At 43.6% G+C, this 72,089-nt stretch overlaps 1 protein-coding gene across 2 annotated transcripts; it reads right to left on the minus strand.

The window, feature by feature from the left end:
- Positions 1-38,960: 38,960 nt before the first annotated feature.
- On the minus strand, positions 38,961-53,668 carry LOC147122251 (diencephalon/mesencephalon homeobox protein 1-like). Of its 2 annotated transcripts, none has more exons than XM_085977727.1 (4): positions 53,321-53,668; positions 47,639-47,817; positions 45,308-45,662; positions 38,961-41,636 (listed from the first exon to the last, which is right to left on the minus strand). In XM_085977727.1, exons 1-4 carry the CDS (start codon positions 53,514-53,516, stop codon positions 41,230-41,232), a joined length of 1,137 nt encoding a protein of 378 aa, XP_085833853.1. In that variant the 5' UTR covers positions 53,517-53,668; the 3' UTR covers positions 38,961-41,229. The 2 variants fall into 2 exon arrangements, with proteins under 2 accessions (XP_085833853.1, XP_085833852.1); XM_085977726.1 differs by having other exon boundaries at positions 47,639-47,853.
- Positions 53,669-72,089: the final 18,421 nt, after the last annotated feature.

The following is a 72,089-nucleotide window of genomic DNA, read 5'->3' on the forward strand; positions in this document are numbered from 1 at the left end:
AAAAGATGACGGACAGTAGTTCCGAAGACCAGAAGAGCGATAGTGAATCCGGGAACAAGAGACTAAGCTGTCTCAAACTTCACAACGTAATCGCAAAAGAGGATCACCGAACCATTTGGGTCACCCTCACGATAGCAGGGTCTCAAGTCAAAATGGAATTGGATACAGGATCAGCTCTAACCGTCATGAATCGACAAGACTACGAGCGGCTATTCTCACACATACCCTTGAGAGAGACATCCATTGTCTTGAGGATGTATACGGGGCAAAAAGTATACCCCAGAGGAAAAATAAGGGTGCCTGTCGAATACAACGGCAAGAAAATACGGAAATTGTATCTCTACATTCTGCAAGATGGTGGACCACCGTTATTGGGACGTGAATGGATCAGAAAGATAAGTTTAGACTGGCACTCCATTCAGGCACTGACGGTGGCTGGTAAAAAGGATGACGACGTCACTCCTGGACGATTGTCAACAATCTTAGCTGACGCCAAAGAGGTATTTCAACAAGAACTGGGCACTCTTAAAGGCGTAACCGCCTCGATAAAAATAGAGGAGAATGCAATTCCCAAGTTTTTCAAAGCAAGACCGGTACCATATGCAATTCGCCCAGCCGTCGAGGCAGAGCTGGAGAATCTGGAGAATGCAGGCGTGTTATCTAAGGTAGACTGGAACGAGTGGGCGACACCCATCGTTCCTGTCATGAAGAAAACGTTAAACAATAAGTCTGAGGAGCGAAGGAAGGTTCGCATCTGTGGGGACTTCAAGGTGATGGTGAACCCAGTCCTTCACACAGTACAATATCCTCTTCCAAGGATAGAAGATATCTTCGCCTCACTATCCGGAGGGAAGCGTTTTACAAAAATTGACCTAGCGCAAGCATATTTGCAGATGGAGGTTGAAGAATCCTCTAGGAAGTATCTCACGATAAACACTCACAAAGGTCTTTACCAGTATAATTGACTGGTATTCGGAGTAGCATCAGCTCCGGCGATCTGGCAAAGAGCGATGGAACAAGTCCTGCAAGGGATTCCGAGGACTCAGTGTTACTTGGACGACATCCTAGCGACAGGTGAAGATGACAGTGAACACCTTGCCAACCTAGAGCAGGTGCTCACTAGACTACGTGAACATGGGCTATGAGCCAATCGCCCCAAGTGAGAGTTTTTTAAGAAACAGATGTATTGTGGCCACGTGATTGATGAAGAGGGGTTGCATAAGTCCCCTGACAAAATTGAAGCGATAGTTAAGGCTCCAGCGCCTGAAAATGTGTCACAACTGAGGTAATTCCTCGGATTGGTGAATTACTACTATAAGTTTTTGCCGAATTTGTCCACAATTCTGCATCCACTGAACACCCTACTACGAACGGGAGTAAGTAGCATGGAAATGGAGCAATGAATGTAAGCGGGCCTTTCAGAAGAGTAAGGACCTAATCACTTCAAGAGAAGTATTGGCTCACTACAACCCATCACTACCGATAAGACTGGCATGTGATGCGTCTCCCTATGGCATTGGGGCGGTACTGTCACGTAAATTCCTTGATGGTTCGGAGAGGCCGATAGCTTTTGCGTCACGCTCGTTAACTTAAGCCGAGCGTAACTACGCCCAGATTGACAGAGAGGCCCTCAACCTGGTGTGGGGGGTGAAGAAGTTCAATCACAACCTGCACGGTCAGAAATTTACTCTACTAACTGATCATCAACCTCTCATCTCTATTTTCAACCCTCAGAAGGGCATACCGATAATGACAGCACAACGGCTACAGAGGTGGTCCCTTTTCCTAGGGGCACACCAATATGACATCGAGTACAAAGGAACTAAACAGCATGGGAATGCTGATGGATTGTCGCGCCTACCGTTGCCGACGGTGGAAGAAGAACTGGCAGTGGATCCAGTGGAGTTATTCCACTCGACTATTGTCGAATGTCTCCCTGTGACGAATGCAAACATAGAAAAGGAAACACGAAATGACCCGACACTCTCCTGGGTCTATGATTTAACGGTGAAGGGATGGCCAGCACATGGCGAACCACTGCTGCCAGCATTCTCGCCGAGAAGAGAACAGCTGTCAGTGTGCAGAGGAACCTTGATGTGTGGATCCAGAGTAGTAATTCCACCCAAATTGAAGGATAGAGTGCTCAATGAGCTTCATGAGGGTCATCTGGGAGGGGTAAAAATGAAGAACTTAGCCAGAGCGTTTGTGTGGTGGCCGGGAATCGATAGAGAAATCGAAGAGATGACCAAGAGCTGTACAGGATGCCAGAAGGTCCAAAACGCCCCACCACAAGCTCCTCTACATCCATGGGAGTGGCCCTCATCTCCATGGCAAAGGGTGCACATTGATTTTGCTGGTCCCTTTATGGACTCGATGTTTTTAATTGCGGTGGATGCACATTCAAAGTGGCCAGAGGTAATAAAAATGTCCTCAACCACCACAGAAAAAACTCTCAGTCTTACGAACCATATTCGCCAGGAATGGGCTGCCTGAACAGATTTGCTCTGACAATGGACCACAGTTTGTGTCTGAAGATTTCCGGAGGTTCTTAAAGAACAATGGTGTTAAGCATTACACATCCGCCCCATATCATCCAGCCACTAATGGATTGGCCGAGAGGTTTGTTCAAACATTCAAGAAGGCTATCAAGGCAATGTGTAATGAAGATATACCCCTTCAACACAAGGTGGATAACTTCTTGTTTGCCTACCGGAATGCGACACATGCGGTTACCAACCAAACTCCAGCCATGATGTTCTTCAATCGAAGACTACAATGCCGCTTGGATTTGGTTAAGCCAAACGTCAGAAGAGATGTGGAGAACAGGCAGTTTCAGAATATGAATGAAAGGCCGACCAGGAGTTTTAAGATAGTTTTGGCCCGGGACTACCGCACAGAGAAATGGCAGCCAGGAACGATCTGTACACGGCAAGGACCTCTAATGTATACCGTGGACGTTGGAGAAAGCATTGTAAGACGCCATGCTGACCAGATTCTAGAGTCACTGGAAAACCTCAACTCCACACCATGATCTGATACACCTGGTGATGAAATCGAAGTACCAATTGCATCTACCGCAGAATCGGTGATATTGGAAGCAGACGAACCAAACAATGACATTGATCCCGACTCAACCTTGCCAGAAGAACCTGATATCCCAAAGAGGCGTTATCCAGACAGAATCAGGAAGCCTCCTCAAAGACTGAACTTATAATTGCTTAACTTCAACTAATGTATCTAGCAACTGTAATTGTAATTGTAATTAGTTATTATTTAGTTGTTAAATGAATGTTATGTACTGTTTATCTAAAAGGGGAGGAATTGTTGTGTATGTCCCTTTAAGGGAATAACTGGTCTCAGACTGCAGTACCGGCAGTGACCATCCCTGTATAAAAAGGCCCTGGCAGGCTTCTGTAGTTTGTTTCCAGATTGTCTCCATTCAGTAAAGATTTGTTAAACCAACTCCTGCATTCCGTGTCTCCATTAACACACGGATTTAATAGATATGCCAGGCCATGACATTACTGATTGCGGTGGTATAAAATTCTGCTGCTCCTGATGCCACACAGCGTCTAATGGCTGCCCAGTTTTGAGTTGTTAAATCTGATCTTAATCTATCCCACTTAACACAGTAGTAGTGCCACACACCATGTCCTCAGTTAGTCTCCACGAGGTCTGTGTGGTGGTCACTACTACCAATACTGCCATGGGTAGATGTAGCTGTGGCAGGTAGATTATCGAGGATAAGGGCAAGTAGATTATTCCCTGGTGTTGGTTCCTTCACCACCTGCCACAAACGCAGTCTGGCAGCTATGTCCTTCAGGACTTGGCCTGCTCTGTCAGTAATGGTACTACCGAGTCACTCTTGTTGATGGATATTGAAGTCCCTCAAATAGAAAACACTCTGTGCCCTTGCTATCCCCAATGCTTCCTCCAAGTAGTGTTCAATATGCAGGAGTACTGATTCATCAGCTGAGGGAGGGTGGTGGGTGGTAATCAGCAGGAAGTTCCCTTGCCCATGTTTGGCTTGAACCCATGAGATTGAATCGGGTCCAGGATCAATCTTGTGGACTCTCAGGGCCTCTCCTGCCTGACTGTATATCACTGTGTCCCACCTCTGGTGGGTCTGTCCTGCTGGTGGGATAGGTCATATAGGATTGGTGATGACAAGCAGGGTAGAGCTTTCTTGGGGGTTCCCTCTCTTGTATCAGTTTTTACAGCTGCTTGTTTATCCCAATGTAGTTTTGATGAGATTACCAAACCAATAGTATATGTTTGAATATGTGTGATCTTTTTTGCTAACACAGTCCAAACCAAACAGGGACAACATGTGCCCAGTAGGGATACAGGATAATTGAAGGATAGTTGAATAAATTCAAATGGCTTTGCAGGAACTTCAGGGGCCTGTTAAAATCTAGTTAGCATTTACTGTTTAAATCATCAGCAGCAGAAAACAAAAGTAAAGGATGTTACAAATTAATGAAACTTTGATTTTTTTTTTAGTTTATCTGAGATAAGCACAGGAGAATTTAAAATAAATTGCTGCAATTCTCCTGTCCTTTTCCAGAGCTGTGTGTGGATACTCAAGGATGCAACCAGTTAAACACTTGCTAATAGTTCAGAGCTTATACCTGAGGCTTTAGATATTACCTTGTGGAGAGTTAATAATTTAAGTCTTCAGAGGGAGCTTAGACATTAAGAGGAATCTGAAATAAGTTGAGGAATGATCGCGGGGCTGTGAAAAAGGGGATCAGTACAGCTTTTGGGTGGTAGCTAAAACCTCATTATTTTCATCCTCCTAATCCTGACCTTTGCAAATCTCATTCAAACTAGTGGGAGAGGGGAAAAAAGGAAATTATCTTCAAGTAATCTATGGCCGAGGCACGCTGCTCTCCAAGGGGGTGCACCTGGCCAATCCCACCCTCTGTGGAATCAATTTCTGAGCCATGTCCGATTAGCGCTGGATTGAGAGGCTCAGGCATTTTAGCAACTAGCTGTCCCCTAATTGGCTCCGTGCATACCAAAACTAATTTAGCGTTTTTTTCCTGTAGCTTCCAATCCACCGGATGCTCACTTTCCTTATTGTTCGTCCTTAATGCAATTGAATCCAATCTCTGAAGCACTTCTGCCTGGGAAGTGATTTAAGATGCAAGAAAGGGAAATTGGAGTGTTTAATGTGGCTTTGGAGCTCTTAGGTTTCATTGTGGATAAAGATTGTTTTTTTCTTACAATGCAGTATACTTGACAATTTAACAAAAACACAGAGTAGTGGTTGGGTGTGGGGGTGGGGCAGGGTTTAAGTGCTGGCTACAAGAATGGCAAACGTTTAGTGTCAATATGGCCTGGTTGTGCTACAACAGCAACAACAACTTGTATTTATATAGCATCTTAACGTGGTAAAACGTCCCAAGGCGCTTCACAGGAGTGTTACAAGACAAAAAATTGACACCAAGCCACATAAGAAATTTGGACAGATGACCAAAAGCTTGGTCAAAGAGTTAGGTTTTAAGGAGCATCTTAAAAGGAGGAAAGAGAAGTAGCGAGGCGGAGTGGTTTAGGGAGGGAATTCCAGAGCTTAGGGCCGAGGTGGCTAGGGAACAGAGTTTGTGGCAGGGCCCGAAGACAATGGCTTCAGTCTTCCCAATAATTAATTAGGGGTGAATTGGCAGTTATTAACGATACCTACATGTCAGAATTTCTGTATGAAAATCTTGCAGGTAATCAATTTATCACAGATTTACAGTTTATATATTGTTGTGGAAAAAGCCCAGTAAGAGGAAGAGTCCAGTCAGTACTTAAGTAGATCTTTCCTTTATTTGTTAATCTTGTGACAACAACAACAGCTTGCATTTATGTAGCACCTTTAATGTAGTAAAAGATCCCAAGGCGCTTCACATGAGCGTAATCAAACACAAATTGATACCGAACCAAAGAAGGAGACATTAGGACAGGTGACCAAAATCTTGGTCAAAGAGGTAGGTTTTGAGGAGTGTCTTAAAGGAGGAGAGAGAAGTGGAGAGTCAGAGAGGTTTAGGGAGGGAATTTCAGGGTTTAGGGCTTAGATGACTGAAGGCACGGCCACCAATGATGGGGCGAAGGGAATGGGGATGCAGAAGAGGCTTGTTGGAGGAACGCAGAGTTCTTGGAGAGTTGTAGAGCTTGAGGAGGTTACAAAAATAGGCCGGGTTGAGAGCATGGGGGGATTTGAACACGAGGATGAGAATTTTAAAATGAAGGCTGGACCAGGAACCAATGCAAGTAAGCGAGTGCAGGGGTGATAGGTAAATGAAACTTGGTGCGAGTGAGAGTGCAGTGAGACATTTGAGCCTGCAGCTTGTTCTTTGGGGATATATGTAGAATCAAAACACATGTTGAAATGGAGTCTGAAAAGCAGCATCTGAAAAAGCTTACGTAGCTAATAGAGTGTGTCATAATGGTTTTCATGTGAGTGAGTAAGGAAAAGAAAAATCACAAGGATGATATTAGCCCCAAGTGCTCCAGCTTCACCAAAGCCCACTCCATCTATGTTCTCGGTCGCTGCCATATCAAGCATAGCCGGTGCATATTAACTGAGAGATCTAAAATGAGGTTCTGGTTTGCTCCCTCCTGTTATGTGATGTTTTGTCCTAAAATCAGAGAACTAGAGCTGTGATGTTGGAAGTTTCAAAAATATATTGACAAGTGACAGTCTAGTCACCATCCCGCATCATAGTTTGTGTGTGAGTAAATGGACATGCATCATGCTGATTAGTTGTGTGCTGCACTTGCTTTGTGGTGACACTTTCTAGATGGTCAAGCAACAACCATTACAGTGACAGTCAGAAGTTTTGCCCTGCAGCAGTATGAGCTTGGAAAGAATTGTTTTGCGAGAGCTCAGTTAGGGTGTAACAGTGAGAGGAAAATGCTGGCCTGCGTATATTGCCCATTTACTTGATATACTACAATCCTATCCAGTCTTACTGGACAGCTACTGACAGACCGCATTGCGGCACTGGAGCTGCGATTGGATGCATACTGGAGCGTTCGCGATGCTCAGGACATCGTGAATAGCATGTTTACAGAGTTGGAGACACCGCAGGTAGAGTTTGGACAGGAAGAAAGGGAATGGGTGACCAACAGGCGGAGTACTAGGTGCAGGCAGGTAATGCAGGGGTCCCCTGTGGACATCCCCCTCTCAAACAGATACACCACTTTGAGTGCTGTTGGGGGGGATGGCTTACCAGAGGAAAGCAGCAGCAGCCAACTTCCTGGCACCAGGGGTGGCTCTGCTGCACAGCACGGGAGGAAAAAGAGTGGGAGAGCTATAGTAATAGGGGATTCTATTGTAAGGGGAATAGATAGGCGTTTCTGCGGCCGCAAACGAGACTCCAGGATGGTGTGTTGCCTCCCTGGTGCAAGGGTCAAGGATGTCTCCGAGCGGCTGCAGAACATCTTGGAAGGGGAGGGTGAACAGCCAGTTGCCGTGGTGCATATAGGCACCAACGATATAGGTAAAAAGCGGGATGAGGTCCTAAAAGCGGAATATAGGGAGTTAGGAGGTAAATTTAAAAATAGGACCTCAAAGGTAGTAATCTCAGGATTGCTACCAGTGCCACGTGCTAGTCAGAGTAGAAATAGAAGGATATTTCAGATGAATACGTGGCTAGAGGAATGGTGCAAGGGGGAGGGATTCAAGTTCCTGGGACATTGGAACCAGTTCTGGGGGAGATGGGACCAGTTCAAACCAGACGGTCTGTACCTGGGCAGGGCTGGAACCAATGTCCTAGGGGGAGTGTTTGCTAATGCTCTGGGGGAGGGTTTAAACTAAAATGGCAGGGGGTTGGGAACCTGAGCAGGGAGACAGAGGAAAGGGAAACAAGGATAAAAGCAAAAGATAGGAAGGAGAAAAACAAAAGTGGCAGTCAGAGAAATCAACGGTTTAAATCAAACGTGGCCACAGTAAATAATAATTCTAATAGGTCTAAGAGCGTTAAAAAAACAAGCCTAAAGGCTTTGGGGGAAAAATTTGGTTGTTTGCACCACCCGTTAGCGCCTAAAGAGGCCGACAAGTGGGGCGCTAACCAACTAGCGCCCGGGTGCAGCGAACCCTGCGTCTCTCCCCATATTGAGCGGATATTTTGCGCCTGCGCATGCAGATCATGATGTCATTTCAGTGTGCAACGCCTTTGGGGCGCGCCGGACCACAAATTCAGTGGCGCCCCCCTCCGTTCCGCCTGGCGCTAATAAGGACAGCTTACCTGGAACCTTTCCCAGTCGCTGTCGGGCTGGGGTGGCGTTCTTTAAAGGGGACTGGTGTGGTTTAAAAGCGGCAGCCATTTTTGGATCACAACTACTTAGAGAGATACAGAGAGTTGTTGAGCTGCAGACGGAGAGCCATTTCAACATTGAGCCAGCGCTGGCAGAAGAACTTCAGCTTTCTGACCATAACCTTGCTGTTGGTGAGCATCTGAAACAGCAAAACTTTCTGTGCGCACTTAATATGGGGGCAGCATTGGATGGGAATGTCCTGCTTCTGAATCATCTTGACAGGGCACAGAGACGCAGGGATAGAGGGGCAGGCATGGCCAGATGGAGGAGGGCCAACAGACGTCGCCATATGAGACCTTACGCTGCCAGGGTTTTCCGACAGCAATTTTCATATTTGAACATGTCGGAGGAGCAGTGTTTCTGAAGGCTGCGCTTTAGTAGGGAGGTGGTGACTGAGCTGTGCCAACTGCTTCAGCCAGATCTGCAGCCTCAGCTAAGGTGCAGGACATCTCTGTCGGTGGCTGTGAAGATCACTGTTGCCCTTAACTTCTACGCAAGCGGCTCCTTTCAGGCCACAACTGGGGACATAGCCAACATCTCGCAGTTCACAGTACATTGCTGCATCCTTCAAGTGACTGATGCCCTCTTTAGAAGGAGACGGCAATACATCGCCTTCCCAATGACCCCGGACAAGCAGAGGGAGCGCGCAGAGGGCTTTACAAGAATAGCGGACTTCCCCATGGTGCAGGGCACCACTGACTGCACGCATGTGGCTTTGCGGGCGCCTGTAGAGAATGCGGAGGAGTTCCGCAACCGCAAGGGGTTCCATTCATTGAATGTTCAGCTGGTCTGTGACCACCGGCAGCTGATCCTCGCTGTTAATGCCCAGTTTCCAGGCAGCAGCCACGACGCCTTCATCTTGTGCCAGACCTCTGTGGCAGACCTTTTCGAGGCCCCAGCTCACCCAGGAGGCTGGCTTCTCGGGGACAAGGTCTATGCTCTGTGCCTGTGGCTGATGACCCCGCTCCATTCGCCCAGCACCCCTGCTGAAGAACGCTACAATGCGAGCCATCAGGTGACCAGGAACATTGTGGAGCACACAATCGGCATGCTGAAGCAACGATTCCGTTGTCTGGACCATTCCGGAGGTGCACTTCAGTACTTACCTGAGCGAGTCTCCCACTTCGTGGTTGTGTGTTGCATGCTACATAACCTCGCCAGCCTGAGGACCCAGCCAATGCCACCAGACATTGAAGCACCAGCAGAGGAGGAGGAGGAGGAGGACCAAGACGGGAGGGAGGCAGAAACTGGAAGGGCCGTCCATCAGAAGTCACTTCTAGGCCACTCTCAGGGAATGCTTGCTGCCATTCCAGGAACAGGAATGGCACCGTTATGATACCCCAAAGCCTGTGAAGGGCAAAATGTATGTAAAGAGCAGGCATGGCCATTGTAAATAAAGAAATTTGTTCATTTAACAAAATGTGCTTCCTTCCCGCATGTCAAAGCAATGGCAACCAAAAGCTAAACAAATAGACTGCCACATGAGTGCCTCGCACACCCGGGAGACTGTCCAAAACATCATTAACATTCAGACCAGTATCCTCGGCCTTGAATTCTACAAGTAACAGGTAAGAGCAGCACCTTCTACTTTCTCCCCCTCGATGGTGATCTGCTTCGCTTGCGAGATTGGCCCCTTCCCTCCCTGCAGCTCCTCCGTAATGGGACCCCAGTGGCTGCAGCAAGGCTGGGGGAGGCCTGCTGACTGTTCAAAAGCGCAGATGCCCCTGAGGGACGGCCTGGACGAGCTTTGGGCTTGGAGGGCCCGGCTGCTGACTGCTCCAACTCTGCATGGGTGGAAGCAGTCTGTCCTACAGGTGGTGGCAGCTGCAGTGGAGACGTGCCAGTGGTGGCATCAGGACTACTGTCATCCTGAGAGCAGACAGCAGCTCCCTGGTCGGCCGACACACTGGCACTCTGACGGGGCAGCACTGCAGCATGCGCAGCAATCGGCTGGTCCACAGATTGCTGGCCTGCTGTGGTGCTGCAAGGGCCCCGGGTAATCCTGCCCGATCCAGCGAGGGTGGCAGCAGTCAGTGCTCGCGTGGCCTCAATCTGCGTCTGCATGAGACCAGCGAGTGACTGCGTGGCAGCACTTAGCACTTGCGTGGCAGGTGCCAGTGCTTCGGTGAAGCCCTGGACAATCCTTTCCAGTGCTGTCCCGAAGTCCTGCGCACTCCTTGCCAGTGCTGTCCCGAAGTCCTGCGCACTCCGGGCCTGTGCTGCGCCGAAGTCTTGGACACTCCGGGCCTGTGCTGCGCCGAAATCTTGGACACTCCTTGCCAGTGTCTCGATGGATTCAGGCATCCTTGCCACTGCAGCCATGAGCTCAGTGTGCCTCAGCCCAGCCTGGGCACTCATTTCTGCGAGGGCACGCACTTCTTCTGCGCTCTGTGCAGCAGCACTCGGGGCCCGACTTGCCCTCCGGGGAGACGGCCCCCAAGCTTCCCTACCCCCCTCGCGTTGCTGCAGCCCGCTGGTTCCTGGAGCTGGCTCCTCCTCAGAGCATTCCCCCCGCTCCCCTCCAGGGAAGTAGTCTCCCCAGTCTGCAGATGGGAGGGCTCGCCTGAAGGTGGTTCGGATGGACCGGCTTCCTCCTGCTCGTCGCCTCCCAAGTCAATCGCAGTGGCAGCTTGAGGGCCCGACTCCCGAGCTGGTGATGCAGCATCTGAAAGCAGGGAGGTTGAAGAGTGGCTTTAGCGAAAGGACAGGGTGGCAGCAAGGGATGCATGTGTGCTGCAATGCTCTGACGTGGGTCCAGAGTGGAAAAGCATGCTGGTGGGGGGAACAAGTGGAAGGAGAGAGTTCAAAAAGGTGATGACCTTACCATCGCTGTGCACAATGGGGTCGGCAGCTCCAGAGGCGACGGGACGACTCATTCGGCTTGCAACGATCTGGTGGACTCGCTCCTCCAGGTCTGTAAGGGTCTGCAGGTGAGGCCGGCCTCCTCCGGTACGAAGCTGTTGCCTGCGGTTGCTCGCCAGCTTGGCCTGCAAGAGAAAGGACGGGGTGTGATGAAACATGCTGCCCTGAGCTGAGATCACATGCCTCCCATGGTAGAATAGCCCCTACATTATGCTGCCCTGAGCTGAGATCACATGCCTCCCATGGTGGAATAGCCCTTACATTATGCACTGAGCTGAATGTGCATGTGTGTTTCCAGAAAGGGCCATGGGTGCTGAATGCCAGCTGGCCATTGGGGCTCTGCGCACCCTCTGGCCATAAAGTGAGGTGCAAATGGAGGGATGAAGATAAATCTGAAAAAGGCACTCACCCTAACGACCCGAGTGAGGTCGTTGAACTTCTTCCTGCATTGCACAGTAGTCCTGGGCATCATGCTGCTGGAGGTGACTCTTTGGGAAACCTCCCTCCAAGCTCTGCGGTATTCAGTCTGATTAGGCCTCCTGCCATTCTCCGGGTACAACACACCTCGCCGGCGCTCCACCGCGCCAACCAGAGCATCCAATGCCCCCTCGCAGAAGCGCTGCGCTCTCTCCCTGACCCTCTTCATGTCCTTGAAGTTTTGGCTGTCACAGGTAGGTTGCCGTCGAGTTTGAGGCCTACAAGGCGCAGAGTGTGGCTGCAGATGAGAATCAATCCGCCCCTTTAAGGGCTGACCGGCGCCAGCGTGTCTAGGTCCAATCGATTATTGACAGCACCTGCGCTGCGCCCGCCCGCAGGGAAATTGCGTTGCACCGCCGGGTTAGCGCCTTAAGATTACCGTGCAGCACCTGATTTAGCGCCGCAATCACCTTCAGGGGCGCTACAACCCAATATCGCTCGAGCTGGCAATCAATCATGCCTGGCGCTAAACTTTGCGCACCGCCAGTACTAGCGCCCCAAATGGGGCGATACAGAATTTTTCCCCCTTTGTGTCTTAATGCAAGGAGCATTCGTAATAAGGTGGATGAATTGGCTGCGCAAATAGAGGTAAACGAATATGATTTGGTTGGGGTTACGGAAACGTGGCTCAAGGATGGCCAAGGCTGGGAACTCAACATCCAGGGGTATTCGATATTCAGGAAAGATAGGCAAAAAGGAAAGGGAGGTGGGGTAGCATTACTGGTTAAAGAAGGGATTAACACAATTGTAATGAAGGATATTAGCTCTGATGATGTGGAATCTGTATGGGTAGAATTGAGAAATACTAAGGGGAAGAAAACATTAGTGGGAGTGGTATATAGACCTCCAAACAGTAAGGCGGAGGTTGGGGATGGCATTAAAAGGGAAGTTAAAGAAGCGTGCAATAAGGGCACAGCAGTCATCATGGGTGACTTTAATCTACACATAGATTGGGCTAACCAAATTAGTAACAATACTGTGGAGGAGGAATTCCTGGAGTGTTTACAGGATGGTTTCCTGGACCAGTATGTCGAGGAACCAACCAGAGATCAGGCCATCTTAAGCTGGGTATTATGTAACGAGAAAGGATTAATTAACAATCTTTTTGTATGAGGCCCCTTGGGTCGGAGCGATCATAATATGATCGAATTCTTCATTAAGATGGAGAATGAAGTAGTTGACTCAGAGACTAGGGTCCTCAATTTCAATAAAGGAAACTACGATGGTCTGAGGAGCGAGTTGGGTAGGATTGATTGGGGAATGTCACTCAAAGGGTTGACGGTGGATAGGCAATGGCAAACATTCAAAGACCGAATGGATGAACTACAGAATTTGTTCATCCCAGTTTGGCATAAAAATAAAACAAAAAAGGTGACTCAACCGTGGCTAACAAGGGAAATTAGGGATAGCATAAGATCCAAGGAGAGGACATATAAATTGGCCAGTAAAAGCAATAATCCTGAGGATTGGGAGCAGTTTAGGATTCAACAAAGGAGGACAAAGGGATTAATTACGAAAGGGAAACTAGATTATGAGAGTAAGCTTGCAGGGAACATAAAAACTGACTGTAAAAGCTTTTATAGATAAGTGAAGAGAAAAAGATTGGTGAAGTCAAGCGTAGGTCCCTTGCAGTCAGAATCAGGGGAATTTATAATGGGGAACAAAGAAATGGCAGACCAACTAAATACATATTTTGGTTCTGTCTTCACAAAGGAGGACACAAATAACCTCCCAGAGATGCCGGGGAACATAGGGTCTGATGAAAGGGTGGAACTGAAAGAAATCAGTACTTGTAGGGAAATGGTGTTAGGAAAATTGATGGGACTGAAGGCCGATAAATCCCCAGGGCCTGATAATCTACATCCTAGGGTACTTAAGGAAGTGGCCCTAGAAATAGTAGATGCATTGCTGGTCATCTTCCAGAACTCAATAGACTCTGGAATAGTACCCATGGATTGGCGGGTAGCTAATGTTACCCCACTATTCAAAAAAGGTGGTAGAGAAAAAGCAGGGAATTATAGACTGGTAAGCCTGGCATCAGTAGTGGGGAAAATGCTAGAGTCCATTATAAAAGATGTAATAGCAGAGCACTTGGAAAGCAGTGACAGGATCGGACAAAGTCAACATGGATTTACAAAAGGTAAATCTTGCTCAACTAATCTACTGGAATTTTTTGAGGATGTAACTGGTAAAATAGATAAGGGAGAACCAATGGATGTGGTGTATTTGGACTTTCAGAAGGCTTTCGATAAAGTCCCGCATAAGAGATTAGCGTGCAAAATTAAGGCACATGGGATTGGGGGCAAGTAATTGACTTGGATAGAGAACTGGTTGGTGGACAGAAAGCAAAGAGTTGGAATAAACGGGTCGTTTTCCGAGTGGCAGGCAGTGACTAGTGGGGAACCACAAGGATCGGTCCTAGGAACCCAGCTGTTCACAATATATATTAATGATCTGGACGAGGGAATTGGATGTAATATCTCCAAATTTGCAGACGACACAAAGCTTGGTGGGAGGGTATGCTGTGAGGAGGATGTCGTGAAACTCCAGTACGATTTGGACAGGTTGGGTGATTGGGCAGAAACATGGCAAATGCACTATAATGTGGATAAATGTGAGGTTATCCACTTTGGTGGCAAAAACAGGAAGGCAGATTATTTTTTGAATGGCAATAGATTGGGAGAAGGGGAAGTGCAAAGAGACCTGGGTGTTCTTGTGCACCAGTCGCTGAAGGTAAGCATGCAGGTGCAGCAGGCGGTTAAGAAGGCAAATGGTATGTTGGCCTTCGTAGCAAGAGGGTTCGAGTACAGGAACAAGGATGTCTTGCTGCAGTTGTACAGGGCCTTGGTGAGACCGCACCTTGAGTACTGTGTGCAGTTTTGGTCGCCTTATCTGAGGAAGGACGTTTTTGCCATGGAAGGAGTGCAGCGAAGATTCACCAGGCTGAAACCTGGGATGGCAGGAATGACGTATGAGGAGAGATTGTGTCGATTGGGCTTATACTCACTGGAGTTTAGAAGATTGAGAGGGGATCTCATCGAAACCTATACAATTCTGTCAGGCCTGAACAGACTAGATGCAGGAAGGATGTTTCTGATGGCCAGGGAGTCCAGAACCAGGGGTCATAGTCTAAGAATAATGGGTAAGCCATTTAGGACTGAAATGAGGAGGAATTTCTTCACCCAGAGAGTGGTGAACCTGTGGAATTCTCTGCCACAGAGGGCGGTGGAGGCCAGTTCATTAAATATATTCAAGAAGGAGTTAGATATATTTCTTAAGGCTAAAGGGATCAAGGGATATGCGGAGAAGGCAGGGACAGGGTACTGAATTTGGATGATCAGCCATGATCTCATTGAATGGCGGAGCAGGCTCGAAGGGCCGAATGGCCTACTCCTGCTCCTATCTTCTATGTTTCTTACCTTGACAGACTTTCTGAGGATATTAACCTGGACCAGGAGCTCAGTTTGAATATGTAATGATGCTGGTCCCATGAAATGCCACGAGATCAGCTGAACATGATTTCAACAAGTGTTATGTCAACACTCTGAGGTTCCGCTGCTTTACCCGGAGGACCAGAAAATCTCCCTATCATGTAAGCTACATTGGCACATTGCTGTACTCAGTTTCTTTCACAAGCGGTAGTTCAGGTAATGTAAAGGTGTAATCATTGAGAATAGCTAAGTGCTTTTATACTATCCACACAAAAGAAAACAACTTTATATGTATCCTGTGTGATGTCATGTGCTGCAGACCAACTGGAAATGTCCCAGTATAATGTAGTTATAGTGTTTAGCAGATCACATCTTTTACATGGGTTTCAGTACCCACACTAACATGAAAAAATTATAATGGTGAGCTGGGGTAATGTAGTTCATCAGAACATTGCCTTTCATGCCTGGTACCCAGGCTTGATTCCAGTCCAAAGTGATAGGATGAAAGTCTCCTTTTTTTCTGAGAATTGTAAATACTCTGAGTGAGATGCATCTGGGACAGTTTTAGACCTGGTGGCCTTGATCTAAAGCACAAAGCTTTTCAATGTTATTCAGAAGGGGCACAAGGATGTCTGATGTGGGTACTGGAAATGTCACAGTGGTATAGTAGACGGCACTATTGATAGTGCATTGAAATTATGTCGCCTTAATGTAGCAGGGTATAGACAACTTTACTATGCATCTGATCTGTGATGTACCCAGTCTGATTCTGGCATTGGGTGTGGAAAAATTGGCTTATTACAAATTCAGGTCTGCTATAGGTGACTTCTTGGGTGCAGTGGTGTCAGTCGCTCCCATAAATCTAAACATCTTGGGAGCTGACACTGCTTATATCTACTGTACAAAAGTGTAACCAGGGAGTGTAACAGTAGTACTTCCTTGTGACCTGAACTGGGTATTTGTGTCTTGCAAATGTGTACTTCTTCTATCTCTCTGAAGGAGGACTGAAAAAACATTTGGTGACATGAGGCCTGATTCAAACTGATACGCCGCTTTCTTTGACAGTAAAATGAATATACAGAATAGCAGTTATCATCGGACTTACTTAATTCAAGCAGCACAACTTATCTTTGCATAATAATACAAAATAAAGAACAAGCCACATTTCCCCACATGAGCGGGTTGTCTCATTTGACTCAATCTTCTCACAGCTTTTGCTGTCTGACAGATGTCAGGTAACAGAGAGGGTGATGAGGGCAATGTGGTTGATGTGGTGTAAATGGACTTCCAAAAGATGTTTGATAAAGTGCCACATAATAGGCTTGCCAGCAAAGTTGAAGCCCATGAAATAAAAGGGACAGTGGCAGCATGGACACGAAATTGGTTAAGTAACAGGAAACAGAGAGTAGTGGTGAACAGTTGTTTATTGGACTGGAGGAAGGTATACAGTGGTGTTCCCCAGGGGTCGGTACTAGGACTACTGCTTTGCTTGATATATATTAATGACTTAGACTTGGGTGTACAGGCACAATTTCAAAATTTGCAGATGACACAAACTTGGAAGTATAGTGAACAGTGAGGAGGATAGTGATAGACTTCAAGTGGACATAGACAGGCTGCAGGCTGGTGGAATGGGCGGACACGTGGCAGATGAAATTTAACGCAGAAAAGTGCGAAGTAATACATTTTGGTAGGAAGAACGAGGAGAGACAATATAAACTAAAAGGTACATTTCTAAAGGGGGTGCAGGAACAGAGAGGCCTGGGGGTATATGTGCACAAATCGTTGAAGGTAGCAGGGCAGGTTGAGAAAGCGGTTAAAAAAGCATACGGGATCCAGGGCTTCATAAATAGAGGCATAGAGTACAAAAGCAAGTAAGTTATGATAAACCTTTTATAAAACACTGGTTCGGTCTCATCTGGAGTATTGTGTCCAATTCTGGGCATCGCACTTTAGGAAGGATGTGAAGGCCTTAGAGAGGGTGCAGAAAAGATTTACGAGAATGATTCCAGGGATGAGGGACTTCAGTTACGTGGATAGACTGGAGAAGTTGTTCTCCTTAGAACAGAGAAGGTCGAGAGGAGATTTGATCGAGGTGTTCAAAATCACGAGGGGTCTGGACAGAGTAGATAGAGATAAACTGTTCCCATTGGCGGAAGGGTCGAGAACCAGGGGACACCGAATTAAGGTGATTGGCAAAAGAACCAAAGGCGACATGAGGGAAAACATTTTTTACGTTATTATTGGAAATGCACTGCCTGAAAGGGTGGTGGAGGCAGACTCAATCGTGGCTTTCAAAAGGGAGTTGGATAAGCACCTGAAAGAAAAAATTTTGCAGGGCTACGGGGAAAGGGCAGGGGTTTTGGACGAGCTGAAGTGCTTTTGCAGAGAGCTGGCATGGGCTCGACGGGCCGAATGGCCTCCTTGTGTGCTGTAACCATTCTATGATTCTATGACTTGGATGAAGGGATTGAGTGTAATGTAGCCAAATTTGCTGATGATACAAAGATACAAAGAGAGGTGGGAAAGCAAATTGTGTGGAGGATGCAAAGAATCTCCAAAGGGATATAGATAGGCTAAGTGGCCAAAAATCTGGCAGATGGAGGAAAATGCGAGGTTATCCACTTTGGTAGGAAAAATACAAAAGCAAATTATTATTTAAATGGCGAGAGATTACAAAATGCTGAGGTACAGAGGGATCTGGGGGTCCTTGTACATGAATCACAAAAAGTTGGCATGCAGGTACAGAAAGTAATTAGGAAGGCACATGGAGTATTGGCCTTTATTGCAAAGGGAATGGAGCATAAAAGTAGGGAAGTCCTGTTACAACTGTACAGGGTGTTGGTGAGACCACACCTGGAGTACTGCATAGAGTTTTGTTCTCCTTATTTAAGGAAGGATATACTTGCATTGGAGGCAGTTCAGAGAAGGTTCACGAGGTTGATTCCGGAGATGAAGGGGTTGTCTTATGAAGAAAGGTTGAGCAGGTTGGGCCTATTCTCATTGGAGTTTAGAAGAATAAGAGGGGATCTTATTGAAACATAAGATTCTGAAGTGGCTCGACGGGGTAGATGCAGAGAGGATGTTTCCCCTCGTGGGGTAATCTAGAACTAGGGGGCCTAATTTCAGAATAAGGGGGCACCTTTTTAAATCGGAAATGAGGAGGAATTTCTTCTCTCAGAGGGTCGTGAATCTTTGGAATTCTCTTCCCCAGAGAGCTGTGGAGGCTGGGTCATTGATTATATTTAAGGTGGAGATAGACAGATTTTTGAATGATCAGGGAGTCAAGGGTTATGGGGAGCAGGCAGGGAAGTGGAGTTGAGGCCAAGATCAGCTCAGCCATGATCTTATCGAATGGCGGAGCAGGCTCGAGGGGCCAAATGACCTACTCCTGCTCCTACGTCTTATGTTCTTATGATTCTATGTGTAGCATTCTGTTTCAAATACCTCCCCGCTCCTGTATCGGTGTGTTTTATATTTCATTGGTCACTGCCAAAATAGGAATCAAACATTTTTCAACACAATGATTGTGAACTTTTTTCTGATTGTCAAATGGTCTAATAAATTGCTTATTATTTACAGTCTGTGGGGAAACAACATCAATTCTAGCTCATTTGCATATTAACTATCTATATTCTCAAACCCCTATTTTCCAGAGTTTCTGTTTTAAGCGAAATCGGCAATCTGGGCACAAATTGCATTTGAAATTGTGCTGAAGTGAAGTTACAGCTCAAGTTTCTGCCCAAACTCACTTGCATAATCAAGAATGTAAAATCTTCCGATAACCAGCGCAATCCGCCAGCATAATAGAACATCATTGTTTTGGTTTCTTTCCTTACATTAAAAAATATTCATTGATGTATTTAAGAGTGGTGACCTGGTGCGGTTTGATTAATACAGCTGAAAAATGGGCTTAGCACAAAAAGTAAGCATTTTTAATAAGAGTGTCTAGTCCATCACCCGTGAGTAACCCGATTTGGAATCACTGAAAATTACTTTAAAAAAAACTATTCTGAACCATTTACTAGCTTCATTGGTGTAGATCAGGTAACATTCGCACCACAGAAGTGCCAGGCAATGACTATCTCCAACAAGCGAGGGTCTAACCATTTCCCCTTGACATTCAATGGCATTACTATCACTGAATCCCCCACCATCAACATCCTGGGGGTCACCATTGACCAGAAACTTATCTGGACCAGCCACATGACTATTGTGGCAACAAGAGTGACATGAATCTTGTCATTCATGTGGAAATGACTTATGAAATAATACTAGGCGGCCTGCTGGTGGCGTTGTCCAGGGAGAGTATAAATACTCGGGCATGGGCCCAGCTTGCTCAGAACATTCTTTTACAGGAACTAGTGAAGGACACAACTAGATCTCCATGTTGTAAAAAGTTGATTAAAGCTTTGTTTAATGCTTAGACCAAGTGTCTAGTAGTTTTCTTATGTCAAAGAGCAGGTCAGAGGCTAGGTATTCTGTGGCGAGTGTCTCACCTCCTGACTCCCCAAAACCTTTCCACCATCTCCACTTGTCTAGATGAGTGCAGCTCCAACAACACTCAAGAAGCTCGACACCATCCAGGACAAAGCAGCCCGCTTGATTGGCACCCCCTCTACCACCTTAATCATTACTCCCTCCAGCACCGGCATACCGTGGCTGCAGTGTGTACCAGCTACAAGATGCACTGCTGCAACTCGTCAAGGCATCTTCTGCAGCACCTCCCAAATCCGCGACCTCTTCCACCTAGAAGGACAAGCGCAACAGGAGCATGGGAACACCACCACCTCCAAATTCCCCTCCAAGCCACACACCATCCTGACTTAGAAGTATATTGCTGTTCCTTCATCATTGCTGGATCAAAATCCTGGAACTTCCCCCCCCCCCCACCCCCAACAGCACTGTGGGAGTACCTTCTCCACACGGACTGCAGCGGTTCAAGAATGCGGCTCACCACCACCTTCTCAAGGGCAATTAGGGATGGGCAATAAATGCCAGTGACACCCACATCCCATAAAATGAAGAAATAACAAAACACAATCAGTTTCTTAGTAAATTAAATATTTTAATATTTAAAATCTTTTAAAACGTGTGTACCGATACCTGTGCGCCTAAAATCAGCTGAATTTTAAGAGCCTCCTTGAATAGTTGCAATCGGGTGCAATCGATGGAAACGTGTCATGCTGATTATTTCAAACTGGGGGGCATGGCCAGTTTCGTGGGCGGGGCCGGCTTCCAGCGCGATGTTTTTTAAATAAGCACAAAAAATCATGGTAACTCGGTTTGCGCTGGACGTAACTTGCGCTTAAAATTCTGCAATCTTTTCCGCTGGTTTGGCCGATTTCAGGCAAATTGTGCTGGTCAAATGAGCGGAAACTCTAGGCCACTATATTTTTTAAAAGGGTCAAGAGATCTTGAAATATGATTGGGTCATTCCCAACATTTATATTCAAGAACTTGATGAGCACCAGATTTTTTTTTTCAGAAGTAAAAAGAACTTCAGGACAAAAGCTCACAGTGGTATGTTAGTGGTATGTTATTTCTGATTTATGCAGTAGCTATTTTTGTGACTTTGTTGAATGAACGTGACCAGTTTAGTACCAAATTGTGTCAAATTAGCATTGTACTGTGGATTCATGACTATTAGATTAGGAACTATGTTGAAACTGTAATGTTTGAACTGTAAGGACCCTTACACTCCATCATCCCATCAGTCAGTGATGGATTTGAATCCAGACCTAAAAGATGGAAAGACGTTAACCTAACTGGTTCTGCCACTCAACCCTCCTTAATTCTTTTTGATGTTCTTATCTTCTTACTTCTGTTCGAAGCAATTATGGGATAATTAAGACAAAGCTTCAAACTTTTTCAAATGTTCCGTTTTATTACCTTATATGAAAGGGAAACAACAAGCAATAACTGCCACAGGTGCTACAGATCATGCTGCAGTTTTAGACAATTTTAGTGTGAATTATTTACTAAAGTAACTGAATAAATAGTGCTACACTGATGTGTGTATTTCTTTAGATACAGTAAGAGTTTGAACAAATGCTGATGACCTACGGCACAATATTATTAGATTACAATTTGATTTTACAGTAATGTGAACACAGAGCATGTCCAGAGCTTGCTTTTACACACTAGGCATCTTTTCGCTGTCCCCCATCCCACTGGTAAAATAAGAAATCAATACTGAGACTACTAGAACTTTAAACCCATAGGCAAATATCCAGATAATTCAGATACAGTGACTCAACTTGAGCTTGGTGCAAACCTGTACCTGTTAGAAATGGATGGGTTGGGAAGGATGATCTGTCCAATATTTGTAGCAAACACAAGAATGTTTGTATGCAATTCTTCAGTCTGCTCTTATAATGATGGCATTATTTTATTAAATAAGCCAATTAATGCCTTCCTTAAAATAGCTAACAAAATAATGTGTTACCATGCTAGTCACTAATATCACAGCATGATTTCTGTCCCATAGACAAAGGATGTTATGCCAAACTATGCATAATATTTATATTAGAAATAATCTCCATTCATGTTTCATTTGAAATTAAGTTATTTTAAGTTTGTGTAACCCCTTCACGGTTCTCTAGATATATGTGAGATGTGGTCTCTGTTGTAGACAGTATTCTATAGTCCAGTAAGGAGATCACTACTACAATGGCTTAATTCTAATTATCTTACTTTATAGTTTTAACGTCAGACAGTATAAGAAGATTACGGGTCAATGACCTAAATTAGACATTTGCATACATTAGAATTAATCTGGACATAATAATAAACATACATTCTCCATTTATATGGATTCAAAGGAGAATCTGTCCCTGTGTCCAAATTCGAGTGCACTCTTTCGTTGGCGCGCTTAAGTTGGAGCTCATGGTATGTATAATGTCTGCAAGACTTACGACTCCGAACCCCTTCGTTGAATTCTCTTCATGATCACTGAATCCCACTTTGAGTTCTGGATGCAGAGCTACTAATACGAAGGGCGGCGGCCGAGTTTGGAAGCCCGGGACGGGATGCGGCAGCCATTTGCCTCCTGAGCCCTCTTTTCAGAGCTCCTGCCCTCTTTTCTTCCAGTCGCTCCTTTTTCCCACTCGAAAACCCCGACTCCACCCCTTCCTCCTGGGGTTTCTGCCTGGAGACTGCGCAGCCTCACTGTCTGCAACAGTTGATACTGGTGCAGAATTATGGAAAGTCTGCTCTTAGTCACATTGTGTCCTTAAAAGTTCTTGCCGTACCTTCACATGGGCAACTTTAACCCAGGGATTTATAACAATGATAATACAGTGTCTAAGTTAAAGATTGATAACCATACTTAGCGTACATAACATTTCCAGTGGGTATTACATTTGATTTCCTCAATTTCTTTGTCTTAGCCTTCCTTTCCATTCTTCTTCCTCCAACACCCCCCCCCCCCACACCGCCCAAGTTATATGCCATTCCTCAGTCAAGCAGGTAGACATAAGACCCCCCCTCCTTGGCTTCTCCCAAGTTGCTCTATAACATCCCACTAAGGTGCTGTTTAAGATTTTAAATTCCCACTACAGAAAAGTGCTCATTCTTCATTCAGTCCCTCTCCCCTCTCTCCACTTCCCCATCATGACAATGATATAGTCAAGATTAGGGCCTCACATGGTTTAAGGAACTGTTGTGGGTACAGATTTACATCTTACCACTATTTGGCACTAATGCATTGCACCACAGTGCCACAGTGCCACCTAAGATTAAGATGATATAAAAAAAGAAATCATTCATTGCAAGAGGTGAAATCTGGTCATCTGTTATATGCTGTAATGCAAAATAATCATCATTGAACAATCCTATATGGCAGAACAATAGGGGGCCTTTCCTCCAGTAGGACATTGGAGAATATGGTCAATAGACTGTAATGTAAAACAATCATCAGTGCACACTCCAATAACGGTCGAACAGTAGGGGTCCTTCACTCCAGTAGGATGTTCTAAAGTATTATCTATATAAAAGAGTTATATGATCCTTTTGTGATGTAACTCGGACAAATGATTAGGTAATAATTTCCAACATCAAGGAGTTGCTATTCTCTTTGAAGCTAGAGTTTTCTTTCTGTAACACATACATCAGTTCTAGTAATTGTGACAATATCAACATTTAACATTTTTTTGAGAGACTAGTTGTGTGGACTCACACCCACTGGGAACTAAATTGACACTGCCTCACCTCATTTCACTATGGATCTTTACCAGACGTGGACAGCAAAGATTTTTCCCCTAAATGCCTGGACCATATTTGAAATAAAGTCCTACAAGTGAAAAGGCAGTGTTCGAGCATTCTGCATTACTCATTCTCTCATGAAAAAATGAGAGTTTTATCTTCACTGCCTGGGATAGATTCAAATCCATGCCCCAGACATGAAAGTACAGATTTCTACATTCATTTTTCAGGCCCCCGTCCCCCATTGTTCTGTTTGGGAACTCAGTACCCAGAGGTAGAAACAGCGAGGCTCCTGTTCTGTTAATGGTCATTTATTTTCCTTTCCAAACTTGATATTGTTCAGTCCATATTAGACCCAAACACTGAATCAAAATGAGATCCTCTTGATGTGCCATCTTGGCATTTTCCAGCGCCCTTTTTCACCCCGGTCCTGAGAAACTTACAGGTGAGAAACCTCATTAAGGTGACAACTTGAGAGTAGGACTTTCCGGTGCCATGGTGGCGATGCATTTCACGGAATTCAAACACTGTGCAGACATCTATGTTGTAAAATTACACATTTAGAAGCCCCATCTGCCCTCTCAGGTGAACGTAAAGGATCCCATGGCACTACAGGAAACTTTGTGTTATCCGGAGGCTAAATGTCCGGCAAGCTCGAGCCACCGGCAAAAATCAGGAGCCGCTTCGTTAGGTTTTTTCTCTTTTTGTTGCTTTTTTCTCAACAGTCAAGCTCTGCAAGGTCTGTAGCTAAGCAACAGCTTCAGCTAGAGATGCTACAGAGATGCTTGCTGACTGTTTAGAAGCTGTGGGTTTGTTGATTCACACGGAGCTGAAAATCTCCATATGTTTCAACATTCGCGTTGGTTTGTCCGGCAGTTTTGAGGGAAGGGCAACAGCTCGGTCCCGTTGGTGCCAGATAGCACAAAGTTTCCTGTAGTTGAGGAAGAGCAACAGAGTTCTAATGGTGTCCTGGCCAATATTTATCCCTCAACCAACATCACTAAAATATATTATCTGGTCATTTATGCTGTTTGTGAGTCCTTGCTGTGCTCAATTTGACTGCTGCATTTCCGTACAGAACAACAGTGACTACACTCCAAAAAGTACTTCATTGGCTCTAAATTGCTTGGGAAGTCCTGAGGTTGTGAAAGGTGCTATATAGATGCAAGTTCTTTCTTTCTTTCTTTATTAATGGTCAACATTCTTCTTCCATTAACAGCCCCAGTTTGGTCAGAAGTACGGCTAATATGTAATTGAGAGAGAAGGTTTGTGCATATTGAGGCATAAGAGGGAAGTAAGTTGAACACAATATGGAATAATAGATTGTCAGGGTCATATGGTTATGGTTAAAAGACAGAAAAAGAAGTGATGGTCAGTTTTGATGGGGTTGATTGTGACATAATGGGTTTGATTTTAACTATCTGGCAGCTGATGAGTGGAATACGCTGGCCAGTTGCCCAATCCTGCTATCGAGAAGCCTGCTCCATATTGAGGGCCTCAATACCATGCTGCTGGCAGGTGTCAAATTGGTGCCTTGCTGCAGCTTTCCGGCTCCGGGCTGGCGTAATATAGGGGGGCCCAGCGGCCAGCCCAGCTGACAGGAAGGCAAGTGAAGGCCAGGGGCTGCGATCGAGGAGGGGAGAGCCCAGGGTGGCAGCACCTTCAATCTTCTGTAGCTTGGAGTGCACAGTGCACGCTCCAGCTAGCTGTCCGTCAAAATTGTAATCAGGGTCCTATGTACGTCATAGCACTCCGATTTGCATATTAAAATGGCCTAAGGCCTGAAATAGGCAAGCACTCCAGCTACCCAGTGGAAGATCCCTTTGTGGATGGCAGCCGCTAGAGCACTGAAGGTAAGCCATTTCAGGACCGCTAATCCCCCCACCCCCCACCCGCATTTACACTGCATGGCCCAACTTAAAATCTGCCCTGGTGGGTCTACGCTTATTTGGAATCAGTGTCTTAAAAGTTCCATTAATGATACAGTAGTTTGTGAATTGATGGAATGGGAGTGTAAGTTATAAGATTTTGTTATAAATTTAACATAGAAAACATAGAAGATAGGAGCAGGAGTAGGCCATTCGGCCCCTTGAGCCTGCTCCGCCATTCAATGCAATCATGGCTGATCATCCAAATTCAGTACCCGGTCCCTGCTTTCTCCCCAGACCCCTTGACCCCTTTAGCCTTAAGAAATATATCCAACTCCTTTTTGAATATATTTAATGAATTGGCCTCTACTGCCTTCTGTGGTAGAGAATTCCACAGGTTCACCACTCTCTGGGTGAAGAAATTCCTCCTCATCTCTGTCCTAAATAGCCTACCCCTTATCCTTAGACTGTGACCCCTGGTTCTGGACTCCCCGACCATCGGGAACATCCTTCCTGCGTCTAGTCTGTCCAGTCCTGTCAGAATTTTATAAGTTTCAATGAGATCCCCTCTCATTCTTCTAAACTCTAGCGAGTACAAGCCCAATTGACCCAATCTCTTCTCATACGTCATTCCTGCCATCCCAGGTATCAGCCTGGTGAATCTTTGCTGAACTCCTTCCATGGCAAGAACATCCTTCCTCAACTTAATTTGAAATGTTAATTATTTTTCCTCTGTTATAATTTTTGAATAATTCCTGTTCAGAGTTTTTGGACTAAGTGGTGCTATTTGCACTATTATTGTGTAAATGATTGTATAATAGAACCAAACACTAATGTGAAACAAAGAGTAATTGCATGGAAAAATCTCTAAAATGTACTTTTTTCAATAAGAACATTTTGTTTTAAAAAGGGTCACACACAAAACCAGGAAAGATCTACAAGGTTGTTTTACACACATAAACGAGGTTTCCACTCTACTTCCGGCGAAGTAACACCAGCGCAGCAGGAGCAGATCCGAGGAATTTCCCGGCCAGTAAGTTCTGATGATATGATTGGTCTTCATATTAAAACCCAAAAGTGCAAGGGGGCAGAATGAAAACAGCTAAAGTGACAAAACTGCGGCAGTATTCTGGATTACCAACTGTATCTACACTAACATTAATTATGTAAAAGTTAAGTTTCTTAGAAAGGGGGGTCATGCAAGAGACATAAATCTCCAAAGTGGGACTCAGCAAAATAAGTGTGAGAACCATTGATCCACTTGAATTGTTAACTCTTTGCCTGCTTGCTGATGGGAGATAGATTTTGTCCTGTTTTGCACAGAATGGTGATAGGTGGCATTCTGCAAATCCAATGTCATTCAAAGTATCCATAAGCTCTATTAGCGCCATCATTTACATAGTACATGAGGGTCCTATCACTTCCAACATTGTCTTCATCATTGGAGCTACTTTGTTAATTGAAGACATGTGTTGGGTGAAAATAAATTCACATCTAATCTGTGGTAAAGTAAAAGGTGCAGTTTATTGAAAACAGAGCTCTGGGAGAAGCGTCTCAGACCCCGCGGTCTGTGCGAGCACCTTCTCCCCAATCAACAAAATTCACAAGCTTATATACAGTACAAGACTGGAGCACATCGATAGCCTTGATTACATTACTTATTCCTTGGCCAGTCTGGCTTCGTGGCAACAGCCGCCCCCCTCCCCAATTATATTCCTTCAAAAACAACCTAATTATAACTTTACATCGTTAGCTAAGCCCCTTCTTTTAGTTCTGTCTTTTATCTAAGTTTGTCCAGTTATCTGGATAGCAGGGTCCTTTCTTACTTCATTGTGGCTTCGGCCGATCAGTGACTCGTGATTGGACATGGCTAACCTTGTTATTGCAGCTTCTCATATCTCCACATGCTTAATCACTTTTGTAGTTCAGTCCATTGTGTTTTTAAACTAGTCTCGACTGAAACTAGGTTGTCCTGCTGTGTCGCTTGACTGTAACATTCAACTGGTTCAAATCCCAATCCTTCAACATGTTCTTAGCAATGATATCCACAGCAGTGTGTAAACAGATGCCATGTATAATGACTTGAACCCCAGAATCAGTGGGAATTTTTTTGGGTAGCACAGGATCGATAACAATTGCAATCTTTTCAAATTTGTGTTTGGCATCTTCTGAACCAGAGAAAGCACTATTGACATTAAGCAAGTGCATGCTGAAACTTTACTTCCGCCTCGTACCCAAAACAATAAAGCATCTGCGATAGTATGGATATACTTTTGTGCATCTGTACAATCAGTTCCCACATTAAAGCTTAGTGCAATAATATCAATATTCAGACATTTGGCATGTTCAAGGAGAAGCATATTGGTGTTGCTCTAACTTTCACACTCAGGCAAAAGATAGCCTTGGAGCCATTGGTAGCAATATACAGAACCAGCTTTGCACTTGAATGATATTCATGCACTGAACCAGCTTTGCACTTAAATGATATTTATTCGCTCAGAAAACAGCTCTGCTTGACTCTCAAAGCATTATAACAAGCCTCTTCTGTGCTCGTGCAGAATTCAGTGCATGCGCAAAATCCGGAAACTCAGGACTATTTCAGCCACCATGCCACTGGCACGAGTACGAACCCGAATCATTAATCTCTCCTGCTCCAGGATGAGGATTTGGCACCTATGACTTCCATTTATGAAATGTTCAGACTCTGATTAATGACCCTTTGCTCTTTGCTTCTTCTGGCTAAGGCTCGGTCATTGTTTTATTTAGACTGGGGTTTTGTCTTCATAGGTCACATTAGCATATATAATGGAGCCTTGTGGATTGCAAATAAAGTTTAGAGCCATGTTCTCGTTAAGTTACACATGTCTCAAGCTGCTGATACTAATAGATTGTGGTATTTTGGTTTAGGACTTACCCAATGAGGCAAAAGCACTAAAGGCAGCTTTTTCCAAACTGCCAAAATTCAAACAGGACAAACCAGCAAGTAAAAATGTAAGTACAAATATAACTAAGCTGCCTTGTCTTAAGGGCTGAACTGCCAGGACATAGGGGCGGCAGTTTGCACACCCTGATTTAAATTGTGGTGAGCAGCCTAAAGATTCTTCAAAACCCAATAGCTAAATGTGGTCTTTCTTCCAATAATGTGAACATTACTACATCGGCAGCAGACTGTAAATGTGGACCTGTGAGTGGATTATTGACTGACGTGCTGATTTCTAGCTCCATTTGCCATGTATATGTACCTGCACTCACTGTTAGGAACCCATGTAGGCCCTGCTACAGATACTTTTTTGTGTGCAGAAAAATGTCTTTGAATTTGATTTAGCAGTTAAAGTATTTCATGAAGTAGAGAGCGTTTCACTGTTCTTAGGTCTTGTATGTTGGAGCTGACCTGTTGCGGTGTAAGTGGCTGACCCCACAATAGTGCTTTCATATTGCTACATGGCTGACTGACTCTCAATAACGCAGACTGTTACTGTGTAAGTGAATGTGTACAAACTCATTGTTGTGCTAATGACTGATACCACAACACCACATACCAATTACACACTGTCACTGCTTGGCCCTGTGAGAGTGATCTGGACAAACATGAGAATACTAACAATGCAAACAGATTGTTCCACTCTATATATTTACTTTACAATAATGGTATATATTTGCAGATTTCTATAATTGTACTTTTCAGACACAAGACAAAACATTTATTGAAACAGTTCCTGATGGTAGAAGTACACTGGATAATATACATCATGAATGAGAATGGTGGATTTGAAAGATTACTCATGCAAGTCCTTGTGTGCAAAATCCATGGCTGGACTTTTCCAGCACTTCAGATTCTGTTATTCCATTATATTGTGTAGGATTGTCAATTGTCTTTCATTCTGTTTTTGAATTTCCCACTGAAGTATAGAGCCCCTATTTTTCTATCACACTGGAGGGTGCACTGCTACATATTTCACATTGTGTTGCAGAAGAGTTGAATTAATTTCCTTTTTTATATGCATGTTTGTTTTAAGGGTAGAGCTGTTCCATTTCAATGACCACATAATCGTAAGTGTTGTACAGTATGCAGAAATATATGGAGAAATATGCATACTTATTGGCATTTCTCAGGCATCCCTCATTCCCAGTTCACAGGGTGATGAACTCCCAGGTGTTGAAAATGTGGGTCTCTAATGAACCTACTTGTCAAACAATTTCAAGAATTCTATTAAAAACATCGCCATGTTGGCTGACTACTGTTTGCAAAGATTAGCAAATGATATGGAACCAATCACAGTAGATGTACAATTATCACAGGTGTGCAATTTAGCAAGCAAAATGAAACCTCTCACGTACTATAAAAAAAACAAACTCTTCACCAATAGATGTGCAGATCAGAAACTTCAGAGCTTTGGTAGAAATAAATCCTATAAGAATGTCACATTACACTGATGCAGAAAGCAATTTGATTGTACTAGGAGCGAGCAGTAATATTTGGCTCTGGCACGCAACTTCCCTTCCTGCACAAGTAAGCAGGCTGGGTGAACATCTTATCCACCATTCAAAGGCTGGTAAGAAGTCAGGAAAAAAATAAAGCAAAATCTAACTTTTAATAGTCGGGCACACAGGACTATAGGTAGTGAGCTAAAAAGAGATGGAGGTGCTAACACCACCGGAAGCAGCCACTGTGGAACTACTTGATCTGGAAGATCTTGAGGGAGGGTGATAGAACCTGAAATGGGTGTCTTTTCCATGGCTCTGGTAAGCATCTTTCACCTGTATTGTGATTTCCTATGCAACTTACCAGATAAAAGGTACAGTCTTCAATACAGATCATGCTGTCACCTATTACAGATTGTTTTATGGCTAGCATTACCTGCCTGGCAGTATTTGCAGAGGAACAATGCTCAAACACTACCTCTAATAACTTGAAAATATCTAATCTTAGGTTCTTTTATACAGAACAAAATAGATCTTTCGGTTTCCATAGCACCAAACACCGCATCAGAAGACTATTGTTACTGTAACATCTAGCTGGGCACAGAAACAGGAACAAACACCTATACCTCTACTGTTTAGTGGGTCATCAGTGCAGCATAGAATGATTTGGAAAGGCCAATAGGGGAGTAGGGGGTGGGAAGGTGATAGGCATCCTAGATCTGAAGGTGCGGTGAGTATATGGTGATAAGTGGACCTGCCTTGAAACAACTATATGCAGCATATTATGGTCACCTTGCACACTAAGATGGATGAGGGCCTAGCAGTATTGAGATATTTAGAGAGAAATATCACAATTTCTTAGGTGAATACTTCCATCTTGGAAATCCCTAATCTTCATAATGTACTGGACCAATGGTTGAGTGCATTGTAGTCCAGCATGGAGGGAACATCATCCCAGATAATGGCTACAATCGAAATCTCATTCATCAAGCATCACTCCATAAATCTCCATTTCCTGCTTTGTCTGACATAGATAGTCTTGGAGACAGAATACAGTTAACCACAAGAGATGTTTTTTTTAACCTTGTAGATGCATATTGTTTTGTCCACAGCAGATCACTGGCAGCTATCCCAGCTGATGGCCAGCACCAGTGGCTTATGTAGGGCACTGCACAGCCAAGATATTGGAACTCATAGTAGCAGCTTGTCCCTGATAGCGAACAGCCCTGACCACATTTGATCGAGTGTCCACTGCAGCACAGGAAGCGCTCTGCAGCATTTGTTTTCCTCTGGTGGCCACATGCTGTACCATGAGGGAAGGCATTGATCCTTTCTTCATCATCTCAGCAAGCTGAAAACTCTGGACAATCTGCCTTCCACCAATAGTGTGGCCACCATAAACAGAATAGAGCTACACAAGAGTCACATACTGACAGGCAGAAGTGTGCATAGGTGCCATGGGGGAAAACCACGACATAGCTACATATTCAACTCTTTAACTGTGTCCCACTGATACCTGTATTACTGACCAGGCACAGGGCAACACTAAATTTAGATAATGGGAATGATTGTTAAGATGCCACAAAGAGAAAGAAGACTAACTATGGTTGGTGATTTATTTTATCCAATTATTGTAATGTAGAAGTCTCCAATGATTTCTCTGAGTGCAAGGTTGTTATGCAGGATCAGTACATGTGCTTTGCAATCACTATGGGCTGGATTTTGTCAATGGGAAGCTTTTGGAGGCGGGACTGCTGCTTGCCGGCTTTCAATCCCGCCTCCATCAGCTTCTGGCCAACCAATGGGATTTTCCCCTGATTGACCTTGTTAAGCCCACCCAGCGGGCTCAGCAGGCCAACTAGGGGGAAGTCACTGACAGAGCACGTCAACGTCTGATGTGCCATCTTTCAAGATTTCTTGAAAGAAGAAATGTCAGCATTTGACAGCTCTGGGAAGCTGTCAAACACTGACATTCTGTGTAGTTTGATGAGTCCTTGTGTTCAGGACTCATCAAACCTTTCAACTTTGCAGAAATCGCCTGTCTGTTGGTTCAGAGGATCCAACAGTCAGTCTGTGAAATCTACAATGAAGATGTCGGGACTCCGAATCCACAGCGGATGAAAGCTGTAGGCAGAAACAAAGGTAAGTGAACATTTTATAACACTTATCACTCACCTTACATACTTACCACTCCACACTTGCACCCATCACTCACCTCTACATCTCACTTTCAGACCCCTCCAACCCCCGCAGACCTCCTTCTCGTCTCCTACACCATGGCGGGGTTTTCCGAGGTTGGGAAGCCTGCACTTCAGAGCTAAAAATAGGGATAATCCTATTTTCTGCCTGTTAACTACCTGCTAACAGGCAGTTAATAGGATTTAATCCCTTTCCCGCCTCGAGGAGACAGGACCCGGGGCAGGACGGCTTCCCACCTCCTGGCAAGAAGGCACAGAAGCGGGTTGGGGGTGGGTTTGCCAGCCGCCCCCAAATCCTGCAACTTTACCGGCAGTCCCGCCTCCATACCCGCCTCCTCGGGGCTGACAGAATCCAGCCCTATGTTTTTCATCTTGGCATAGAAAATTCCTTCAGCTTAAATGGGTGGCAGTCAGGTTTTTATGGATCTCCCATTCATATCGCTCGTCATCTGAAAGGATGATGGTAGCCAATATAGAACAAAATTACAATTTTGCAGTGCTCTTGCTGGATTGGGTGAGGAATTCATTTGGTTAGCAACAAATCTAAGTGGAACTTATGGGCAGCATCTCCCCAGGTCCTTCAACTATGCAGAAACTGAAGAATGGTCCACTTTAATTGATTCTCTCATTAATTAAGCTTAATTAACATTTTCTCCATCTGTGTCTAAAGTCAGAAACATGCATTGGATGCTTAACATCCAAAAATGACATTTATGTCAGAGCATGCAGCCCTGGTGTTTCCCCAAACCCAGAAACTTGCACCATGAGTTCACCACAAGGGACATTTTGTGCACAACGCTGGCAATTAAGATCAGCCTCTGATCAGAAGTTCTGAAAGGAACAAAGGAAGACTGAGAGACGCCATAAGGTACAGATACCTCGCTTTATATACATCCAGAATTATGTGGCTATTCAGATAAATACAGTTCCCCCATTAAAAATCATCAAAATAAACATTTATAGTGCCTACCGTAAAACATGTCCACAAAATTTCTCAACAATTGAGTTATTTTTTACATTCTGTGTGTTTTTTTTACATAACAAGCAGATGCACAAATGGTCTTGTAGACCGTACTATGGCAGTTGAGGTGATCGCAGACTTTTATCTCTGGAAACACGGGCCTATGAAGGAACATTAGCCAATGAACTGCTAGAGTTCAGCCCTTGATTGCGTTACTTATACATTACATACACACAAACAAAAATTCCCTTTTTTGAAAAATATTTTTAAGTGACCTTCACAAAGTGCAGTTTACCTAATTAGCTGCAGAAGCTCTTTATAATGAAACATTTTACAAGGCCACGTAGCACAATACAATTAATGGATTCACTCACTTTTATTTTTATTTTAAATAATTGCTTTGCACTTTCCCTTTTTGCAAGAGGCAAGCTTCTTCAGTGGCAATACATACTACAGTTCATTTACTAAATTATCACTGGCAACTTAGTTATTTACAAAAATCAAACAATTCACAATTAGTGCTTTGAAAAGTACCCAGAGTCATTGGCATTTTGAATTTCAATGTTAGTGTAGAGTTAGTCCAGATGGAACTTATTAATGCTAAGCTTGAATGTTATTTATTCATTCTTATCTTTTGATGCAGAGCACCGAACCATCTAGTACACTGGCAGGAATTTAAATGGGGAAGTTTCTCCTTTCTAAACCTAAATATAAAATCCTTTCATAGGTTGAATTTGAACTCATATCCCAGAGTCTCTAATACACTGCACCACTAAATCTCCGATCAGAAACAGGGCTCCTTTGTTTGGCTAGATTCAATTCTTTTTTTTTGCCTACAAACAATAGTGACTTTAATAGTAGACTTTAAAAGCTGTGAAGTGCTTTGGGACATCCTAAGAACATGAAAGGTGCTGTATAATGCAAGTTTGTTCTTTCTTTAAGGTACAAGTTATAACCAAATGTTCCCTGTTGTTCCCTTCAGAGCAAAAGGAATTCAATTTCTTTTTCTCGATTGGATTTAAAGCCAAGTTCAAGAGGTAAATGGAAAGTGTCCTGTATATTACCCAATATTTTAGCTAATTGTTAGACACTTTGATATCTTTCCCCTTGCTGGTCCAGATACTGGTATGTCTAGGAGCTGGAATTAGCATTATATTTATGTGATTCCAAAATGATGTTGTCAAAGTCTTGTCATTTGATATTTAGCAATGCATTAAATAGTGGCACACATTGCAGGGTCATACCAAGCACTGCTCCATCCTTACAGAAGCAGGCATCCAACTTTTAACATAGAAACAGAAATGATTCAATGTAATTGAGAACGGTGATATTTTAAATAGAATGCTTACTTTAGGACTACGGGATATGATTTTATTTTCCACAAACACTAAACTGACTGGATAATAAATGATACCCCTTATTCTTACCCCAAACATTAGCTCTATGAAGCCACATATTGTCTGGAGAGCTCAGTGCAGAACTGGTAATTGTAATTGTTTGCCCCTCACTCAAAGTGTCAACAGGTCAAGTCCTTATAGATCTGTGATCAACTTTCATGTCCCCATGACTCCAGAGTTCTGAAATATAAAACAATGTATTCTTCCATAAAGTTAAGCTGTTTGGTTTAAATTATTTGGCTGGGCATTACTCTCTATCCCCTTCCTAAGACTGGCATCTTGTGACATGTTCAACAACAGTAAGTGTTACTTGATTGTACCTGTGTGAACAATCTCATCGAACTAGCTCCCAGTTCTACTTTCCACTTTAAATTGAAGATAGTATACAAGATGGCCTGCCTCTCACTGTGGCAGCAGGTTGTTGATATTGGATCATTGTAAAACATATTTTCCTGACTTGAACAAATCTACTGACCTTCTCTTCCAAATATTGAAAGGTATGATGATAGTATTTGGTGTGTGTGTGTGGACATGTGTATGATCTTATTTTTGTACACGGCATTGGGGAGCATGTAAATGCTCTTGTCGTTTTGTCACCGTGCCTGTCATCAATTCTCCAGTACAGTGCACAGACCCATGTTGCTACTTAAATTGACTGTTTAAATATATAAACTTTACACTGTTGAAGAGGTATTGTGTCCTGAAAAATCGTTAAAGTGGATTGCTAGTGCACTCTGACTCAAAAATAAGAAAGGGGACTTAAATTCATCTTTAAGAAGCTTTGCTCTTAATGTAAGCTATAGCATTTTTGATGTAATAAAATAGTCTATTGCTAAGGACTCTGAGTTCTTTGAATCTATTGTTGAACATTCTACAGAACTGTGGCAATTACTGAAGAACAAAGAAATAAAGACTCTTCTCACCATCTGGGTAAGGCAACACTGACTTAACACACTGCTCATCAACACAACAGACATGTATTTACATTTCAGAGACAACACTGGCTATTCCCCTTTAATATTTTATCCTGGGAATCAAGCTCACACCTCACTAACTTTTTGTAAAATGTAAATAAAAATGATTTAATCTGTACAGCAAGTATTTTACAAAGAACTTTTCATTAATTGATTCACATTTCTATTACTGTAGGAACTGGTTACATACAGGTGTGGTTACTGTCGCACCCTTCCTCCGCCATAGGTTGACTTAGACACCAACCCCAGCAAATGAGTAGGAAGAGGATGCATTTGCAGGCTCTGTGTTGTCTCTCACTAACTGTTTTGTGTGGGCTGGAGCTCAGTGTCAGGTTAGGATCAGCCACAGTCAGAAAAATACTGACCACAACACAATCAAACCTCCTGGCATGAGAGATATGATTAGATGTCATTGCAACTTAGTGATGACCTTATCATGAAGACGGGGCTATTTATTCTTGCTTGCTTTCTATCTGGGTAGCTAAGAAAAGAGATGATTTGGGATTTTAAGATGCAGTGTGTTAGGAGAACTGCTTTCATAGGGGAAACATCCCAGCATTTAGATGGTCAGTGAGAAATGTTAGTGCTGGGGATGAACTATACTTTTTCTGAATTTAGTGTTACTATTGGGCACTTCGGGGACAGGTACATGGATTAAATCCCCTCTATACTGCCCTCAGCACTGTGTCTCAACCCTCTTTACATCTATTACCTTAGTCATCCTTACCAACCTCACAAGTGGACACTTTTTAGTGCTAATAAGAACTCTCACAGCTCTCAGAACAAAAAGACTTTCATCTCACCAGTCTGAGCTAAATTTCAGTTTAGTTGCAAGAGGTGAAAGGACAATTGTCTTCTTCATTACTTTCAGCCAGGTAGCTCTTTGAAGAGAAGCTTATCGTTGCCAGTGAGAAACTCCAGTGATCTTCAAGCAACTGGATATTGATCTCATCAGACCTCACTAAGTTTTCACTAATGTAATAAAAAGATTCTACTTTTTTTCCACTAGATGATGTTTCTAGTTCATTTAATAAATACTCTACCAGACAATGTTTTTAAAGCATGTTGGAGACATCTAATAGCAGATAATTGGAAGAATGCTTAATTAAAAAAGCATTATAACCTAGAAAACAATGCTTGTAATATTAGTGAATGAATGCTTCATGAGTTGACATTCATCTGTCCACTATTTTAGTGCCGATATTAATCTGTTTATTTTAAATGGTTTAATGCCTCCACTAAAATAGCAGAGGTGTGACATACACATGTGCTAAGTATTTGTCGACCAATATTGCCAACTCTAGTTTCTAGGCATATATGAATAGATTGAATTTAACCTAAACAAGAGCAAAGTAACAGCCAGAAAATGGAATTTGTAGGTTTGACTAATGTTAATTGATTAGAAATGTTAAAGATGGTAAGTGCAGTGGTGTTGCACCTTGAATCACTGTGCACTGTGCCTCAGTGTAGTATGTATGGAGTTGAACTTTAGGTTTCCCAAATGTAGAGTATCTTGGTCATACTGTCATGGGGGGGGGGGGAGAGGGCACAGAAATTAGATGAGCCACTGTGGGGCTGTGGGATGTAGTTTCTGGCGAATGATAGCTACCCTTTCAGCCAGAGAGCAACATATGGGGATAGGGAAGCCAAAGAGATGTAAGATGATCAATTCAAGGAATGTTAATGGGGCAGAATAGATAGAAAATGTTGTTGGCTTAATGTGAAGCTACAATTTGGTGATGTCATTAGCATTTTTCTATGCTATATAAATGATTACGAGAACATTTGATTTCAATAAAGGTATTGATTTTAAGCATGATATTAGGGCTGGTATTGTTTTTCTTATAATATTTTACACTGAACTGAATAAGTTTTGCTCATGGGGAAATCATAGGATATTCAATTGAAGCTTATCGGAGCCAACCTTAAATAGAATCACAGTTCTACATCATTAAAGTTGGAAATTGTAGTCACGGATCTATTAAAAATTGTTTGTAAATAGAAACAGTGCTCTTGATCAGCGTGCCCTTTGAGGAGAGAATCCAAATAATTGGTTGTTTAACAGCCAGTTGCAGCTCAATGCCACACTAGCCTCTATTTGTAAAGTGGATTCACCATGAAACACAAAGTTATATTTTTAAGTTATTCCATTCAGATTGGAAATGATTACATTTTGCATCAGCAACGGATCTCTAATAATTACAGTAATAATTGGCCAAGGTGACAACTTAGCCTCTTCCATTCCATCCCCTCCCTGAACCAGACTGTTTGCAAACTTCCTGTCCTATTTGACCCTGAGCTGACCTTCCAACCTCATATCCACTCCATCCCCAAGACCGCCTACTTCCAGCTCCGTAATATTGCCCGTCTCCACTGCTGCTGGAACCCTCATCCATGCTTTTGTTACTTCCAGACTTGACTATTCCAAAACACTCCTGGCTGGCCTCCCATCTTTCACCCTCCCTAAACTTCAGTTCACCCAAAACCTCTGCTGCCCGTATTCTAACTTGCACCACATCCCGTTCACCCATTGCCCCTGTGCTCGCTGACCTACATTGGCACCCAGTCTACCAATGCCTCATATTTTAAATGTTTATCTTTGTGTTCAAATCCCTCCATGGCCTCATCCCTCCTTATCTCTGTAACCTCCTGCAACCCTCCAGGAATTCTGCATGCCTCCAATTCTGGCTTCTTGAGCATACCTGTCTTCCTTTACCCCACCGTTGGAAGCTGTGCCTTCAGCTATCTAGGCCCTAAACTCTGGAATTCCCTCCCTAAACCTCTCTGCCTCTCCAACTCTCTATCCTCCTTTAAGACGCTCCTGAAAATGTACTTTTGACCAAGCACTTGGTCACCTGTCCCAATATTAATTCTTTGGCTTGGTGTCAATTTTAGTCTGATTACATCCCTGTGAAACGCCTGGGGACATTTTACTAAGTTAAAGGTGCTATATAAATGCAAATTATTGTTAAGTCCAACCAACTTATTTATACTATGTAATGTTTACCACAATGTCTTTATGGCTGAGATTGATGATTAAACGGGCATTATTAGCAAAGGCCAGTAGAGAAACATATAGTAGTCCATAGCTCCAGGTAACCACAATATTAGTTGGGGCTTCCAAATTTCAGACATTATTTTAAATTTCCAAATTCCAGTTGGCTATCTGTCTTTGCCATGAAGGTAAGTAAATAATCTGATGTCCGCGTGAAGGCAACAGAGCATATTTTCAGCACTATTTAAATGAGACACTTTGGGCCGAAAATTGCGGTCGGAGGCGTATCTCAGATGTACGCCACCTACCTGCTGGCAGTGAGGCTGTGAAAACTTGTGGTGTGACGCTGCGAGGCGGAGGTGGCGGAATGGCCCGCGGATCCCAGGGACGCAGGCGGGGCAGAAGCGTACCTAGGATCACGTGGGCCAGGTCCTCCAATCACAAAGCAGAATTCCATCGTCATCATTTCCGAAGGGAATCCCGTAATGAGATGTAATGGAATCCCGAAATCTGATCTAATTACAATTTACAGAATTGGAATTTTCTTCGTAATTACCTTCATTCCACCAGCCTCACTAAAAATGTATTTTTTTGACAATTTTTGACATCATTAAAACTGTAATCCGGGCCGATATTTGCAGAAACTCATTTGACACAGGGTATGTGTATAATTTACGATCTGAAAATGTTTAATTAATATCTTAGATATCCCATTACGCTGATGCAAACAGGCCCTGCTCCGTACTCTGAGAGTACGCCGCCATATCTCACCGCAAAATCCCGGAAGTTACGTTTTTATCATGTGGAAATTTTTGGCATTTAAAATCTAGCCACGAAAAAGGACTTGAAATGGTCACTCAGAACTTAGGCTACCAGTGTTACCTGACTGTCTTTGCTGTAAAATCCCACTGTTGTCCAAATCTGTGCAAGAAACAGCGTTTTATACACTCTGTAAGGAGAGCCAGGCAAGACACTAGTACAGAAACCTCAAAGGAGCCTCGTTGACTGCATGAGGAATATTCAGTTCCTGGACACCCAACTCCAAAAAGCGCTGCTGTTGTGCGGCTGTGTTAGCTGCCAGCACCAAGTTTACGATGCAAAGAGACAGTTAAATCTGTTGCACTACACATTTCCACCGTATATGTTTAAAGATATATTGCTGTCAAGAGCTAAAATAAATTAGAACCAACAGCTCCGATCGGCTACGTGTCATTGCACCGCCTCGGTTTAGAAATGCGGAATCGTGTTTTGCAAGATCTATTGTCAACTGTAACGCCCCACTTGACAAAGGGATGCTTCTCTTGGGAAGGACTAAGGACCGCTTGGATTGTGATATTGATTCAAGTACCTGCAATTTTCAAATGTATCTTTTAAGCAGGTGTCTCCTATAAGCATCTCTTTTCGCTTTATAAATTCATCTTTGAACTTAATTACTTAACAGAAAATATGTTCGCAACTTGTCTCACGATATTTTCGTTTGAAATGTGTATGTGGAATTGGCATCAACCTTCTATCACAAACAGCGAAATGCGCGCACAATTTACGGTGACCTGGATTACGTGGTGCTGGTCCCGGTGTTCGGGGTCGGGATCTTCGACAGAACCATGTACTGTAGCAGTGATGGCTCCGTTTCAACAAAGGGGCGCAGATTTCTGATAGAGAAATTGAGCAAATTCCTGACAGTTGGCGAAACCCTGATCAAAGTACGGTGCTAAAATGTTCAAAGCCTTGAGTTTCATTGTCAAAATGAAGGTCCTTCCTTCTTAAAAATGAGCAGTTCCACCGAATTGTATCATGAGCTGGTCAGATAATTTAGTCCAGATCCGAATATCCACCATCAGTAAGAAGAGCACCAGTCTAACTAAGCCTGCCCTTCCAATCAGTGAGATAGTCCACTCAACAATATAAGAGAAGCAATAATATTGAAGGTTAAAACCCATGGCTTTAAACATTCAAACATGACTTGTCAGAATGTTAAAGTTTCTGATTAGTAACAGCTTGTGATTCACTTTGATCGAGAATACTAGAGACACAATGCTAAGTAACTAAATTTAATTCTGAGCTTGATGTTTGAAAACGGTCATTAAACTCTCGATTCAAAATTGCATCACTCGCCCTTCTATCACTACTTGTCGTTCTAGTGGTGTACTGGTTGGTTAGAGGTCATAAAACGGCCGAGGGCATAATTTATACACCAGATTTTATAATAATTGGGAGTCAACACCGTTCCCATAACTACGTTAAAACTTTAAGACATTTTAGCACGTTTCAAGTGTGGTCCTGTTTTGCCAATAATTTCAGGAGTAAAGTTGCTGAGGAGCTTGGATTCCACAAGCCCAATCTCTTCTGCGGGTAGTGCTAACCTCTGTTTGCTAAATGCTTCTGTGATCGGTGTGGGAACTGGGTGGAATCAGGGGCGGGCAGGCGGCTCTGGGGAAGATTACACCTGGCCGTCGACTTCAATCTCGGCTACGTTTGTTTTTCAAATGACCTGTTTTAATACGGTATTTTATGAGTCTCGTTGTCAGTGCCCTTTAAAAAACCAAACATGCAAAAGTTTGTAATTCACTTTCTTGTGCTTGTTTTGTTTCCTGTTGATGGTTTTTGAATAGTTTTAATGAAAACGAGTACCGATCAGGAGGAGATGCTTCCGAGACCTTCCCATTTCAAGTGTTAAAAGCTAATTTACTCACGCTGTTATGATACTTTGTAACTAATTTTCTTCTGAAAGGGCACTTCTTTTTGAAACTCACTCTTTAATAGTTTTAAGAGCCGTTTGAGCACTGCCCCTTTAAATGCTGATTATCAAATTTCTAAAAGTGTTACCCGGACTGTGACGGATTGGTATTGGGTTATTTTTTAATTTGAAACTAGACTAATGAGATCTTTGTCGGAAGAGCAGGTTAATTTTAGCTTTCTGCTGCAAGTACAAACAGCTATTTGATTCGTCCTACTGATTATAGGAAATAGATATGCAATTACATTTCTCTTTTTATGCACGTGTTTTTAAAGCATCTGGTCAAAGCTAACAACATCTAACTAGGCCTAAACTCAATAATATAGTGTGTTGTTGGTAAGTCTTCATTCCAAAGAAGCACTTTCCTTCCTCTTCCTGTGGTCAAGCCAGTCATGTCAGTTTGGTAGGCTGTCAAGTCCCAGAGAGGCTGCGTGCTGCTTGGCTCGGAGCCGGAGGTTTTCGATGCTCGTGGTTTTGCTGTTGAGGTTGGGCAGGGCGCTCGATGCCTGCAGGATCGGGCTGGACCACACTTGCTGGGCGTGCGACAGCGACTGGTAATAGGACTGGCAGTGGAGAGAGCTGATGGGGGCCACGTTCATATTCATGCCCAGGTATGGCATGGCCGGCGGGCTCCCCATGTCAAAGGAGGAGTAGTGGACGAGGTTGTTGGTGGCTGCCATGTGCTGGCGGAACTGCTCTTGGAGTCGGAACAGGCTTAGAGGAGAAGAGGAGTAGGAATGGGTTTGCACCACGTTACTCCCGCCGCTGGATGCAGGCGTCCCTGTCGTGTTGATTGGCGAATCTAATGGAAACAATGAAAACATTGCTCATTTAGTAGGGATATAGTCTCACAATAGCTAAATACTGCAGATGCAGGAAATCTGAAATAACAACAGAAAATGCTGGAAACACTCAGCAGGTCAGGCAGCATCCGTGGAGAGAGAAACAGAGTTAACGTTTCAGGTCTGTGGCCATTCGTCAGAACTGGAAAAAGTTAGAGATTTAACAAATTTTAAGCAGGCGTACGGGCAGGGAAAGTGGGGGGAGGAAGGGAAGAACAAAAGGGAAGGTCTGTGATAGGGGAAAGCAGGGGTGGTTAAATGTTGCAAATGGGGATGGCAGAATCATCAACAGCTGCCACCTGAAAAAGTAGGGGCCGAGGCTATGGTCTGAAATTGTTGGACTCAATGTTGAGTGCAGAAGGCTGTAAAGTGCCTAATCGAAAGATGAGGTGCTGTTTCTCGAGCTTATGTTGAGCTTTGTTGGAACAGTGTAAGAGGCCAAGGATGGAGAGGTCAGAGTGGGAGTGGAGGGGAGAATTCAACTGACAAGTGACCGGAAGCTCAGGGTCACCCTTACGGACTGAACAGAGGTGTTCCACAAAGCGGTCACCCAATCTGCATTTCATCTCCCCAACGTAGAGGAGACCTCTTCGTGAGCAGCGAATACAGTATACTAAACTGCAAAAAGTACAAGTAAATCGCTGTTTCACCTGGAAGGAGTGTTTGGGACCCTGGACAGTGGGAAGGGGATAGGTGAAAGGGCAGGTGTTGCATCTCCTACGCTTGCACGGGAAGGTGCCGTGGGGAGGGGAGGGGCTGTTGGGGGTGATTGAAATGTGGAATAGGGTGTTGGGGAGGGAACGGTCCATGCGGAATGCTGAAAGGGGAGGGGAGGGGAGGGGAAGATGTGTTTGGTGGTGGGATCACGCTGGAGGTGGTGGAAATGGTGGAGGATGATCCGTTGAATGTGGAGGCTGGTGGGGTGAAAGGTGAGGACAAGGGGAACCCTATCGTGGTTCTGGGAAGGAAGGGAAGGGGTGAAAGCAGAAGTGCAGGAAATGGAACAGACGTAGTCAAGGGCCATGTCAACCACGGTAGAGGAAAAAGGAAGACATATCAGAAGCACTAGCTTGGAAGGTGGCATCATCAGAACAGATGCGGCGGAGACAGAGACACTGGGAGAATGGAATAGAGTCCTTACACAGCGATATTCAAATAGTAGAAACATAATGCTGCAAGTCCATAATATTTCCCAACAAGTTTTCCCAGACTTCCCATCTTCAAGGCCACAGACATTTTGGGCACATCCCATGGTCACAAGGGTTGCAGCGGCTCAAAGAGAGGCCCATTCTCAGGGCAACTAGGAATGGGCACTAAATGCAGCCTTGCCACGGTGGCCCACATCCGCAGAACAACATAAAACAAAGACAGTTTATGCACACATATGCTCATAAACATCCGTACAAGGCTACACGGAGGGTCATTAAGTGCATACAACTGCACAGACTGAGTGTTTTGGAGAATCTATTGCTCTTACATCCTGCATATGCCAGTCCTGTGGGGCCTCTTATTAAACAGGCCTTGTCTTCTCTCGTCACAGTAGAGGCGCAGAACATCTCTGCAGCATAATCATTCATAGATCCAAGGCTTGGACCCCTTGTCCCGTCTGCAATCCTGCTCTTGATTCTTAAGTATGAACGACCCTTCTCCACTGTTCCGTTTGGAGGACTGGAGTTTAACTCCAAGTCGCTTCCCTACAATTAAGACAATCTCGTCTTCCTAGTCATCTGACTAGACTCACCCCCACGCCCCAGATGTGAAAGGACAGTAATGTGCCATGGAGTCCTGTATCGGGGTGGGTAGGCGGAAGGAGTCTTTGATCCATTATGCCTTTGCTACTTGACCGTTCAAGAACAATGTGTGTAGGTGTGGGGAATGAAGATTGAAATTCTGGAGGCTGCGGTATCCAGGTAGGTTGATTTGCATGTGTAGGTACAGTCAGGGAGGATTGTCACTGACACCTAAATCAAAGTGAAAGGAGTTTAAGTTGTTCCACTCTCGGGTCCGCGGTGATATGCAATTAATTCAAACACTGCTCTGGTAAACACACCTGGTGACCACAAAAATCACATCAGCTTGTAGCCAAACAAAGAACTCATCAGCACTGACAGCCCTTGGTTTCGTTCGTCTGCATTTGAAACCTGACGAGCTGTCAGAAAACTAATCACTGGAAATATGATCTTTATCTGATCAAAACCAGGGTGACACCGACGCCAGGGGATTGAGTGGAAAATCCCATCCAAACTTTTTTCACCCCTCCACTTCATTAGGAGGGATTTTGAACCATTAAAGTGCCGTGCTTTTCAAACCAGAGGCCACGCAGGACCAGCAGAGGCGGTCGGTTGGAAACGCAGAGCACAGACAACAAGGGAAGCTTTGATTCAAGCAAAGCTAAGGGGAGCCAGGCCAATGCAGGACATTGAGTCATCAAACAAAAATTATTTGTTTCAGATGTTACTCATGCACCTAAATCTGTTTGTGTTCAATCACCAGACATCGATTTCAACACACAACAGTCTCATGGTAACCCGGTTTACACGTTCAAACTTTTTATATTTTTAATATTTTTTAAACTTTCTTTCCCACTGCTCTTTATTCCTTCTCTTGTGCTCTACCGATCTACACCAGGTACCATGCCTTGGACCGACAGGAATACATTTGTGTTTCCCCTCCCTTCCCCGCACATGCTACTTGCATCAAGAAGTGTACTTTTTCTGGTTTCTAACCATTGCTTAACTTCTACACAATGGGCAAGCTAGCGTACAGTTGTGTACGTAGACCTATTTTATAGGAGAAACTATGCTTTTTGCACAAGATGTACATGTAGCCTGCACAGGAGACTGCGCCACCTGTAGGAGACACACACCCTATACAAAGTTTGTTTGGTGACCATATTTCACACGTTTGATGTAATAGTGAACCATTCATTTAATGGCCGAACAGAGGTTTGTTGGAACTCACTCTAGAGTGAAGAACGGCCCTATGACTGCAATCTGATTGACAACTAGCCTTAGCTTCTGGAATCCGGACGATGTTGAATCCTAGACAACCCTGGGACTGGAACCCTGGTAGGCGTGAGTGACAAACAGCCCTGGGAGTGGAATCGGGATGAATTCCAGTGCCAGACAACATTGGGTCTCGAATCCTAATGGCTTCAAATGACAAGCGGCTTTGGGACTGGAATTTAGGCAACTTTGAATGAGAGAACTCTGTAACTTTAACCCAAGTGTGTTGGAATATCACTTTTGAACAGATTAGCTCAAACCTGGATCCCCGAGAATTTGATTGAAATAGTCCTTCTCTGGATTCTGAGCAGGTCGGAGCAACAAACTGGCCCTGGACTGGAATCCCAGTGAAGCTGATGGACAAGCGGACCTGGGATTGCTCTTTAGGTGACGTTGAATGACCGGCAGCATTGAAACTGAGGTGTGGAGCTGGATCCATTTCAAACCAAATCAAGTTAGAATTCTCCAAATCCAAATATTTCAATTCAAATTTCATATTTTTGAGATCTAGATAGAGACAATCAAATGAGAAACTTTGCAAATAGATTTGAGCCATAAAGACATGGAGGTAGCCCGCTCTCAATTTCCCGCAGGGACATACATTTGAACAGAAAGCTCACATTTACCTGATTTGGGACTTCCTCGTTTACAGGTCGTTGGCTTGCTCTCAGGGCTGCAGCTCTTCTCCTGCTTTAATTCCTCCGTCGGTGATTTAAACTCTCGCTCCCTGTCCATCTGCTCCTCGGCTGATGATTCACTGTCTGACTGCTCGGCCGAGGTGACATTTAACTCGATGTTAATCGGCTCGCCGCTAGCACTGTGTGGCTCGCTGACTTCTGAACAGCTCTGCGTTTCCGTGGCTGGTTTCTCCGATTTCGTTTCGTCTTGGCTCATTTCGGCCTCCTTCTGTTTCTGGAGCTGCTCTTTCTGCAGGCTGCGTTGCTTCTTTCGAAATTTGGCGCGCCTGTTTTTAAACCACACCTAAATATCCAACAAAGAAACAATCAACAATTCAGCTCTACCCGTTGAAGGCAATGATGGACATTGACTCTGGACGAGAAAGGTGGCAGCAGGAATGTCATGCAGCTCGTGATAGTTGGAAATAGAAAGAAAGACTTTCATTTATATAGCGCCTTTCACGACCACCGGACGTCTCAAAGCGCTTTACAGCCAATGAAGTACTTTTGAAGTGGAGTCACTGTTGTAATGTAGGAAACCGCAGCCAATTTGTGCACAGCAAGGTCCCACAAACAGCAATGTGATAATGACCAGATAACCTGTTTTTGTTATGTTGGTTGAGGGATAAATACTAGCCAGGACACCGGGGATAACTCCCCTGCTCTTCAAAATAGTGCTATGAGATCTTTTACATCCACCTGAGAGAGCAGACGGGCCTCGGTTTAACAAAGACAGCACCTCCAACAATGCAGCATGTTGAAATAGGCCCATGAAAAACTGGGTTGACACGGGTTTAATTCCACCACGCCAGAGGCACAGGCGCCGTGTAAAGACCAGTATCTAGACAGATTGTGGGTAAATAACAGAACATATAAAATATTTAGAAACTAAATAGATTATAGATGATGACGATAGCAAAATACTGCAGATGTTGGAAATCCGAAATAACAACAGAAAATGCTGGAAAAACTCAGCAAGTCAGGCAACATCCGTGGAGAGAAATTTGAGTTGACGTTTCGGGTTTGACCCTTCTTCAAAACTGGAGAGAAAAGGAACTAGATCGAAGGCAGGGCTGCGATCGGACAAAAGAATAAAAGAACCAAAAGAAGTAAAAGAGATTAGAAGCTAGACGAGATGGTAATAGGCTGTGATCTCACACCTGGCAGCTATCTTTTGCCCTGCCAGTACACTTTACACCTAATCACAGCCTATTACCATCTCGTCTAGCTTCTAATCTCTTTTACTTCTTTTGGTTCTTTTATTCTTTTGTCCGATCGCAGCCCTGCCTTCGATCTAGTTCCTTTTCTCTCCAGTTTTGAAGAAGGGTCAAACCCGAAACGTCAACTCAAATTTCTCTCCACGGATGTTGCCTGACTTGCTGAGTTTTTCCAGCATTTTCTGTTGTTATTATAGATGATGACATTGGCGAGATTGTATCTAAGCATAAAATGAGCCAGAGACATTGGCCCAGAAATTCAGGTCCCAACGTGTGAGTACGCACGGGGTACTCACGCGTGGACCCGATGGAAGTGCCGGTTTCTTGGATGCACTGCGCATGCGCGGGAAACCGGCACTTCCGTTCCTCTGAACGAAGGGGTTCAGAGGTCAAACGCGTGCGTGTGGGAGTCTGCGCGTGCGCTTTGAACTTACATTTTTTTTTACAGGTTTTTCCGTGAGGGTAAGTCTTTAGATTTTAGAAATGTAAAAACCAGGCATAAGGCCTGCATTTTAAAAGGTAAGTGGTCAATTAATTAAAATTAAAACATTTTTTCCACAGGTTTATTATTTTTAAATACTTTAAAGCAAGGTAAGTTTATTTTTAGCCCCTTTTTTTCAAAAATTATTTTTTTCAAAAATTTAAATTATTGTTTAAAATAGTTATTTAATGTAATTTATAGTTTATTTAAAAAGTGTGATGATTTTTTAAAATTTATTTGAAGGTTTACTACTACTTTGGGGCCGGAGTATTCATAAGTTTAGACAGGTCTTCCTGTCAATCTTATGAATGGGCTGTCCCTCCTCCGATTGGCTGCCCATGGCTCACGTGATCCCAGGGGACGCATCGCACTAACTACGCCCCTGGGACACGCAAGCACAGTGCACCAGCAACTGGGCCAGGCCCCGGAGCGGAATTCCACGGGAGCCCAGAGCTCAACTGCCAGCGCGCAAGGTAAGTGCAGGTCGGGGGCTTGCACCCGCGGGAAGCCCCCGACCCGAATTTCTGGGTCATTATGATAGATGAGGGCTTGGGGGGAGGCAAAGGAGAGGGTATCCTATACCTGCACTCGAGCTTCAGGCAGGTTGGTGCACATGGCCAGCCTCTCCCTCATCACTACATCTGGATAGTGGGTTTTCTGGAATGTCTTCTCCAGCGCCTCCAGCTGCTGGGCGGTGAAGGCTGTCCGACTCCGGCGCTGCTTACGGTGCTGGGAGCCGTACCTTGCCTCGAGGATAATATCTTGAAATGCACAGCCGTTGGAAAAGAAAAACACATCTAGTTTAATTATTGGGATAGGCATACCTTTCACAAACATCCTTACTTACTGACATCCCTTTTCTAAATCATTTGGCTTGTAATTGTGTCCTCTTTCTCCATGCCTTGTGCCATTATCCAACCAAGCTCATAACAAGCCCAGATGCACAAAAGCTGCCCTGCAGTTGACTTGCCCTCAAATTTCCCCTCTCATCTCGTTGGGGGTCTCACATCCATTCAGCACCTCCTTTAAAACTCACTGGCCTCATATAGTGACTTACAAACATTCAGTCCATTCATGAAGCTGTTGAATGGTTATGGCATTGTTCTACAATGATTGAGTTTGGAATTTTTATCCATTGTGGACTGATTGTCTGAGGTTTTAAGGCCAAGGACCGAGTTATGAGTAAAGGATCAACAGCAGAAGATGCTTCTGTGGAACAAACGAGTCACTAAAATGACTTCTTCGGCAATAATGTCTTATAAGAACTTATATATGGTGTTCTAGGAAATGTTACTATGTCTGGGGATGAAACTCTTCAGTTGTGCAAGTTGGTGTTTGTGAGTCACATTGTCGCTTTCTTCTCCTATTGAAAATGGGCGGAGTGACAATGTCCATGTGGCAGTCACTCTGCCTTGGGGGTGAGAAACATTTTTCTTGTATATTTTTCAGGCTTCTCAGCTTCATTGTTATTCAATGGTGTGCATAGTAGAGCATATCTTGTCAGATGTAGCATTAGCATAATAGTTTCAAGGGACAAATATCTTTGCCTTCCAGGATGATGTAAAAGAGGTGAAAGACCAGTTAATCACTGTTTTTGGTAATTTTGGCGAGGGAGGAATGCTGGCCAGGACACAGAAATAAATTCTTGCTTTTCTTTGAATAATGATATGGGCTCTTTACCATCCACCAGAACAGACAGATGGGATCCTGATTTAATAAATACATAATGGAATTTACAGACAGACTCAGTGTTTGGAATAATCAGGAACAACCTTCTTCAAATCTCCTTTGCATAGCTTCAGTGTTGGTTCCTATGGTATGGCTGCTCTATAGGGAACACTACACATTTGCTGCCATGGAAGCTCTCAATGTGATTTTTCATATTTTATTAAAACTAAATAGATAATCCCGTAAGGCAAAGATATTACTAGGCTCCTTTTCTCTACCAACTTGAGCCCCTATTCCCTGCCCTCTCCATGCACACCTCTAATAACTTGCGAGGTGCTGATGGATTTTTTTGTTACCTTGATAGAGACCATCCATTAAACTGCTTCTGCTACTTCCCTCCTTCACCTTGGCAACAAAACCAAAACTGCCTCCAGTCCCACCTCCACTTTAGCCCTGGGCCATATAGTCTCTCTCTCTCTCTCTCTCTCTCTCTCTCTCTCTCTCTCTCTCTCTCTCTCTCTCTCTCTCTCTCTCTCTCTCTGTCTCCTCCCTGCCCTGTGCAAACTCATTTACCTCCTGCTCCCTTAACGCCATTCCCACTAAACTCCTGACCAACCACCTTCTCTTCCTTGCCCCATATTAGTTGACACTGTGAATTGCGCTCTCTCCTCAGCCATTGTCTCCTCCCTTTCAAAACTGCTTGCATCACTGCACTCCCTCAAAAACTCCATCCTTGACACCTTTGTCCTCACTAACTACCAATTAATCTCCAACTCCTTTTCATTTCTAAAGTAATTGACTGTGTTGTCCACCTCTTCTGAAACTCCCTGTTTGAATTCCCCTCAAGTAGTTTCCATTCCTTCCACAGCACTGAAATGGCCCTAACCAAATTCATAAATTATATTATCTGTGACTGTGATGCATTATTTCTCCTCCCCCTCCTTGACCTCTCTGCAGCTTTCAGCAAGGTTGACCACACTATCCTTCTCTAAAGCCTTTTCTCCGTTGTTCAGCTCAGTGAGATTTCCTTTGCTTGGTTCTACTCTTACCTATCTGATTATAGTTCTACCAATGGCATTTCTTCCCACCTCCACCTCTGGAGTTGCAATAGGATACATCCTTGACGTCCTCTTCATCCTCCTATAGGTTACCCCCTGGCAGCATCATCTACAAACATGAGGTCAGCTTCCTGTATGTTAATGACACTCAAATCTATCTATCCACTGCCTTTCTCTGCCCCAGTACTGTCTGATTGTCTAATATCCAGTCTTTGATGAGTCATTTATTAATTCATTTATTCATTCTTTAGCCCCACCACAAACACCATACCCTTGTTACTGACTCCAACCCTTTATCTATGTCAGTCAAAACCAGGCTGTTCACAACCTTGTTATTCTGTTCAATCCAGAGTAGAGCTTCCAACTCCATATCCTCTCCTTCACAAAAGCCACCTACTTCCACCTCCATAATGTTGCCTGCTTCCACTCCTACCTCAGCCCATTTGCCAATGAAGCCCTCCTACATGCCTTTGTCCTCTCCAAACTTGAAGTTACTGAAAGGAAGATCAGCTGGGGTGTATAATGGTCAGCTGATTCTCTACCACCCATTTTCCACAACCTCTGAAAATTAAAATTAGCCCTATTGTTTCACAGTCATGACACTCTCAACTTGAACGGCAATTCGCAAGATCACAAGACAACTATGGATGGGGAAGGCCTTTCGGCAGCTTCATTCATCTACCCAGAGAGATCCTTGTCCACCTATTTCACCATTGAATTGTTTCTTGAATGAGTCAAGGGTTTTCACCTCCACTACTTTTCCTGGAAGTCTGTTCTATATGTTGATCACTCTTTGTGCAAAGAACAATTTGTCCTAAATTTACCTTTTACTAGTTTGTATCTATGTCCTTTTGTCCTACTATTGCTAGTTAACAAAGTAACATTCTGGGTTTACCTTTTCCTTTATGAACATACAAAATTGTAGACAGGAAAAGACCAGATATTCCATCAAGCCTGCTCCATACAATCATGATTCAACTGAGCATCGTGATCCCCAATGCGCCCCACCCACCAGCTGTCACGTAACCTCCTGGGAGAAGTAAATGAATACAGGTCAAAATTCCTAGGCCAATTCAGAGAGGAAAAAATCTGGGAAATTCCTCTCCGACCCACAAAGTTGATCAAAACGAGCTCCAAGAGACCACAGAGACTATGAGGCACATCATCCAACACCCCACCTATCCTTTATATACTGAGATCAGCCACAGCCAGGCACACAGCCAACTCCCTTTTGAATGCTTGCAGCGAATTCACACTCACTGCGTGAGTTGATAATTTGTTCCAATGGTCGATGACCCTTAGCAACAGGAAAAACCTCCTCACATCTAACCCAGTTCTATGCTTACGTAACTTATATGCATGTTCCCTGGTTCTCCTTAACTTTTCTAATTCAAATAATCTATCCACATGGACACAGTCTAATCTCTTCATTATTTCCAGACACAGGCCCAATCCCCGTCACATCTAGATCTGATTGTAATAGTTTCTTCTCATCCAAAGTTCTAATACTTTCTCAAATCTTTGTATCATTCATGAACTTGTGGACAGTTTCCCCCAATACTTTCATCAAATCATTAATAAAGATTATGAAGATCAATGGTTCTAACACAAATCCCTGCTGCTCTCCATGCAGAATCACTACCATAAACAACAACCTGCTGCCTACAAAAATGCAACCAATTCCTTATTCAACCCAGGATCCGTCCGCCAATCCCACAGGACTCGATTGTTAAGTAGCCTATTGTGTGACACCTTGTCAAAAGCTTGTTGAAAATACAAGCATATGGTGTCAACCGGGCTTCCTCCATCCACCAACCTAGTAACCTCCTCAAAAAGGTCAACCAATTGGTAAGTCATGACCTTTTCCAGAAGCCATGTTAAGAGTACATAATATCCCTTTCTCTTTACAGGTGGTCATACAGAGTGGGGGTAAAATTCAACTTCAGTGGGGGCACAAAACTGGCAGTAGTAGATTAGCTGTTCATTATACACCTTGCCCAATTTTCCTTTACGTTCACTTAAATGGCAAAGAAAATAAGGCAGGATCTATAATAGGTGGACAATCCACTACCACCCATTTTGCATCCCCTAAAGTGGAGTTTTACCGTCCGTATCTCTAATGATCCCTTATAGCAATTTGCCTGTAACTGAAATCAAGCTAATGGGCCTATAATTTCCCAATTATTGTTGGCCTTTTTGAACAACATAAGCCTCCTTCCAGTCCATGCCAACAATCTCTGATGCTGGCTAGCTGTTAAATATAGAAGCACTGAGCTCAGCTCCCATTTCTTTGAGCAGTCGTGGATGAATGCTATTAGGACCAGTAGCCCAATCTGTTCTGAGACCTTTTTCTATTCAACACTATATCCACATCCACTTTGACATTTTCAACTTTAGGGTCAACTGTACATTACATTATTGGAGAATCATCTACTGGACTGAAGATTGGTGCAAAGTAGTCATTTAAAACCTCTGCCAAATCCTGGAAGTCCACCTTAATCTGCCTTGAGAAATCCTTCAACGCTTTCTGCAATCTTTAATGGCCCTCAGTTTCCTAGTATAGCTGAAAAAGATTTTATTATTGCTACCACACTTATCCACTATCTTCTTCTCCAATGACCTTTTGACTGTTCTGGTAGCAGCTTTAGTTGCCTTTAGCTGAGCTTGACACTCTGTTCTTCTGAGAGTTATTTTATTTTAGCTTGTAAACGTATTTTTGCTTAAGTCTAATTTGTCCTTGCACATGGCCAGTGAGCCACTTTGACTTAGTTTTACTGTGCACCCTTCTTTTGACTCTAAGGATACACATGGCTTCCTTTTGTATTAGGAAAGTTTAAAAGGTGTTCCGTTTTTCTTCTATGTTGGTAATGTACCTGCCTTATAGGGTTGCCCAATTCCTTCAACTATCTTAGATATCCCTACATGATCATCTCTCATGCCTCCTTTCCCATCTGTAAAGCCCAATTTTCTCCAGTCTTTCTTCATAACTCAGATCTTTGTCAATAAGCATCAGCCTATGGCCCTTCGTTGAACTGCCTTCGGTGCTTTAATATCTCCTTTGTATCCCGTCACCCATAGCTGGACTAGTACTTGAGGTACAGTCTGAGCAGACCACTGCACGACTTTGTTACGACTTCCTGTGACTTGTATTCTATTGCTTTGGCTATTTTCCATGTTCAATACTCTGTTGGTTTTGTTGATTGCTGCTCTGCATTCGTTGGGCATGTTGAGTGTACTAAGACTTCTAGGTTTCTTTTCACTTTGCCCTTATCTATTTCAACATGTTGCTTATTTTTTCTTCCTATGTGTAGTACTTTATATTCATCTGCTATTTTTCTGCCCTCTTGCATACTTTATCCAACTCATTCTGTAATTTCTGAGCTGCCTCCTCTGATGCTGCTGCCGCTCCGAGTTTGTTATAATTTACAAATTTGACCACTTTGCATTGAGTTTCTGAATCCAGCATAAGTGTATTTAGAAAAAGAGAAAATAAAAGCTCAATTCTACTGCACAATGAAAACTGACATAAGTATCTTACCAGCCAGCCTCTCAGCCAGAGTCAGTGCATGGACAGATGGTCTATAGTCAGGAGCGTGCTGGGCCTGTTGTGCTGCCTGCTGGTGGAGATTATACATTGCACTCAGAGAGTTCATGGCATGAAGGGAGTAACCATTGACCCCATAGTGCTGCATGGCTGCCAATCTCTGGGAGAAACAGCAAACATACAAAGACATCAATGAATGGATAGAATTTTAGACTCAGTGCATTAAATACAGTTTACCATCTATGTAACATTATTGCTTGGTCTGCATGCTATAGCATTCATGGATAGGATGGGGTTTTCAAGATGGCTTTGTGTTCGTTGTATAACTTTGGGGCTGATATACTGTACAATATTAGTAACAATTTCATACAGACAAATGTGTTAACACATTCTTATAAAATTCCTCCGTCTGCTTTTATAATCACTTACAAATCCACTAATATTAGTCAATATGACTTGAATTCATGTAACACCTAAACCTTTTTGAGAAGATTCCTCTTGCTGGCAATCTAAAATTCAGACAATCAGATATTTGCTAATGACTATTGAATTGGATAGATTGAATATGGAATCAAAGCTTGCCAAATCAGTGGATTTTTATTTCACGTGACCCATGCTGGGTCCCATTGTTACTGTGTGACTATAACAATGTGTTAAAATATTCTACTCAGTGTCCTTAGCCAAATTTCAGGCAACGAGCTAAGACGTGAATTTCTCAGTATTACAGGGAATAAGATCTCAATCTGATGAAAATGAAGAAGTTCGGTTTCCACTTGGGTCAATAAGTTTTTATCTTTGGCCGTGATAGGGAAGGTTGCTTTGGATCACCTAAAATGGGAATAAAGATCAGTTCTTTCCCTCTCGTCTAATAGCAAGTAAAGCAAATGGTAGCTTAATCTGGATACTGCAATCAACAAAATGACTTAAATTCAGAGAAGCTGTATATACAAAGTTAGCATGCAACAAAATATTAACAAATTAAACACACTCTAATTTTCTGATAATAAATTTGGAATATTAATTTCACACTTTATTCTTAATGTTTTCTTACTGGGACTGTAATTTTTGCATTCCTAATATCAGCAAAAGTGCTTCCAAGGCAGAGACATGAGGCAGATTACCCTCTACACTGCCCCAACAACGTACATTGATGCCCACCCTCAGAAAGCATCCTTTACTCAAACAATGTTACATTTCATTTCTCACAAAATCCATTCTTAAAATATCTCTGTGTCGGGGCCCTAAATTGGTGCTTATTTGTACTGAATTTTGGGAAGGTTTGACCTGATAGCTCATGTCCACTTGAAACTGAAGTGAGACTACCAAAAAGTGATTTTGCTTATAATTATTAAAGCAAGGAGAATTTCAACTGATTAGTCTGGCCTAGTTTCTAGCTCAAGGTCCAGGGGTGAATGTTCTAACTTACAGTACCAGCCAGTTCTTTATCAAACTTGATACTAGTTAATAATTCTATGATTATGCAGTTTCTTGAAATTTGCAAATAACTTTATGCAAACCACTTCACACTGAATTTCAGGGAAAGGGTGGAAATATCCACCAAGCTCTTAATCATTATACCCTTTTCTGGCTCCTCAATTTAATGATCCAATCAGGGATCCTCTCGACCAGGAGCAACATACCTTTTTGTCTTCTCGGTCCACTTTGGTGTGTGATATAGAGCCTCGGGGTCACTTATAAAGTTTAAATTCATGTTCCCAACAAGTTGCTGATAATAACAGGCCTTGAGCGCTAATAACAGCCCTTTCCAAATTCTAAACAGGACAACCCAAAGAATAGTAAATACTGTGTAAGCACAAATAGGACTGGGTTGCATGAACTTTGTGGGCCAGGTTGACAGAGTTAAGAGGCTGTATGTGGCCCACTCTCAGTAAATTGGACACCCCTGCTCTAGAAAGAGCACCTTTACTGTGATAGGCGCCTAATTCAGAAAGAATCATCTCACAACAATTTGGATTTACGATCAGTCCTGACAAGAGATTGAACAAATCTGTCCCATTGATGTTGATTAATAGCTTAACTACAGGCTCTACTGACCCTGAAAGCAGAGTAAGGTGTTTCCATTCCTGCAGAGGTCCCTTGCTTGTTACTGGCCTTGCTGGCTCTGCCATCAATAATGTAGCTGACTGGTATCTGGTCATGTTAGGACATTGCATTGAAATAAAATGTTCTCCTGACTGTTCTCAGATTTTTCCAAACTATTATGAAACTGGTCTTTCTGCTAACATTGATTTCTTGCCTTGAATAACCACATATTGCCCAGATGTTATATATTTGTAATGCTTGGTACTGTACAGTCCTTTCTCCCTTAATATTCTCTATCTATTGCATTACAGTGACTTCTGCTAAAGTTAGTGATATCACAAATATATACAGTGGGTTCTAGGCAATGTTCCCCAGCCGTTATATCAGAACAAAAAGCCATGATGTTAGGAGAAGGGTGAAGCAGTGTACAAAATATGAGAGCTCAAAGGTAACTTTTGACACTCAGTGTTAAAATATTAAATCATAAGAACAAGGAAGTGATTCAGAGACATCTGTCAGTGCAAATATATTCCCCTTTATAACATTTGGAGTTAAATGATAATTCAAATAAATACTTTTGGCATTAATAACAATAGTTCTAAAGATAACAGCTATCTCAGTTTGTTAAACAGAACCTTCACAGGTAAAATGCTTATTTAACTAATTTGCATGTTGCTTTGACCCCAATATGTGCCCAGTACTGCACAGGCTATTTAAGTGAGTTCCCAGAAAAAGAACATCACAAACTCATAAAAGGCTAGACTAGAGAAACTGGAATGGCTCTGCTTAGAGCAGAGAAGGTTAAGGGGAGATTTGATAGAGGTGTTCAAAATCATGAAGGGTTTTGATAGAGTAAATGAGGAGAAACGGTTTCCAGTGGTGGGTAACCAGAGGACACAGATTGAAGGTAGTTTCCAAAAGAACCAGAGGCGACATGAGGAAAAAAAATACACAGCGAGTTGTTATGATCTGGAATGCATTGCCTGAAAGGGTGGTGGAAGCAGATTGAATAGTAACTTTCTAAAGGGAATTGGATAAGTACATGAAGGGGAAATATTTTCAGGGCTGTGGGGAAAGAGCAGGACAGTGGGACTAATTGGATAGCGGGACTAATTGGATAGCTCTGTCAAAGAGCCGGCACAGGCAAGATGAGCTGAATGGCCTCCTTCTGTGCTGTATCATTCTATGATTCCATGAAAAGCTTTGGGGAATGCTTCCAGTATAAAATACTCCCCACATATATAATTTATGGTCAAAAATAAGAACATATCTGTGTAGGATCCAGCAGTGTTAACTTTTGCCAGTAGTAGATTGGCACTCAGGCAAGTACAAAATGCCAATCTGCAGCTGAATGACATAAATAGGACATAAATAAATAAAAACAGGGAAAAATCCTGCACAAAATGGTATGTGCCACCAAAGTGCTCCCAGTGTAAATGGAGGCATAAAATGATGGTCATGCTGCAGAAAAGATGAATATTTTGAAATTACCTCTAACAAAGAGATGTGTTCATTAAAAAAAAATAAGTGTATATATATATATATATATATAAAATATGTGTGCGTGTAATTTACTACTGAAAGTATCCTCCACGATTTCATTTTGCCTTTAACCAGTACCTGTTAATGAAGCTGTGACGACGCAGTTACAGAGAAAAACAACAATGGAGTAAAAGTAGTAACTGAAACCATGGCACCTGGGTCATGTGACTATCTTTAACACTGTAATGCTCATTGTTTAAAATTCCACTGGATTAGGATTGCATTAACTTTAAAATATCTACGCTCCCCATTGTAACTTCCTCCAGCTGCCTTAAAGAGATGTTTTCACCAGATTAAAGAACGTTTGGACTGGCTGAGTAAAGATAGGCAGTTTGAAACGATGATGGCCAGCCATATCTAAATGGTGCTGAGTAAGGCAGGGTTGGGCTGGATAGGCAGCCACATGGCAGCAGCTGTAGAGGGAGAAGCACTGTGGGGTTGGCATGGGGAGTCAGGGCAGCACAGAGAGGCACTGCAAGTGTAGCATTAGCAGACACTGGCGTGAGAAACAATATAGGAAATGGATACAAAGTTACACAGAGGGCAGTATGAGCAGGGTAAATAGCTACATGACAAGGTATTAAGTAAAGAGATACAGTGCACAGCTAGGTAAGCAGCCACATGATAGATATTACAGAGAGGAGATGTGAGATGTGGTAAATAACTGCAAAGAGCAGTAGTGCTGGGCAACAGTCCAGGGTTGAATAGCAGAGAGTTTTGCTTCCATCAGAACATTAGTGAATGAGATAAAGCCCTCCTCTCCCCAGTAGCAGAGGAATATAATTTTCCAAGGAGTATTTGATTCTATCGGCCTATACCTATCCTTAAAATCTCCACAGCCATTCCCAACCAATTATCTGATTCATCCAGCCTCAACAGCTTTGGCAGTGAGTCATGTGCTCCTCGATCTATTTATTGCTCAATGAAAGCTAGCTTTGCTCGACAACTTTCCCCTCATAACTTACAGCTCTAATTTCCTGTGGTCTTGCTTTCACCTGTTCCCAGCACACCAATTTCCTTTTGAAAATAAAATGTTGAAAACTGCTCAAAAATATTCCAAATATAGCTTTGCCAGTTATCCACACAAGATTGCACACACTCAACTTATAAGCAGATGCCCTCAGGATGCAACCTACAATTTAATTTGAGGAACAAAGTTTTAAGCAAAGTGTTGATGAGGAATGCTATATCATTTATCAATGAAGTTTGACACTGTAAAGGAATCTCACTGGGAGTCTTAGAGTGCATTCACACTACAGCTACAGCATCACTGTGACATGCTTTTGCTCCATGCTGATGTTGTAGTTATAGTGTAAATTCAGCCTGAGTCCAGAGTCAAGGCCTGACTGGCCACTGGAGAAAAGTGGATTGAGGCTCCCTGGCATTCTGCTTCACTTTGAAGTCAGTCTGGGTCTTGAAACCCTATTTACAGCATGCTTTGGAGTCAATTCAGGCCTCGATACTGGATTTACAAGTATAGCATTGGTATGAAGCTGAAGCCACTTCACATTAATGCTCAACTTGTAGTGTGAATGCACTGGTCAGTCAGTCCCTAGCTGCTCAGGGTGAGATCTGAACTGGAGCCGAGGTGAATTTAAGTGAGATTAAAAGGTTTAGACACTATAGCATCATTGGTCCAAATATTATTTGCTCTGCTCCTTTTTACTCTTTTGCTAGAGAACATTTTTTTAAAGTTTTCACATTTGGAAGTAAACTCATGTATAAAAATTTAACCACAATTTTGTGAGAGTGACTGGAAATCTCTCCTGAGAACATCTCATGATTTCTTTTAATTGACGACAGAGAATATGTCAGTCTTGGTAAAGAACAGCAAAGTGATGGTGTGATGACTTTTGTTCCACCAACATCCTGTGTTGTAGGTTGGTGGGATTCAGCTGTGGTTCTGTCAGGCTGCATACACTGACTGCATGATCTGAGCTGTAGTTCTGTCAATCTGCATACACTGACTGCCTGGTAGAGTCATAGAGTCATAATGGCACAGAAGGAGGCCATTCAGCCCATCGAGTCCGTGCCAGCTCTCTGTAGAGCAATCCAGTCAGTCCCATTCCCCCGCTCTATCCCCGTAGCCCTGAAAGTTTATTTCCCTCAAGTGCCGATCCAGTGTCCCCTTGAAAACATTGAGTGTCTCCGCTTCCACCACTTCTGTCAGCAGCGAGTTCCAGGTCCTCACCACTCGCTGCGTAAAAAAGTTTTTCCTCACATCCCCCCTGTATCTCTTGCCCAAAACCTTAAATCTGTGTCCCCTAGTCCTTGTACCATCAATTAGTGGGAACAGCCATTCCCTGTCTAGCCTATCCGAACCCGTCATAATCTTGTACACCTCTGTCAAATCACCCCTCAACCTCCTTTGCTCTAATGAAAACAAATCCAGCTTCTTGTAGTTAAGATCCCCCATCCCCGGAACCGTTCTGGTAAATCTCCTCTGCACCCTCTCAAGGACCTTCACATCCTTCCTAAAGTGTGGTGACCAGAACTGAACGCAATACTCCAGTTGTGGCCTAACCAGTGCTTTATAAAGATTCAGCATAACTTCTCTACTTTTGTACTCAATGGGCAGGATTTTCATTGAGCCGTGGAGGTGGGATTGGAGGCATGTGGGGGGTTAAAATCTTGAAATCGGGGTCATGAACCCATCCTGCCCCCAAACCCGCCTCCATGCCAGTTTCAAAGGAGGCGGGTACCCGACCCGCGCTGGGACCCGCCTCCCCGAGGCGGGAAGGGGATTAGTGCCAATTAAATTAACTGCCTGTTAACAGGTAGTTAACAGGCAGTTTTTAGCCTAATCCCTCTTTTTATTGGTGAAGTGTGGGATTCCCGACAGCTCCAAACCACGCCAAGTTAGCGAGGCGGGCCATCGGGATGAAGGGCTTGGAGGGGTCGAGGTGTCCGGTGTTCAGGTGAGTGATGGGTGCATGAGTGCAGAGGTAAGTGTGTTTGGTGTGTGTAAAGTGTTTAAAGAAGTTTTACTTACCTGTACTTACCTTTACAGCCTTCCTTCCTTCAGGTCTCAGGAGTCCCTCATCTCACCGGCACAGAAAGCAGAATGGCCTCGATCTGTCAAAATCTGCAGCATTCGGCTTTCTGTTCTGGAGAGACCTCTAAATCATCCTGAGAGGAAGGAATTAACTTAGAGTACAGATTGTCAGTGTTTGACAGCTTTAAACAGCTGTGAAACGCTGATATTTCATCTGTCAAAAGCTCTTGACAGATGAAATGTCTGTCTGTGGCGTCACCTGTTGCCGGGTGGCCCTTAATTGGCCTGCTGAGCCCGCTAAGCGGGCTCAACAAGGTAAATCAAATGAAAATCACATGGGTTGGCCACAACTCGATGGAGGCGGGACTACAACCCTGAAAGTTGTAGTCCCGCCTCCTACACGCCTCCTCAATGCAAATCCAGCCCAATACCTCTATTTATGAAACCCAAGATCCCATATGCTTTGCTAACCTCTCTCTCAATATACCCTGCCACCTTCAAGGACCTATGCACATTAACTCCCAGGTCCCTCAATCCCTGCACACTCTTTAAAACTGTGCCATTAAATGTATATTGCCTCTCCCTGTTCCTTCTGCCAAAATGCATCACCTCACACTTCTCTGTATTAAATTCCATCTGCCACTTGTCTGCCCATTCTGCTAGCCTTTCTATGTCCTGTTGCAGTCGACTGGTATCATCCTCACTGTTTGCCACACCCCCAAGTTTGGTGTCATCGGCAAATTTAGAAATTCTACTTTGTATTCCAATATCCAGGTCATTTATATAAATCAAAAAAAGCAGTGGCCCCAGCACTGACCCTTGGGGAACACCACTGTCTATCATCCTCCAGCCTGAAAAACAGCCATTTACGACAACTCGCTGTTTTCTGTCCTTAAGCCAATTCCCTATCCAAGCTGCCACTGACCCACCTATTCCATGAGCCTCAATTTTGTTAACCAGCCTTCTATGTGGTACTTTGTCAAACGCCTTCCTAAAATCCATGTAGACAACATCCATTGCATTCCCTTCATCGATCCTCCCTGTTACTTCATCAAAAATTCAATGGCCCAGAACTTGCTGTCGGGGGTTTGCCGCGCGTGCAAGCCCCCGATCTGCACTCGCCCTGCGCGCTGACATCTGAAGCCCGGGCCTGCTTGCATTTCCTGTGACAGGCCCGGTTCAGATGTCAGCGCGCAGTGCTTACCTGATCCAGCGGCGTAGTTAGTGCGATGTGCCGGCTGGGATCAGGTGAGCACTGTACAACCAATCAGGGGAGGGGAAGGTTCATTCATGAGTTTGAGAGTAAGAACTGTCAAACTCATGAAAACTACGGGGGCCCAAAACACTATTTAAACTTTAAATAAAAATTTAAAAAAACATCCCAATCATTAAATTAAGTATAAATAAGTTTAAAAAAATAATTTAAACAATTTTTTTTTTTGAAATTTTTTTTTTTTTTTTAATAAAAGGGGTCTAAAACTAAACTTACCTTATTGTAGATTCTTTAAAATAATAAACCTGTGGGGAAAAAAAATTGTAAATTACACTAAAACACCACTTACCTGTAAAAATAAATACTTATGTGTGCTTTTTACAAGCGTAAAGACCGGAGGCCTTTAGACATGCGCAAATCCCCCAAAACAGAGGAAATCCAAGACGCACGCGCTGCCCCCTACAGCGCACGCGCTAGCCTCTTCACCTCTTGGGTTAGAGGAGAGGAAATGCCGGTTTTCAGCGCATGCGCTGTGCATGCTGAAAACCGGCATTTCCTCCGGCCAGACGGGTGAGTACCCCTTCCGTACTCACGCATTTGGGGAGGAATTACTGCCCCAATTAGATTAGTCAAACACGATCTGCCTTTTGCAAATCCGTGTTGGCTCTCCTTAATTAGCTTAAATCTCTCCAAGGGCCCGTTAATTTTTTCCTTGATTATTGTTTATAAAACTTTACCCACCACTGATGTTAAACTAACTGGCCTGTAGTTACGAGGATTGTCCTTACACCCTTTCTTGAACAATGGTGTCACATTTTCCACTTTCCAATCCACAGGCACCTCCTCCGCATCTAGGGAAGATTGGAAAATTATGGCAAGCCCTTCCGCTATCTCCTCCCCCAATTCCCTTAGCAGTCTGGGATGCAAGCCATCTGGACCAGGCGACTTACCCACTCTAAGCATACCCAGCCTTTCTAGTACATCCTGTCTATCAATTTTCACCCTTTCCATTGCTTCTACCTTTTCCACTGCTACCGATATTTTGTCAGCATCCACCTCCTTAGTAAACACCGATACAAAGTACTCATTGAGTATTCTAGCCTTGCCCTGTGCCTCTAAGCATATAACACCTTCTTTGTCGCTAATAGGCCCCACCCGCCTCTTACTACCTGCTTACTGTTTACATGCCGGTAGAAGATTTTTGGGTTCCCTTTTATGCTAACTGCCATTCTACATGCATATTTTCTCTTTGCCAATCTTATTTTCATCTTCACTTCCCCTCTCAACTTATTGTATTTGGTCTGGTTCTCCCTTGAAGAATTCACCTGATATGCATCATACATAGAAACATTGAAACATAGAAGATAGGAGAAGGAGTAGGCCATTTGGCCCCTCGAGCCTGCTCTGCCATTCAATGAGATCATGGCTGATCATCCAATTTCAGTACCCTGTCCCTGCCTTCTCCCCATATCCCTTGATTCCTTTAGCTTTAAGAAATATATCCAACTCCTTCTTGAATATATTTAATGAATTGGCCTCCACTGCCTTCTGTGGTAGAGAATTCCACAGGTTCACCACTCTCTGGGTGAAGAAATTCCTCCTCATCTCTGTCCTAAATGGCTTACTCCTTATCCTTAGATGTGACCCCTGGTTCTGGACTCCCCGGCCATCAGGAACATCCTTCCTGCTTCCAGTCTGTCCAGTCCTGTTAGAATTTTATAAGTTTCAATGAGATCCCCTCTCATTCTTCTAAACTCCAGCGAGTATAAGCCCAATCGACCCAATCTCTCCTCATACGTCATTTCTGCCATCCCAGGTATCAGTCTGGTGAATCTTCGCTGCACTCCCTCCATGGCAAGAACATCCTTCCTCAGATAAGGTGACCAAAACTGCACACAATACTCAAGGTGTGGTCTCACCAAGGCCCTGTACAACTGCAGCAAGACATCCTTGTTCTTGTACTCGAACCCTCTCGCTATGAAGGCCAACATACCATTTGCCTTCTTAACCGCCTGCTGCACCTGCATGCTTACCTTCAGCGACTGGTGCACAAGGACACCCAGGTCTCGTTGCACTTCCCCTTCTCCCAATCTATTGCCGTTCAGATAATAATCTACCTTCCTGTTTTTGCCACCAAAGTGGATAACCTCACACTTATCCACATTATACTGCATCTGCCATGCTTCTGCCCAATCACCCAACCTGTCCAAATCATACTGGAGTTTCTCGGCATCCTCCTCACAGCACACATGCCCACCCAGCTTTGTGTCGTTTGCAAACTTGGAGATATTACATCTAGTTCCCTCGTCTAGATCATTTATATATATTGTGAATAGCTGGGGTCCTAGGACCGATCCCTGCGGTACCCCACTAGTCACTGCCTGCCACTCGGAAAAAGACTAGTTTATTCCAACTCTTTGCTTCCTGTCTGCCAACCAGTTCTTTATCCAAGTCAGTACCTTGCCCCCAATCCCACGTGCCTTAACTTTACACGCTAATCTCTTATGTGGGACCTTATCGAAAGCCTTCTGAAAGTCCAAATTCACCACATCCACTGGTTCTCCCTTATCTATTCTACCAGTTACATCCTCAAAAAATTCCAGTAGATTAGTCAAGCACGATTTACCTTTTATAAATCCATGTTGACTTTGTCCGATCCTGTCACTGTTTTCCAAGTGCTCTGCTATTACATCTTTTATAATGGACTCTAGCATTTTCCCCACTACCGATGTCAGGCTTACCGTTTTCTCTCTACCACCTTTTTTGAATAGTGGGGTAACATTAGCTACCCTCCAATCCATGGGAACTGTTCCAGAGTCTATCGAATTTTGGAAGATGACCAGCAATGCATCTTCTATTTCTAGGACCACTTCCTTAAGTACCCTAGGAAGTAGATTATCAGGCCCTGGGGATTTATCGGCCTTCAATCCCGTCAATTTCCCTAACACTTTTTCCCTACAAATACTGATTTCTTTCAGTTCCTCCCTCTCATTAGACTCTATGTTCCCGACATCTCTGGGAGGTTATTTGTGTCCTCCTTTGTGAAGACAGAACCAAAGTATGTATTTAATTGGTCTGCCATTTCTTTGTTCCCCATTATAAATTCCCCTGATTCTGACAGCAAGGGACCTACGCTTGACTTTGCCAATCTTTTTCTCTTCACATATCTATACAAGCTTTTACAATCAGTTTTTATGTTCCTTGCAAGCTTACTCTCATATTCTATTTTCCCCCTCTTAATTAATCCCTTGTCCTCCTTTGCTGAATCCTAAACTGCTCCCAGTCCTCAGGTTTACTGCTTTTTCTGGCCAATTTATATGTCTTCTCCTTGGATCTTATGCTATCCCTAATTTCCCTTGTTAGCCACAGTTGAGTCACCTTTTTTGTTTTATTTTTATGCCAAACAGGGATGAACAAATTCTGTAGTTCATCCATGCGATCTTTGAATGTTTGCCATTGCCTATCCACCATCAACCCTTTGAGTAACATTCCTCAATCAATCCTACCCAACTCGTGCCTCATACCATTGTTGTTTCCTTTATTTAAATACACCCTCTTTTTTTGTTTCATCATGTTCTCTATCTCCCTCATCATCTAAGGAGCCCTTGCTTTGGTTCCCTTACCCGTCCCTCTTGTTGGAATGTACCTAGCCTGTACTTGGAACATCTCCTCCTTAAAGATCACCCATTGTTCGGTTACAGGTTTTCCTGTCAGACTTTGGTTCCATTTTACCCTGGCTAGATCCTTTCGCATCCCATTGAAGTTAGCCCTATTCCAGTTTAGAAATTCCACTCTAGATTGTTCCTTGCTCCTCCCCATTACTAATCTAAATTTTATGATATGCTGATCACTCGTACCCGTGTTTTCCCATAGACACTTGGTCGACCTAGCCCACCTCATTCCCCAGCACCAGATCCAGTAATGCCTCCTTCCTAGTTGGGCCAAGAACATACTGGTGAAGGAAATTCTCCTGAACACATTTCAGAAATTCTTCCCCCTCCTTTCCCTTTACCCTAGCATTATCCCAATCGATATTTGGGTAATTAAAGTCCCCCAATATCACAACTCTATAGCTCTTGCATATATTTGCGATTTCCCTGCAGATTTGCTCTCTACCTCCCTCTCACTATTTGGAGGCCTATAGAATACCCCCAATAGTGTTATCATACCCTTTTTGCTCCTCAACTCTAACCAAATGGATTCTGTCCTTGTCCCCTCAAGAACATCGTCCCTTTCCAACACTACAATGTCTGCCACCCCACCTCTCTTTTTTCCTTCCCTATCTGTTCTGAACACCTTGTACCCTTGAATATTAAGTCCCAGCCCTCACTGTTTTTAAGCCACGGTTCTGTTATTGCCACAACATCATATTGCCACATGGCTAATTGTGCTTGTAGCTCATCAACCTTATTCACCACACCATTCTAAACCCATTTTTGAATTTTTGTAGTCTTTCTTAGTCTGCTCCTATCTAATACTGTACTACTTCCACCTCTAGTACTACTTCTCTAGTACTATGCAACACACTCACTCTTTCATGCACCTTATTCTTCTTTTCTACTCTTATATGCTGGTGCCCATCCCTCTGTTTAAACCCTCCCCAACAACACTAGCAAACCTCCCCGCGAGAATATTGGTCCTGGCTCTTGTTGTGCTGTAACCCATCCGGCTTGTACAGGTCCCACCTTCCCCAGAAATGGGCCCAATGCCTCCGGAATCTAAAGCCCCCCTCCTGCACCATCTCTCCAGCCACGCATTCATCTGTTCTATCCTCCTATTCCTGTACTCACTAGCATGTGGCACTGGGAGTAATCCGGAAATTACTACTTTTGAGGTTCTGTTTTTTAATTTCTCTCCTAGCTCCCTAAACTGTGCCTGCAGGACCTCATCCCTCTTTCTGCCTATGTCGTTGGTACCGATATGGATAACGACCTCTGGCTGTTCACCCTCCCACCTCGGAGTGTCCTGCAACTGCTCAGTGGCATCCTTGACCCTGGCACCAGGGAGGCAACATACCATCCTGGAGTCATGTCTGCGACCGTAGAAACGCCTGTCTGCCCCCCTAACTATCAAATCCCCTACCGCTATTGCTATTCCACTCTTTTTTCTCCCCCCCCCCCCCCCCCCCCCCCCCCCCACTGTGCAGCTGAGCCACCAGTGGTGCCTTGGACTTGTCTCTGGCTACACTCCCCAGTGGACCCATCGCCTCCACTAGTACTCAGAACAGAATACTGGTTGGAGAGCGAGATGCACTCTCGGGATTCCTGCACTACCCGCCTGGTCCTCCTCTTCTGTCTGGCAATCACCTATTCCTTCTCTGCCTCCATACTGTTAAGCTGCAGGGTGACCACCTCCAGAAATGTGCTATTCATGTATCTCATCCTCGCGGATGCACCACAGTGACTCCAGCTGCCACTCAAGCTCTGAAACATGGATCTCGAGCTGCCGTAGCTGGTGACACTTCCCGCACATGTGGTTGTCCAGGCTGCGTGAAGTATCCAGGAGATCTCACATGGCACAGGATGTGCATTCCATGGGACTGAGCTGCCCTGCCATGTCTCGATTTAATAGACTAAGAACTAACTTAGCAGAAATAAACTTAAAACTTAAAAAACACACTCACCAGCTACTCACCAATCAGCTCCTTCCCTTGTGCCGACGTTACTTTTTCTACACTGAGGTCACTCTTTCGGATTCTGCCTCTGTTGAGCCACTGCCTCTTTCGCTCTGCTCCTGCTCTGGTCTCGCCCAGGTCCACTGCCTCCACGTCCTCTCATGCTCTTTACAGCACTGCTGCTCCCGCTCCTCTCCTCTCGCTGCCCCTCTCGTGCTGATCACAGCGCCGCTTAACGCGCTCCTCTCGCTGCTCCTCTACCGCTCCTCTCATGCTCTTTATAGCGGCGCTGCTCCTGCACCTCTCACGCTCTTTACAACGCTGCTGCTCCTGCTCCTCTTGCTGCAATCAGCTCCTTCCCTTGTGCCAACGTCACTTTTTACTCTGATGTCACTTTCAAAAACTGCCTCTGTTGAGTTGCAGTAGTTCTGTCAGTCGGCATACACTGACTGCATGATCTCAGCTGTGGTTCTGTCAGGCTGCATACACTGACTGCATGATCTCAGCTGTGGTTCTGTCAGGCTGCATACACTGACTGCATGATCTCAGCTGTGGTTCTGTCAGGCTGCATACACTGACTGCATGATCTCAGCTGTGGTTCTGTCAGGCTGCATACACTGACTGCCTGATCTCAGCTGTGCCATTGACCAGCCAGCAAAACATCCCAGGGGCGCTCTCATGCACCTGCTCATGGTCATTTACAAAACATTGTAGGCGCAGGCCCTGAAGCAGATCTTCTGCCTGCTTTCTCATCCAGGGAAATGTTTGTGACACAGAGGAAACTTAGCATGAAGAAGAAAGAATTTTTTTTTTAAATTCAGTTAAGTAGGAGATTTCTGGGGCACTGATAGAAGCAGGAATGAGAGAAGACCATGGGGCTGATTTAACTTACCCTGCCATCATATATAAAATATGCAATATACAAATGGGAAGACTTTAATGGAAAATGAAAATATATTTGTCGAACAAATGGCTAATGTATCGTTAATTCAAACTAGTACTCCATCTTGGTTGGGAGTCTAGTACTCCATCTTGGTTGGGAGTCTAGCTCTCTGCTGCTAAAGCTGGCGGGCTGCCTCCAATTTACAATAAATCAGGTAATGTGGTGGGAAATAAATCTCCTTGAAGAGAGTGATGCAATGTTGGACATCAGAAAGCTTTGCTGCGACCGTAGCTTCAGGGTTTAGGAATATTTGTTACAGTGGTCACTGATAATAAGCAGTTCTTGCTCATGTTTAAGATCCTTTTAAAAAATACATAAATCAATTATAGAAAAGAACCTATACAGCATGTTTTAAATTACAAATACATTTGTCAAATGGAGCCTCTGTTTTTCAGGTTATCGAATTCTGCTTACAGTGCTTAAAATAATCTTTATATTTCATTAAGCAGCCAAATATGTTGCACTCGCCCAGTGGCTGTATTGATGGGTTTCAGTTGAGGCCAGCGGGAAACATGACTCTCCTGTTGCTGTTCAGTTGCCATAGCATACTATCCAATAGCGCCCTATGAGCAAGGGGATCAGAAGGGATTTAATTGGCTCAGCTAAATGCAGTGTGGCATCGATCCTGCATGCAAGAAGTTGAGTTTGGGACTTTCTCCTTTGTATTATTGCTGCTCCTTTTAAATTGTTTTCTTCTTAGTTGGATGCTGCTTAATTTTCCACTAATTTTATTTTTGCTCTTTTTTTACTGCAGTTTTGACATAACTAAACGAAATGCAGATGCCACAAGATTGGTGTTAATCCTTACTGCTCAATCCATCAGTGCTAAAGTGTTAAGTAGCATTATGTCACAGTCACAAGATAATAGATTACCAGTTTAGTGCCAATTAGCATTAAATTATGGACAGTTTGTAATGTGGATTCCTGTCAGCTGGAAGCTGTGTTGATACTGCTCCGAACTCATTTTATTTAGGATTATTATAATCACAGGGAGAGGAAACTTTCATCCCATCAGTGCGGACTGGATTTAAACCCAGGTCTTACAGATGAAAAGGCAGTGTTCTAACTGATCATGATACTACAACTTGTTGGCAGGGTAAGTTGAGAAGGCTGTTAAGACTTGTGGGATCCTTGACTTTATAAATAGAGGCATAGAGTACAAAATCAAGGAAGCCATGCTAAACCTTTATAAAACACTGGTTAAGCTCCAGCTGGAGTATTGTGTCCAATTCTGGGCACCACACTTTAGGAAGGATGTCTAGGCCTTCGATAGGTTGCAGAGGAGATTTACTGGAATAGTGCCAGGGATGAAAGACTTCAGTTACTTGGAGAGACTAGAGAAACTAGGGTTGTTCTCCTTAGAGAAGAGAAGATTAAGGGGAGATTTGATAGAGGTGTTCAAAATCATGAAGGGTTTTGATAAAGTAAGTAAGGAGAACTTGTTTCCAGTGGCAGAAGAGTCGGTAACCAGAGGACACAGATTGGAGGCAATTGCCAAAAGAACCAGAGGCGACATGAGGGGAAAAAAATTATGCAACGAGTTGTTCTGATCTGGAATGCACTGCCTGAAAGGGTGGTGGAGGCAGATTCAATAGTCACTTTCAAAAAGGAATTGGATAAATACTTGAAGTGGAAAAATTTGCATGGCCAAGGGGATAGAATAGGGGAGTGGGACTAATTGGATAGCTCTTTCAAAGAGCCAGCACAGACATGATGGGCCGACTGGCCTCCTTTTGTGCTGTATGATTCTATGAACCCTCACACCATATACTTTTAAGTTATTATGGAACATTTTATGATACAACGTGCTTATATAGTAATATATATAATAATATATCACTGAACAGTGTTTTGATAATAACTTGTTATAAGACAACAAGTCAGTCCCTATGCTACAATTTAAAGTTATATGCATGGCTTTGTGTCAATCTCACACCGGGGGGGTTGAGTGAACTTGGTGCACAATAAGTAAAAATGTGGCCCGGAATCTCCTCAGATCCGTTCCCACTTCGCTGCCTTAACTTTGTTGGAAATGTGGCAGAAATCCCATTTACATGTATAAATGGAGTCTCCACCGTACTTCCGACTAAGTTATGGTGGCAAAGTGAGAGCAGCTCCATGGAAATTTCAGGCCATTAATATCTGAAATAACATATCTAGGAGTACATTAAAAGGCTAAGATTGTGCTCAATATTCATATTATCCGCATGATTTATGATGTGATCCGAACTATTTGATTGTAAACATTGAGTAACTCACTGCTATTTGTAAGTCCCATTTGCTATATGCCCCATCTCTATTTATTATAAATACTAATCAGTCTCCTGAGGCACTGTACACGGAGATTCAACATCAAGTATAGTCTTCAGGCTATTATTATTTACAGTTAAATTGCAAGATCTATGGCAATTTGGGAAGCAGAAAACAAAGTTAGTTGAAGCATAAGAGTTTCTATGCTGGACAGGCTGAGAAGTTGGAAAATGTAAAACTGAAGCATTACAGCACCACCACTGGTGGGAGGATATAATTACAGCATGACAAGTTTACCTCAGCAGTTTCCATTATGAATGTGGACATAGGAATTTGTAACAACAAAGGTTAACACAAAAGTGTGACAACAGGAACTAAAGTTTTATAGACAGGGGTGTGTGCAGCTGTAAGATTTCTTATATATTGTAGATATTGGAAGATTTGCCAAACTAATTTTCTGTCTTTATTTCCTGCAACAAATCTAGGTGAATATCACACTTGATTTTCAAAATATGAACTGTTCTGACTGGTTCAACAGAAAATACATTAACTTTTTATAGTAGTACAATTGACAGCAAATAACCCCATGCCCTTATCAATCCCAGTTCTGATCCAAATATGGTCCAATAGAAGGAACCGCTCCTCTTTACTTCCATAGTATAGAATTTATTGGAGAAATAATTTCCCATTCATTTCCATTATTCCAATTTATATTCATCATGGGAAGTTGGTGTTGCTGACAAGGCCGGCATTTATTCCTTAACTCTAGTTACCCTGAAAAGGTGGTGAGCCGCCTTCTTGAATGGCTGCAGGCAATGTGATGAAAGTGTCCCCACAATGCTGTTAGGTAGGAAATCATTTCAATTTACTCCTATTCTATGGAATTTCAGCAGATCAACTCATCTCCCATCCATTCCCAAATAGAATTTCAATGGACCAAAGCATTTTCCATTCATTACAATTCCAGTGGACAAAGCCATTCCCCATTCTTTGCTATTATGTAGCATGATTCTGCCATTCCCATTTACACCTCATCTAGATGCATCTTTTGTTTCTTAACTAGTCCCATTACCAACTCCTTTTGCCTTGTACCATCATCCCTTTTGTCTTTTAATCTCTCCTGCCTTCCATCCTATCACAGACCTTCCCTTTTGTTCTTTCCTCCCCTCCACCTTTTCCCTGCCCCTGCACTTGCTTAAAATCTGTTTCATCTCTAACTTTTTCCAGTTCTGACGAAAGGTCATCGACCTGAAACATTAATTCTGTTTCTCTCTCCACAGATGCTGCCTTGAAAAAAGAAGGCTGAGGGGTGACCTAATAGAGGTATTTAAAATTATGAAAGGTTTTGATAGAGTGGATACGGAGAGAATGGGCTGGATTTTGTCAATGGGGACGTGATGGAGGTGGGACTCCCACATTTTGGGTTGTAGTCCCGCCACCATCGATTTGTGGCCAACCCATGCGATTTTCCCTTGATTGACCTTGTTGAGCCTGCCCAGCGGACTCAGCAGGCCAATTAAGGGACACCCGGTTACTGGTGATGTCAGGGATTGACATTTCATCAGTCAAGAGCTTTTGACAGATTAACTATCAGCGTTTGACAGCTCTGTGAAGCTGTCAAACACTGACAATCTGACTTCTAACTTGAATCCTTCTCCACAGACTCAGTTAGAAATCTCTCCAGAACAGAAAGCAGAGGCTGCAACTTTTGACAGCTCGCGGCCATTCTGCTTTCTGTGCCGGTGAGATGAGGGACTCCCGAGACTTGAAGGAAGGAAGCCTGCATTCGTAAGTAAAGGTAAGTAAAATTTATTTAAACACTTTACACACACCAAACACACTTACTTCTGCACTCATGCACCCATTACTCACCTGAACACCGGACATTTCGAACCCTTCAGCCCGACGATCCGCCTTGCTAACTTGGCGTGGTTTGGAGCCGTTGGGAAGCCCACACTTCTGGGCTAAAAATAGGGATTAGGCCAAAAACTGCCTGTTAACAGGCAGTTAATTGGCACTAATCCCCTTCCCACCTCGGGGAGGCAGCTCCCAGCACAGGTCGGGTACCCGCCTCCTGGGAAACGGGCATGAGGCGGGTTGGGGGCGGGAAGGGTTCATGCCCCCCGATTCTGCAATTTTAACACCCCACATGCCTCCATTCCC

The sequence above is a fragment of the Somniosus microcephalus genome, chromosome 3 (assembly GCF_052327205.1).
Source record: "Somniosus microcephalus isolate GS21.2 chromosome 3, FLI_Smic_1.0, whole genome shotgun sequence".
Taxonomy (NCBI): domain Eukaryota; kingdom Metazoa; phylum Chordata; class Chondrichthyes; order Squaliformes; family Somniosidae; genus Somniosus; species Somniosus microcephalus.

Bases quoted from the DNA above. Each gene is read 5' to 3' on its own strand.
- LOC147122251 (XM_085977726.1), bottom strand. From the start codon at position 53,516: ATGTCTTTGTATGTTTGCTGTTTCTCCCAGAGATTGGCAGCCATGCAG. The intron at 45,663-47,638 runs GTATAGGATACC...TTGGATATTTAG, and splicing joins TGCCTGAAGCTCGAGTGCAG to GTGTGGTTTAAAAACAGGCG. The intron at 41,637-45,307 runs GTAAATGTGAGC...TGTTTCCATTAG, and splicing joins ACGAGGAAGTCCCAAATCAG to ATTCGCCAATCAACACGACA.